Consider the following 72,089-nt stretch of genomic DNA (forward strand, 5'->3'; position numbering starts at 1 on the left):
GGGTGGGTTGGTGGGTGGGTTGGTGGGTGGGTTGGTGGGTGGGTTGGTGGGTGGGTTGGTGGGTGGGTTGATGGGTGGGTTGGTGGGGGGTGGATTGGGGGTAGGTGAGTTGGTGGGTAGGTGGATTGGTGGGTGAGTTGGTGGGTTGGTGGGTGGGTTGGTGGGTGGGTTGGTGGGTTGGTGGGTGGGTTGGTGGGTGGGTGGGTTGGTGGGTGGGTTGATGGGTGGGTTGGTGGGGGGTGAATTGGGGGTAGGTGAGTTGGTGGGTAGGTGGATTGGTGGGTGGGTTGGTGGGTGGGTTGGTGGGTGGGTTGGTGGGTGGTGGGTGTGTTGGTGGGTGGGTTGGTGGGTGGGTTGGTGGGTGGGTGGGTTGGTGGGTGGGTTGATGGGTGGGTTGGTGGGGGGTGGATTGGGGGTAGGTGAGTTGGTGGGTAGGTGGATTGGTGGGTGGGGTTGGTGGGTGGGTTGGTGGGTGGGTTGGTGGGTTGGTGGGTTGGTGGGTTGGTGGGTGGGTTGGTGGGTTGGTGGGTGGGTTGGTGGGTGGGTTGGTGGGTTTGTGTGTGGGTTGGTGGGTGGGTTGATGGGTGGGTTGATGGGTGGGTTGGTGGGGGGTGGATTGGGGGTAGGTGAGTTGGTGGGTAGGTGGATTGGTGGGTGGGTTGGTGGGTTGGTGGGTGGGTTGGTGGGTGGGTTGGTGGGTGGGTTGGTGGGTGGGTTGGTGGGTGGGTTGGTGGGTGGGTTGATGGGTGGGTTGATGGGTGGGTTGGTGGGGGTGGATGGGGGTAGGTGAGTTGGTGGGTAGGGTTTGGATTGGTGGGTGGGTTGGTGGGTGTGTTGGTGGGTTGGTGGGTTGGTGGGTGGGTTGGTGGGTGGGTTGGTGGGTTGGTGGGTGGGTTGGTGGGTGGGTGGGTTGGTGGGTGGGTTGATGGATGGGTTGGTGGGGGTGGATTGGGGGTAGGTGAGTTGGTGGGTAGGTGGATTGGTGGGTGGGGTTGGTGGTTGGGTGGGTTGGTGGGTGGGTTGGTGGGTTGGTGGGTTGGTGGGTGGGTTGGTGGGTTGGTGGGTGGGTTGGTGGGTGGGTTGGTGTGTTGGTGTGTGGGTTGGTGGGTGAGTTGATGGGTGCGTTGATGGGTGGGTTGGTCGGGGGGTGGATTGGGGGTAGGTGAGTTGGTGGGTAGGTGGATTGGTGGGTGGGTTGGTGGGTTGGTGGGTGGGTTGGTGGGTGGGTTGGTGGGTGGGTTGGTGGGTGGGTTGGTGGGTGGGTTGGTGGGTTGGTGGGTGGGTTGTTGGGTTGGTGGGTTGGTGGGTTGGTGGGTGGGTTGGTGGGTTGGTGGGTGGGTTGGTGGGTTGGTGTGTGGGTTGGTGGGTGGGTTGATGGGTGTGTTGATGGGTGGGTTGGTGGGGGGTGGATTGGGGGTAGGTGAGTTGGTGGGTGGGTGGATTGGTGGGTGGGTTGGTGGGTTGGTGGGTGGGTTGGTGGGTGGGTTGGTGGGTGGGTTGGTGGGTGGGTTGGTGGGTGGGTTGGTGGGTTGGTGGGTGGGTTGGTGGGTGGGTTGGTGGGTGGGTTGATGGGTGGGTTGATGGGTGGGTTGGTGGGGGGTGGATTGGGGGTAGGTGAGTTGGTGGGTAGGTGGATTGGTGGGTGGGTTGGTGGGTTGGTGGGTGGGTTGGTGGGTGGGTTGGTGGGTTGGTGGGTGGGTTGGTGGGTGGGTTGGTGGGTTGGTGGGTGGGTTGGTGGGTGGGTTGGTGGGTGGGTTGGTGGGTGGGTTGATGGATGGGATGGTGGGGGGTGGATTGGGGGTAGGTGAGTTGGTGGGTTGGTGGGTTGGTGGGTTGGTGGGTTGGTGTGTGGGTTGGTGGGTGGGTTGGTGGGTGGGTTGGTGGGTTGGTGGTGTGGGTTGGTGGGTGAGTTGATGGGTGGGTTGATGGGTGGGTTGGTGGGGGGTGGATTGGGGGTAGGTGAGTTGGTGGGTAGGTGGATTGGTGGGTGGGTTGGTGGGTTGGTGGGTGGGTTGGTGGGTGGGTTGGTGGGTGGGTTGGGTGGGTTGGTGGGTGGGTTGGTGGGTTGGTGGGTTGGTGGGTGGGTGGGTTGGTGGGTGGGTTGATGGGTGGGTTGATGGGTGGGTTGGTGGGGGGTGGATTGGGGGTAGGTGAGTTGGTGGGTAGGTGGATTGGTGGGTGGGTTGGTGGGTTGGTGGGTGGGTTGGTGGGTGGGTGGATTGGGGGTAGGTGAGTTGGTGGGTAGGTGGATTGGTGGGTGGGTTGGTGGGTTGGTGGGTGGGTTGGTGGGTGGTTGGTGGGTTGGTGGGTGGGTTGGTGGGTGGGTTGGTGGGTTGGTGGGTGGGTTGGTGGGTGGGGTGGGTTGGTGGGTGGGTTGATGGGTGGGTTGGTGGGGGTGGATTGGGGGTAGGTGAGTTGGTGGGTAGGTGGATTGGTGGGTGGGTTGGTGGGTGGGTGGGTGGGTTGGTTGTGGGTTGGTGGGTTGGTGGGTGGGTTGGTGGGTTGGTGGGTGGGTTGGTGGGTGGGTTGGTGGGTTGGTGGGTGGGTTGGTGGGTGGGTGGGTTGGTGGGTGGGTTGATGGGTGGGTTGGTGGGGGGTGGATTGGGGGTAGGTGAGTTGGTGGGTAGGTGGATTGGTGGGTGAGTTGGTGGGGGGTGGGTGGGTTGGTGGGTGTGTTGGTGGGTTGGTGGGTGGGTTGGTGGGTGGGTGGGTTGGTGGGTGGGTTGATGGGTGGGTTGGTGGGGGGTGGATTGGGGGTAGGTGAGTTGGTGGGTAGGTGGATTGGTGGGTGGGTTGGTGGGTGGGTTGGTGGGTGGGTTGGTGGGTTGGTGGTTGGGTTGGTGGGTGGGTTGGTGGGTGGGTTGGTGGGTGGGTTGGTGGGTGGGTTGATGGGTGGGTTGGTGGGGGTGGATTGGAGGTAGGTGAGTTGGTGGGTAGGTGGATTGGTGGGTGGGTTGGTGGGTTGGTGGGTGGGTTGGTGGGTTGGTGGGTTGGTGGGTTGGTGGGTGGGTTGGTGGGTTGGTGGGTGGGTTGGTGGGTGGGTTGTGGGTTGGTGTGTGGGTTGGTGGGTGGGTTGATGGGTGGGTTGATGGGTGGGTTGGTGGGGGGTGGATTGGGGTGGATGAGGTGGGTAGGTGGATTGGTGGGTGGGTTGGTGGGTTGGTGGGTGGGTTGGTGGGTGGGTTGGTGGGTGGGTTGGTGGGTGGGTTGTTTGTGGTGGGTTGGTGGGTGGGTTGATGGGTGGGTTGATGGGTGGTTTGGATTGGGGGTAGGTGAGTTGGTGGGTAGGTGGATTGGTGGGTGGGTTGTGTTGGTGGGTGGGTGGTGGGTGGGTTGGTGGGTTGGTGGGTGGGTTGGTGGGTGGGTTGGTGGGTTGGTGGGTGGGTTGGTGGGTGGGTGGGTGGGTTGATGGGTGGGTTGGTGGGGGGTAGATTGGGGGTAGGTGAGTTGTGTAGGTGGATGGTGGGTGGGTTGCTGGGTGGGTGGGTGGGTTGGTGGGTGGGTTGGTGGGTTGGTGGGTTGGTGGGTGGGTTGGTGGGTTGGTGGGTGGGTTGGTGGGTGGGTTGGTGCGTTGGTGGGTGGGTTGGTGGGTGGGTTGGTGGGTGGGTTGATGGGTGGGTTGGTGGGGGGTGGATTGGGGGTAGGTGAGTTGGTGGGTAGGTGGATTGGTGGGTGAGTTGGTGGTTGGTGGGTGGGTTGGTGGGTGGGTTGGTGGGTTGTGGGAGTTGTGGGTGGGTGGGTTGGTGGGTGGGTTGATGGGTGGGTTGGTGGGGGGTGGATTGGGGGTAGGTGAGTTGAGTGGGTAGGTGGATTGGTGGGTGGGTGGGTGGGTGTGGTGGGTGGTTGGTGGTTGGTGGGTTGGTGGGTGGGTTGGTGTGGTGGTGGGTTGGTGGGTTGTTGGGTGGGTTGGTGGGTGGGTTGGTGGGTGGGTTGATGGGTGGGTTGGTGTGGGGTGGATTGGGGGTAGGTGAGTTGGTGGGTAGGTGGATTGGTGGGTGGGTTGGGGTGGTTGGTGGGTTGGTGGTGGGTTGGTGGGTTGGTGGGTGGGTTGGTGGGTGGGTGGTGGGTTGGTGGGTGGGTTGGTGGGTGGGTGGGTTGGTGGTTGGGTTGATGGGTGGGTTGGTGGGGGGTGGATTAGGGGTGGTGAGTTGGGGGTAGGTGGATTGGTGGGTGGGTTGGTGGGTGAGTGGGTTGGTGGGTAGGTTAGTGGGTTGGTGGGTGGGTTGGTGGGTAGGTTAGTGGGTTAGTGGGTGGGTTGGTGGGTGAGTTGGTGGGTAGGTTAGTGGGTTGGTGGGGTGGGTTGGTGGGTGGATTGGTGGGGTGGGTTGGCGAGTGGGTGAGTTGGGTGGGTTGGTGGATGTGATTGGTGTGTGGATGGGCAGTTGGTGGGTGGGTGAGTGACGTCACGTTGCTCAGTGGTGAGGGGGGGTGGTGGAGGGAGGAGAGGTGGCTGCAGCGGTTAGCGCACCCCGAACACTCACATAGAGACCCATAGACTCACATAGAGACCCATAGACTCACACGTAGAGCCATAGACTCACAGAGAGACCCATAGACTCACACGTAGAGCCATAGACTCACAGAGAGATCCCATAGACTCACATAGAGATCCATAGACTCACACAGAGTCCCACAGACTCACATAGAGACCCATAGACTCACACAGAGACCCATAGACTCACAGAGAGCCATAGACTCGCAGACACCCATAGACTCACACAGAGACCCATAGACTCACACAGAGACCCATAGACTCACAGAGAGCCATAGACTCACAGAGACCCATAGACTCACACAGAGACCCATAGACTCACACAGAGACCCATAGACTCACACAGAGACCCATAGACTCACAAGTAGACCCATAGACCCGCACAGAGACCCATAGACTCACACAGAGACCCATAGACTCACAGAGACTCATAGACTCACACAGCGACCCGTAGACTCACACAGAGACACATAGACTCACACAGAGACCCATAGACTCACACAGAGACCCATAGACTCACACAGAGACCCATAGACTCACACAAGACCCATAGACTCACATAGAGACCCATAGACTCACACAGAGACCCATAGACTCACAGAGAGCCATAGACTCACAGAGACCCATAGACTCACACAGAGACCCATAGACTCACACAGAGACCCATAGACTCACACAGAGACCCATAGACTCACAAGTAGACCCATAGACCCGCACAGAGACCCATAGACTCACACAGAGACCCATAGACTCACAGAGACTCATAGACTCACACAGCGACCCGTAGACTCACACAGAGACACAGGCTCACACAGAGACCCATAGACTCAAACAGAGACCCATAGACTCACACAGAGACCCATAGACTCACACAAGACCCATAGACTCACATAGAGACCCATAGACTCACACAGAGACCCATAGACTAACACAGAGACCCATAGACAAACAAGTAGACCCATAGACTCACACAGAGACCCATAGACTCACACAGAGACCCATAGACTCACACAGAGACCCATAGACTCACACAAAGACCCATAGACTCGCACAGAGACCCATAGACTCACAGATAGACCCATAGACTCACACAGAGTCCCATAGACTCACATATAGACCCATAGACTCACACGTTGGGCCAAAGACTCACACAGAGACCCGTAGACTCACAGATAGGCCCATAGACTCACACAGAGTCCCATAGACTCACACAGAGACCGATAGACTCACATAGAGACCCATAGACTCACACCTAGAGGCATAGATTCACACAGAGACCCATAGACTCACACAGAGACCCATAGACTCACACAGAGACCCATAGACTCACACAAAGCCCCATAGACTCGCACAGAGACCCATAGACTCACACAGAGACCCATAGACTCACACAGAGACCCATAGACTCACACATAGACCCATAGACTCACACAGAGACCCATAGACTCACACGTAGGGCCAAAGACTCACACAGAGACCCGTAGACTCACAGATAGACCCATAGACTCACACGTAGTCCCATAGGCACACAGAGGGACCCATAGACACTTATTTAGTACCGTACGTAGCAAACGGCGTGGGTGTGGATGATATATGAACTAAAACCGTTTAGTTTTAATAGATATGTTTATTATTACGTAAACACATAAACAGTTGTGTTGGTTATCACAGCACTTGCAGTTAGCTGCTAAATATTTTGGTGGCTAGCGATGTTTCTATTGCATCACACACACACGTAGACTCACACAGAAGAGAGCCATAGACTCACACAGAGACCCGCAGACACACACAGAGACACACAGACTCACGCAGAGACACAGACTCACACAGCAGAGAGCCATAGACTCATACAGAGACACACAGGCTCACATAGAGACCCGTAGACTCACACAGAGACACATAGACTCACACAAAGACAGAGACTCACACAGAGCCATATACTCACACAGCAGAGACACAGACTCACACAGAGACCTGTAGACTCACACAGAGACACATAGACTCACACAGAGACACACAGACTCACACAGAGACACATAGACTCACATAGAGACCCAGACTCACACAGAGACCCGTAGACTCACACAGAGACACAGACTCACACAGCAGAGACACAGACTCACACAGAGACACATAGACTCACATAGAGACAGATAGACACACAGAGACACATAGACTCACACAGAGACACACAGACTCACATAGAGACACAAAGACTCACACAGAGACACAGAGACTCACACAGCAGAGAGCCATAGACTCACACAGAGACTCACAGACTCACACAGAGACACACAGACTCACACAGAGACCCGCAGACACACAGAGACACATAGACTCACACAGAGACCCAAAGACTCACGCAGAGCCACGTAGACTCACACAGCAGGGAGCCATAGACTCACACAGAGACACATAGACTCGCACAGAGAACAATAGACTCACATAGCGAACCATAGAGTCACACAGAGACACAGAGACTCACACAGACAGCTGTAGACTCACACAGAGACACAAACTCACACAGAGACTCACAGACTCACACAGAGACGCAGACCCATACAGAGACGCATAGACACATAGACTCACACAGAGACACATAGACTCACACAGAGAACCATAGACTCACACAGAAACACGTAGACTCACACAAAGACACATAGACTCACACAGAGACCCATAGACCACGCAGAGAGTGACCAAGTGACTGACTGAACGAGTGACTGAGCGAGTGACTGAGCGAGTGACTGAGTGAGTGACCGACTGGGTGACCGAGCGAGTGACTGAGCGAGTGACTGAGTGACTGAGCGAGTGACTGAGCGAGTGACAGAGTGAGTGACTGAATGACTGAGCAAGTGACCGAGTGAGTGACCGAGCGAGTGACCGAGCGAGTGACTGAGCGAGTGACCGAGCGAGTGACTGAGTGACTGAGCGAGTGACTGAGCGAGTGACAGTGTGAGTGACTGAGTGAGTGACTGAGTGAGTGACTGAGTGACTGAGCGAGTGACCGAGCGAGTGACCGAGTGAGTAACCGAGCGAGTGACAGAGTGAGTGACAGAGTGACTGAGCGACTCACTGAGCGAGTGACCGAGTGAGTGACTTAGTGACCGAGCGAGTGACTGAACGAGTGACTGAGTGATTGACTGAGCGAGTAACCGAGCGAGTGACTGAGTGAGTGACCGAGTGAGTGACTGAGTGAGTGACTGAGTGAGTGACAGAGTGACTGAGCGATTCACTGAGTGAGTAACTGAATGAGTGACTGAGCGAGTGACCGAGCGAGTGACTGAGTGAGTGACTGAGCGAGTGACTGAGTGAGTGACTGAGCGAGTGACCGAGCGAGTGACTGAGCGAGTAACTTAGTGACCGAGCGAGTGACTGAGTGAGTGACTGAGTGAGTGACTGAGCGAGTGACTGAGTGAGTGACTGAGCGAGTGACCGAGCGATTGACTGAGCGAGTGACTTAGTGACCGAGCGAGTGACCGAGTTTGTGACTGAGCGAGTGACCGAGCGAGTGACAGAGTGAGTAACAGAGTGACTAAGCGATTCACTGAGTGAGTGACAGAGTGAGTGACCGAGTGAGTGACTGAGCGAGTGACCGAGTGAGTGACTGAGTGAGTAACTTAGTAACTGAGTGAGTGACAGAGTGAGTGACCGAGTGAGTGACTGAGCGAGTGACCGAGCGAGTGACTGAGTGAGTGACTGAGCGAGTGACCGAGCGAGTGACTGAGTGAGTGACTGAGCGAGTGACCGAGCGAGTGACTCGCTCCTTCTCTCCCTCCCTCTCTCTCTCGCTCAGAAGTTGCGAGGCCGCAGCATCATGATGACGCTTCGCAGTGAGTAGTAGTCGGAGTGAGTCCACGTGTACCACACCACTCCATCCGGGCCCAGCAGGTGACGGGCGCGGGATTCGTAGTCACCCCCCTGGGGGCGGGAGGAGGGGGTCACGTGGGGGGATTCCACCACCATCGCCACGATTCCCACGTCACCAGGAGTGGTGCACGGAGAGACTCATCCACTCGCTCACCACCCACTCACTCACTCAGCCACTCGCTCACCACTCACTCACTCACTCACCACCCACTCACTCACTCAACCACTCACTCACTACTCACTCACCACCCACCCACTCACTCACCACCCACTCACTCACCACTCACTCAGCCATTCACTCACCACCCACTCACTCACTCAGCCACTCGCTCACCACTCACTCACTGACTCACCACCCACTCACTCACCACTCACTCAGCCACTCACTCACTCACTCGCTCACTCGCTCGCTCAGCCACTCACCACTCACCACTCACTCAACACTCACTCACCACTCACTCACTCAACCACCCACTCACTTACTCGCTCGCTCAGCCACTCACCACTCAATCACCCATTCACCACTCACTCACTCACCACCCACTCACCACCCACTCACCACCCACTCACTCACTCAACCACTCACTCACCACTCACTCACCCATCCACCACCCACTTACTCACCACCCACTCACTCACTCAACCACTCACTCACCACTCACTCACCATTCACTCGCTCGCTCGGTCAGCCACTCACCACTCACTCACCCATCCACCACCCACTTACTCACCACCCACTCACTCACTCAACCACTCACTCACCACTCACTCACTCACCACTGACTCAGTCACTCACCACCCACTCACTCACTCAGCCACTCACTCACCATTCACCCACTCGCTCACTCGCTCAGCCACTCACTCACTCGCTCGGTCAGCCACTCACTCACCACTCACTCAGCCACCCACCACTCACTCACCACTCACTCAATCACCACTCACTCACTCATCACCCACTCACTCATCACCCACTCACTCACCACTCACCACTCACTCACTCATCACCCACTCACTCACCACTCACTCACTCACTCACCACCCACTCACTCACCGCCCACTCACTCATCAACCACTCACTCACTCAGCCACTCACTCATCACCCACTCACTCACCACTCACTCATCACCATCTCACACTCTCACCCAGTCACCCACCAACCACTCACCATCCACTCACCTACCACCACAACAACAAAGATCCCCCGTATAGCCTCAACAGACTATTGGGGCAAGTGCTCTGAGCGAGTAGCAGCAGCAATGAAGGCCGGCACGGCACACAACGGGGTGGGTGGCCTCCAACCCCACCACCACCACTCCAACAACCACCACCACCAATCCCACAACCACCACCACAACAACCACTACGACCACTCGAACGACCACCACTTCCACAACCACCACTACCACCACAACCACCACTCCCACAAACACCACTTCCACAAACACCACTCCCACAAACACCACTACCACCACAACCACCACTCCCACAACCACCACCACAACCACCACTACGACCACTCCCACGACCACCACTTCCACAACCACCACTACCACCACAACCACCACTCCCACAAACACCACTTCCACAAACACCACTCCCACAACCACCACTACCACCACAACCACCACTCCCACAATCACCACTCCCACAAACACCACCACCCCCACCGCCACCACCACACCCACCACCACACCCACCACCACCACACCCACCACCAACCCCTCCCACCACCACCACACCCACCACCACCATTACGCCCACCACCACCACCACACCCACCACCACACCCACCGCCACCCCCACCACAACCCCACCCCCACCACCACCCCCCACCACCCTCACCACCAACAAGAACAACAACCGCCATTCGCCACTAAGTGGCGGTGATGTCACCACGACGCTTGTGCCAGGCCATGTGCACCTTGAGGCCACGTGAAGTGTCGAACGCCTGCTGGCAGGAGGTCACAGGGCAGACCCAGGTGCCATGGGTCGACTGACTGAGATGACTGGCTGATGCACCACCTGTGCCCCCTACTGTGCCAACCTGATGTGCTTTAGCCACCCGGCGCTCCGCTCATTGTTGTGAGCGTCGCTCCTCCGCCCTCCGTTGTTGTTGGAGGGCGACTGCTTCCAACTGCTAAGTAGTGTCCTTCACGAGCCTCCTCCACAGAGGCCGATCTTGACACCGCTGGTACCAGTCATCGGCAAGTCCACTCAGCTCCACGTCCTCCTGTACCACATTATTCCATCTCTTCTCTAGACCGTACCGCGACCGTTTAGCCCCCTCGATCCGGCCGAACAAAAGCTGTTTTGGCATGCGGTGGCTGGGCATGCGGGCTACATGACCCAGCCAACGCTGGGTCATGTAGCCTGCCGGAGGAGCTCACTGATGGGACCGTGCCCAGATCTTTCAAGGATTTGTGAGCTCCTCACACAATCCAGCCTGGTTAAACCCAAGATGGATCGTAGGCAGGCCAGCCTAAATGTTTCTAACCGGCGAAGATGTTCCATTAGGGGGGTTCACGTTTCGCAAACGTAGAGAAGGGAGGGAATGACCGTGGCCGAGAAGACCCGAAGCTTAGTGCGGAGCGACAGACCAGGTAGCTTCCACACAGCGTTACGCAACCGATGAAAAGATATTGCCGCTCGACTGATTCGGAGTGAGACCTCTGCTGTTAAACTGGAGCCAGTCATAAGCACACTACCCAGGTATGGAAAACTCTCCACTATCTCCACAACTGCCCCATCACCGATTGGGAGTTGTGGGGGTGGAGTGTCCGATGGTACAAAATACCCAGGCAGGTGCTTAGTTTTGGTGGGGCTGATGGTAAGGCCCCACCTCTTAGTGGCACGCTCCAGTCTCAGCAGCAGCGTCTCCAACTCCTCCTCTGACTGAGCAGCTATTACCAAATCATCAGCATACATAACGTGGTTGACTAATAGGGAGCCATCCCTTGACCGCACCCGGGTATCGATCAGCCTCCCATTATATCTGTACCATATGGAGATTCCCCCGGTACAGCTATTGAAGGCTTCAAGAACTACGTGGTCAAAATAGATGTTAAATAATGTGGGAGCCAGAGGACATCCCGGTCGCACCCCAAGGTGTACAGGGAATGGCTCTGACTCCCGGCCACGTAGTTTTACCCGGGCCCGCTCACCATCATGAAGGTCCTTAATGATCGTGAGCAGAGGGTCAGGTACTCCAAAAGCACGAAGAACGACCCAGAGCCCAGGCCTACTGATGGTATCATAGGCATTGACCAGGTCAATAAAGCAGAGATGTAGGTCTTGTTGGAATTCCCTACACCTCTGCTGTAGCAGGCGGACAGAAAATATGGCATCTGTGCAGGACCGCCCTTTCCTGAAACCGCATTGGGGCTCCGCAAGCCTCTCCTCAGCGTGCCTGGCAAGGCGATGCTGAATAATCCTTGCCAGGACCTTTCCCGGCACACTGAGGAGTGAGATGCCCCTGTAGTTGTTACAGTCTGTGCGGTCTCCCTTCTTAAAGAGGGGGACCACCAGGGCATCCTTCCAATCCTGCGGAACCCGTCCAGTGGTCCAGACTGTTGTTATGATGTCATATAGGGCAGTCTGTGCACAATCGCCACCCTCCCACATCATTTCGCTTGGGAGATCATCTCTGCCCGGTGCCTTTCCTGGTCTCAGACTCTGGATCGCCTTCAGTACTTCCTCAACAGATGGCACCTCAGCCAGCTACTCAGAGGGGGTGACTTCTTCCAATATTTGAGGCACCGCAGCCTCAGCAGGGTCATCCCCACTTTGTGCCACGATGTTATCCAGGCTGAGGGATGTCCCCTCCCCCAGGATCTCACAGAAATGCTCAGCAAATCTGCAAACCTGTTCCTGGGGGTCGGAGATTGGATCACTGTTTTTCCCATAATTATGGTAATAGGTGTGGCGCTGCAGGTTACTTTTTGATGGAGTTAAATAGTGATTTCTGATCGCGGCCCATTGAGGCAGACTCCATCTCCTCTGCAACCCGCGACCACCACCCATCCTTGTAGCGCCTCACGGCTCTCCGAACCTCCGAGCGAAGGCTGTGGTAAGCCTACTCATTCTCCGACATGGGATGCTGTAGCCGATGAAATTGGGCCTGTCGCTTTTTCTCAGCCAGCTTGAACACCTCCTCTGTCAGCCAGGGTCTCTGGGGAGGTCTGGACCGTGTACCCAAGCAGCCATTGAAGCTGCATGAGCCACAGTCCTAAACCTCGCCCATTTACCCTCGACATCAGGAGGAGTGGGGGACGATGCCAACCCCAGCCGCAAGCGATGATGAAATTCTCGCTTGCAACTTTCAACAGCAAGCTGAGACCATGCCACTATGGGTTTCAATGGGGTCCTGGGTGTACACCCACCACCGGAGTGGAAGAATGGCAGAAGCTTCTTACAGATGACAAGTCCATGGTCAGAGGGCAGATCAGCTCCACGGTAGGTCCTGGTGTCAAGGACATTGACCCTCATCCGCTGTTCCGTCACTATGTAGACCAGCAGATGTTCTTGCTTGGACCCGGCATGCATTCATGATGTTGTGTGGATGCGCCGATGTCAGAACAGCGTGTTGGTAATTACAAGCCCATGGGCTGCACAAAAATCTAGCAGCCTCCTGCCGTTCTTATTGAGCTGATCTGGCCCATGCCTTCCAATCACTCCAGACCAGGTGCCAGCATCACGACCAACTCAGTCATAGAAGGCATCTGACTCATCAGCCTTGCCTGCATCCCTCCACGGATGTTCGTCTGCGGTGGGGGCATAAGTAACCACAACCACCACTCCTCGCCTCTGGTTGATAGGAAGGCGAGCTCAAAGTAGCCTGAGGCTTACAGCTTCCCACACCTCACCGCGACGCTCCCACCACCACAACACAACCACCCCCACCACCACCACCACAACACCCACGTGGTAGTAGACCCCGTTGAGGTTGCTGTAGTAGCACTGGTAGAACCACCACCCACACCACCACCACCACCACACCACCACCACCACACCACCACCACCACCCACACCACCACCACACCACGACCACCACACCACCACCACACCACCACCACACCACCACCACACCACCACTACCACACCACCACACCACCACCACACCACCACCACCACCCACACCACCACCACACCACCACCACCACCCACACCACCACCACACCACCACCACCACCACACCACCACACCACCACCACCCACGTGGTAGTAGACTCCGTTGAGGTTGCTGTAGTAGCACTGGTAGAACCACCACCACAACCACACCACCACCCACACCACCATCACCCACACCACCACCACACCACCACACCACCACCACCACACCACACCCACGTGGTAGTAAACTCCGTTGAGGTTGCTGTAGTAGCACTGGTAGAACCACCACCACCACCACCACCACCCACACCACCACCACCACCACCACACCACCACCACCACACACCACCCACGTGGTAGTAGACCCCGTTGAGGTTGCTGTAGTAGCACTGGTAGAACCACCACCACCCACACCACCACCACCACCACAACACCACCACCACACACCACCACCACCACACCACACCACCACCACACCACACCCACGTGGTAGTAAACTCCGTTGAGGTTGCTGTAGTAGCACTGGTAGAACCACCACCCACACCACCACCACACCACCACCACACCACCCACACCACCCACACCACACCACCACTACACCACCACCACACCACCACCACCACACCACACCCACGTGGTAGTAGACCCCGTTGAGGTTGCTGTAGTAGCACTGGTAGAACCACCACCACACCACCACCCACACCACCCACACCACCACCACACCACCACCACCACACCACCACCACCACACCACCACCACACCCACGTGGTAGTAGACCCCATTGAGGTTGCTGTAGTAGCACTGGTAGAACCACCACCACCACCACCACCACCCACACCACCACCACCACACCACACCCACGTGGTAGTAGACCCCGTTGAGGTTGCTGTAGTAGCACTGGTAGAACCACCACCCACACCACCACCACCACCACACCACCACACACCACCCACGTGGTAGTAGACTCCGTTGAGGTTGCTGTAGTAGCACTGGTAGAACCACCACCCACACCACCACCCACACCACCACCACCCACACCACCACCACCACCACACCACTCCCACACCACCACACCCACGTGGTAGTAGACCCCATTGAGGTTGCTGTAGTAGCACTGGTAGAACCACCACCCACACCACCACCACACCACCACTCCCACACCACCACACCCCACCCACGTGGTAGTAGACCCCGTTGAGGTTGCTGTAGTAGCACTGGTAGAACCACCACCCACACCACCACACACACCACCACCACCACACCACACCATCACCACACCACACCCACGTGGTAGTAAACTCCGTTGAGGTTGCTGTAGTAGCACTGGTAGAACCACCACCACCACCACACCACCACACCACCCACGTGGTAGTAGACTCCGTTGAGGTTGCTGTAGTAGCACTGGTAGAACCACCACCCACACCACCATCACACCACCACCACCACCACCACCCACACACCACCCACGTGGTAGTAGACCCCGTTGAGGTTGCTGTAGTAGCACTGGTAGAACCACCACCACCACCACCCACACCACCACACCACCACCACCCACACCACCATCACACCACTCCCACACCACCACACACCACCCACGTGGTAGTAGACTCCGTTGAGGTTGCTGTAGTAGCACTGGTAGAACCACCACCACCACCACCCACACCACCACACCACCACCACCCACACCACCATCACACCACTCCCACACCACCACACACCACCCACGTGGTAGTAGACTCCGTTGAGGTTGCTGTAGTAGCACTGGTAGAACCACCACCCACACCACCACCACCACCGAACCACCACACACCACCCACGTGGTAGTAGACCCCGTTGAGGTTGCTGTAGTAGCACTGGTAGAACCACCACCCACACCACCACCACCACCACACCACCACACCACCCACGTGGTAGTAGACTCCGTTGAGGTTGCTGTAGTAGCACTGGTAGAACCACCACCCACACCACCATCACACCACCACCACCACCACCCACACACCACCCACGTGGTAGTAGACCCCGTTGAGGTTGCTGTAGTAGCACTGGTAGAACCACCACCACCACCACCCACACCACCACACCACCACCACCCACACCACCATCACACCACTCCCACACCACCACACACCACCCACGTGGTAGTAGACCCCGTTGAGGTTGCTGTAGTAGCACTGGTAGAACCACCACCCACACCACCACCACCACCACCACACCACCACCACCCACACCACCACCACCACCACCACCACACCACCACCACCCACACCACCATCACACCACCACTCCCACACCACCACACCACACCCACGTGGTAGTAGACCCCGTTGAGGTTGCTGTAGTAGCACTGGTAGAACCACCACCCACACCACCACCACACCACACCACCACCATCACACCACCACCCACGTGGTAGTAAACTCCGTTGAGGTTGCTGTAGTAGCACTGGTAGAACCACCACCCACACCACCACCACACCACCATCACACCACCACTCCCACACCACCACCACACCACCACACACCACCCACGTGGTAGTAGACCCCATTGAGGTTGCTGTAGTAGCACTGGTAGAACCACCACCCACACCACCATCACACCACCACTCCCACACCACCACACACCACCCACGTGGTAGTAGACCCCGTTGAGGTTGCTGTAGTAGCACTGGTAGAACCACCACCCACACCACCACCACACCACCACCACACCACCACACACCACCCACGTGGTAGTAAACTCCGTTGAGGTTGCTGTAGTAGCACTGGTAGAACCACCACCATCACACCACCACCACCACACCACCACCACCCACACCACACACCACCCACGTGGTAGTAGACCCCATTGAGGTTGCTGTAGTAGCACTGGTAGAACCACGACCACCACCACACCACCACACCACCCACGTGGTAGTAGACTCCGTTGAGGTTGCTGTAGTAGCACTGGTAGAACCACCACCCACACCACCATCACACCACCACCACCACCACCCACACACCACCCACGTGGTAGTAGACCCCGTTGAGGTTGCTGTAGTAGCACTGGTAGAACCACCACCACCACCACCCACACCACCACACCACCACCACCCACACCACCATCACACCACTCCCACACCACCACACACCACCCACGTGGTAGTAGACTCCGTTGAGGTTGCTGTAGTAGCACTGGTAGAACCACCACCCACACCACCATCACACCACCACCACCACCACCCACACACCACCCACGTGGTAGTAGACCCCGTTGAGGTTGCTGTAGTAGCACTGGTAGAACCACCACCACCCACACCACCACACCACCACCACCCACACCACCATCACACCACTCCCACACCACCACACACCACCCACGTGGTAGTAGACCCCATTGAGGTTGCTGTAGTAGCACTGGTAGAACCACCACCACCACCACCCACACCACCACACCACCACCACCCACACCACCATCACACCACTCCCACACCACCACACACCACCCACGTGGTAGTAGACCCCGTTGAGGTTGCTGTAGTAGCACTGGTAGAACCACCACCCACACCACCACCACACCACCACCACTCCCACACCACCACACCACACCCACGTGGTAGTAAACTCCGTTGAGGTTGCTGTAGTAGCACTGGTAGAACCACCACCACCACACCACCACTCCCACACCACCACACACCACCCACGTGGTAGTAGACCCCGTTGAGGTTGCTGTAGTAGCACTGGTAGAACCACCACCACCACACCACCACCACACCACCACCACACCACTCCCACACCACCACACACCACCCACGTGGTAGTAGACCCCGTTGAGGTTGCTGTAGTAGCACTGGTAGAACCACCACCACCACACCACCACCACACCACCACCACACCACTCCCACACCACCACACACCACCCACGTGGTAGTAGACCCCATTGAGGTTGCTGTAGTAGCACTGGTAGAACCACCACCCACACCACCATCACACCACCACCACCACACTACCCACGTGGTAGTAGACTCCATTGAGGTTGCTGTAGTAGCACTGGTAGAACCACCACCACACCACCACCACCACACCACCACCACCACACCACCACACACCACCCACGTGGTAGTAGACCCCGTTGAGGTTGCTGTAGTAGCACTGGTAGAACCACCACCCACACCACCACCACCACCACACCACACCACCACCACACACCACCCACGTGGTAGTAGACCCCGTTGAGGTTGCTGTAGTAGCACTGGTAGAACCACCACCCACACCACCACCACACCACCACCACACCACTCCCACACCACCACACACCACCCACGTGGTAGTAGACTCCGTTGAGGTTGCTGTAGTAGCACTGGTAGAACCACCACCCACACCACCACCACACCACCACCACCACACACCACCCACGTGGTAGTAGACCCCGTTGAGGTTGCTGTACTAGCACTGGTAGAACCACCACCATCACACCACCACCACACCACCACCACCACACACCACCCACGTGGTAGTAAACTCCGTTGAGGTTGCTGTAGTAGCACTGGTAGAACCACCACCCACACCACCATCACACCACCACCACACCACCACTCCCACACCACCACACACCACCCACGTGGTAGTAGACCCCGTTGAGGTTGCTGTAGTAGCACTGGTAGAACCACCACCCACACCACCACCACACCACCACCACCACACCACACCCACGTGGTAGTAGACTCCGTTGAGGTTGCTGTAGTAGCACTGGTAGAACCACCACCCACACCACCACCACCACCACACCACCACACACCACCCACGTGGTAGTAGACCCCGTTGAGGTTGCTGTAGTAGCACTGGTAGAACCACCACCCACACCACCACCACCACCACACCACCACACACCACCCACGTGGTAGTAAACTCCGTTGAGGTTGCTGTAGTAGCACTGGTAGAACCACCACCCACACCACCACCACCACCACACCACCACACACCACCCACGTGGTAGTAGACCCCGTTGAGGTTGCTGTAGTAGCACTGGTAGAACCACCACCCACACCACCATCACACCACCACCACACCACCACACACCACCCACGTGGTAGTAGACCCCGTTGAGGTTGCTGTAGTAGCACTGGTAGAACCACCACCACCCACACCACCACCACCACCACACCACCACACACCACCCACGTGGTAGTAGACCCCATTGAGGTTGCTGTAGTAGCACTGGTAGAACCACCACCATCACACCACCACCACCATCACACCACCACCACCATCACACCACCACCATCACACCACCACCACCACACCACCCACACCACCCACACCACCACCACACCACCACCACCACACCACACCCACGTGGTAGTAGACCCCGTTGAGGTTGCTGTAGTAGCACTGGTAGAACTACCACCCACACCACCACCACCACCACACCACACCCACGTGGTAGTAGACCCCGTTGAGGTTGCTGTAGTAGCACTGGTAGAACCACCACCACCCACACCACCACCACCATCACACCACCACCCACACCACCATCACACCACTCCCACACCACCACCACACCACCACCACACCACACCCACGTGGTAGTAGACTCCGTTGAGGTTGCTGTAGTAGCACTGGTAGAACCACCACCCACACCACCACCACCACCACACCACCACACACCACCCACGTGGTAGTAGACCCCGTTGAGGTTGCTGTAGTAGCACTGGTAGAACCACCACCACCCACACCACCACCACCACCACACCACCACCACCCACACCACCATCACACCACCACTCCCACACCACCACACACCACCCACGTGGTAGTAGACCCCGTTGAGGTTGCTGTAGTAGCACTGGTAGAACCACCACCCACACCACCACCACCACCACACCACCACACACCACCCACGTGGTAGTAGACCCCGTTGAGGTTGCTGTAGTAGCACTGGTAGAACCACCACCACCCACACCACCACCACCACCACACCACCACCACCCACACCACCATCACACCACCACTCCCACACCACCACACACCACCCACGTGGTAGTAGACCCCGTTGAGGTTGCTGTAGTAGCACTGGTAGAACCACCACCCACACCACCATCACCACAACACCACCACCCACACCACCACCACCACCACACCACCACCACACCACCACCACACCACCACCACCACACACCACCCACGTGGTAGTAGACCCCGTTGAGGTTGCTGTAGTAGCACTGGTAGAACCACCACCCACACCACCATCACCACAACACCACCACCCACACCACCACCACCACCACCACACCACCACACCACCACCACACCACCACCACCACCACACACCACCCACGTGGTAGTAGACCCCGTTGAGGTTGCTGTAGTAGCACTGGTAGAACCACCACCCACACCACCACCACACCACCACCACCACACTACCCACGTGGTAGTAGACTCCGTTGAGGTTGCTGTAGTAGCACTGGTAGAACCACCACCACCACACCACCACTCCCACACCACCACACACCACCCACGTGGTAGTAGACCCCGTTGAGGTTGCTGTAGTAGCACTGGTAGAACCACCACCACCCACACCACCACCACCACCACACCACCACCACCCACACCACCATCACACCACCACTCCCACACCACCACACACCACCCACGTGGTAGTAGACCCCGTTGAGGTTGCTGTTGTAGCACTGGTAGAACCACCACCACCCACACCACCACCACCACACTACCCACACACCACCCACGTGGTAGTAGACCCCGTTGAGGTTGCTGTAGTAGCACTGGTAGAACCACCACCACTCACACCACCACCACCACCACACCACCACCACCCACACCACCATCACACCACCACTCCCACACCACCACACACCACCCACGTGGTAGTAGACCCCGTTGAGGTTGCTGTAGTAGCACTGGTAGAACCACCACCCACACCACCATCACCACAACACCACCACCCACACCACCACCACCACCACACCACCACCACACCACCACCACACCACCACCACCACACACCACCCACGTGGTAGTAGACCCCGTTGAGGTTGCTGTAGTAGCACTGGTAGAACCACCACCACCCACACCACCACCACCACCACACCACCACCACCCACACCACCATCACACCACCACTCCCACACCACCACACACCACCCACGTGGTAGTAAACTCCGTTGAGGTTGCTGTAGTAGCACTGGTAGAACCACCACCCACACCACCACCACCACCCACACCACCACCACACACCACCCACGTGGTAGTAGACCCCGTTGAGGTTGCTGTAGTAGCACTGGTAGAACCACCACCACCCACACCACCACTCCCCCACCACCACACACCACCCACGTGGTAGTAGACCCCGTTGAGGTTGCTGTAGTAGCACTGGTAGAACCACCACCCACCACACCACCACCACCACACCACCACCACACCACCACACCACACCCACGTGGTAGTAGACCCCGTTGAGGTTGCTGTAGTAGCACTGGTAGAACCACCACCCACACCACCACCACACCACCACTCCCACACCACCACACACCACCCACGTGGTAGTAGACCCCGTTGAGGTTGCTGTAGTAGCACTGGTAGAACCACCACCCACACCACCATCACACCACCACCACACCACCACCACCACACCACCACACACCACCCACGTGGTAGTAAACTCCGTTGAGGTTGCTGTAGTAGCACTGGTAGAACCACCACCCACACCACCACCACCACACCACCACCACCACACCACACCCACGTGGTAGTAGACCCCGTTGAGGTTGCTGTAGTAGCACTGGTAGAACCACCACCCACACCACCACCACCACACCACCACCACCACACCACACCCACGTGGTAGTAGACCCCGTTGAGGTTGCTGTAGTAGCACTGGTAGAACCACCACCCACACCACCACCCACACCACCACCACACCACCACTACCACACCACCACCATCACACCACCACTCCCACACCACCACACACCACCCACGTGGTAGTAGACCCCGTTGAGGTTGCTGTAGTAGCACTGGTAGAACCACCACCCACACCACCACCACCACCACACCACCACCACACCACCACCACACCACACCACCACCACACCACCACTACCACACCACCACCATCACACCACCACCACCACCACCACACACCACCCACGTGGTAGTAAACTCCGTTGAGGTTGCTGTAGTAGCACTGGTAGAACCACCACCCACACCACCATCACACCACCACCACACCACCACCACCACACCACCACACACCACCCACGTGGTAGTAAACTCCGTTGAGGTTGCTGTAGTAGCACTGGTAGAACCACCACCCACACCACCACCACCACACCACCACCACCACACCACACCCACGTGGTAGTAGACCCCGTTGAGGTTGCTGTAGTAGCACTGGTAGAACCACCACCCACACCACCACCACCACACCACCACCACCACACCACACCCACGTGGTAGTAGACCCCGTTGAGGTTGCTGTAGTAGCACTGGTAGAACCACCACCCACATCACCACCCACACCACCCACACCACCACCACACCACCACCACCACACCACCACCACACCACCACTACCACACCACCACCATCACACCACCACTCCCACACCACCACACACCACCCACGTGGTAGTAGACCCCGTTGAGGTTGCTGTAGTAGCACTGGTAGAACCACCACCCACACCACCACCACCACCACACCACCACCACACCACCACCACACCACACCACCACCACACCACCACTACCACACCACCACCATCACACCACCACCACCACCACCACACACCACCCACGTGGTAGTAGACCCCGTTGAGGTTGCTGTAGTAGCACTGGTAGAACCACCACCACCACACCACCACTCCCACACCACCACACCACACCCACGTGGTAGTAGACCCCGTTGAGGTTGCTGTAGTAGCACTGGTAGAACCACCACCCACACCACCACCACACCACCACACCACCACTCCCACACCACCACACACCACCCACGTGGTAGTAGACCCCGTTGAGGTTGCTGTAGTAGCACTGGTAGAACCACCACCCACACCACCATCACACCACTCCCACACCACCACACACCACCCACGTGGTAGTAGACCCCGTTGAGGTTGCTGTAGTAGCACTGGTAGAACCACCACCACCACACCACCACTCCCACACCACCACACACCACACCCACGTGGTAGTAGACCCCGTTGAGGTTGCTGTAGTAGCACTGGTAGAACCACCACCATCACACCACCACCACCACACCACCACCACCACACCACCACCACCACACACCACCCACGTGGTAGTAAACTCCGTTGAGGTTGCTGTAGTAGCACTGGTAGAACCACCACCCACACCACCACCACCACCACACCACCACCACACCACCACTCCCACACCACCACACACCACCCACGTGGTAGTAGACCCCGTTGAGGTTGCTGTAGTAGCACTGGTAGAACCACCACCCACTACCACCACCACACCACCACCACACCACCACTCCCACACCACCACACACCACCCACGTGGTAGTAGACCCCGTTGAGGTTGCTGTAGTAGCACTGGTAGAACCACCACCCACTACCACCACCACACCACCACCACCACACCACCACCACCCACACCACCATCACACCACCACTCCCACACCACCACACACCACCCACGTGGTAGTAGACCCCGTTGAGGTTGCTGTAGTAGCACTGGTAGAACCACCACCCACACCACCACCACCACCACCACACCACCACCACCCACACCACCATCACACCACTCCCACACCACCACACCACACCCACGTGGTAGTAAACTCCGTTGAGGTTGCTGTAGTAGCACTGGTAGAACCACCACCACCACACCACCACCACCATCACACCACCACCCACACCACCATCACACCACTCCCACACCACCACACACCACCCACGTGGTAGTAGACTCCGTTGAGGTTGCTGTAGTAGCACTGGTAGAACCACCACCCACACCACCACCACCACCACACCACCACACACCACCCACGTGGTAGTAGACCCCGTTGAGGTTGCTGTAGTAGCACTGGTAGAACCACCACCACCACACCACCACTCCCACACCACCACACCACACCCACGTGGTAGTAGACCCCGTTGAGGTTGCTGTAGTAGCACTGGTAGAACCACCACCACCACACCACCACCACCCACACCACCACACACCACCCACGTGGTAGTAGACTCCGTTGAGGTTGCTGTAGTAGCACTGGTAGAACCACCACCCACACCACCATCACCACAACACCACCACCCACACCACCACCACCACCACCACACCACCACCACCACACCACCACCACACCACCACACCACACCCACGTGGTAGTAGACCCCGTTGAGGTTGCTGTAGTAGCACTGGTAGAACCACCACCCCGCGTGCGCGATGTTGGCGCAAACTCCGCCCGTGTCGGCGGTGCTGAAGGGACGCCCGTTGTGGTACCAGGCCAGGGAGTCGTCCGCCGTGCCGCTGTAGCCGCCCACGTGGAGCGCAAAGAGCTCCTCCTCACCAGACGTGCTGCCGGGCAAGTGGTGGGGGGGAGTGGTGGTGGGTGGGGAGTGGTGGGGGGGGGAGTGGTGGTGGGGAGTGGGGAGTGTGTGGTGGGGAATGGTGATGGGGAGTGGTGGGGAGTGGTGGTGGGGAGTGGTGGTGGGGGTGGTGGTGGGGAGTGGTGGTGGGGGTGGTGGTGGGGAGTGGTGGTGGGTGTGGTGGTGGGGAGTGGGGAGTGGTGGTGGGGAGTGGTGGGGGGGAGTGGTGGTGGGGGGTGGTGGTGGGGAATGGTGGTGGGGGGTGGTGGTGGGGAGTGGTGGTGGGGAGTGGTGGTGGTGGTGGGGAGTGGTGGTGGGGAGTGGTGGTGGTGGGGAGTGGTGGTGTTGGGGAGTGGTGGTGGGGAGTGGTGGGGGGGAGTGGTGGTGGGGGTGGTGGGGAGTGGTGGTGGGGCGTGGTGGTGGGGAGTGGTGGTGGGGAGTGGTGGTGGGGAGTGGTGGTGGGGAGTGGTGGTGGGGAGTGGTGGTGGAGAGTGGTGGGGAGTGGTGGTGGGGAGTGGTGGTGGGGAGTGGTGGTGGGGAGTGATGGTGGGGAGTGGGGAGTGGTGGTGGGGAATGGTGGTGGGGAGTGGTGGGGAGTGGTGGTGTGGAGTGGGGAGTGGTGGGACATAGTGTGGAACTAGTGAGTGTAGTGAGTGTAGTGTGTAGTGAGTAGTGAGTGTAGTGAGTAGTGAGTGTAGTGTGTAGTGAGTAGTGAGTGTAGTGTGTAGTGAGTGTAGTGAGTAGTGAGTGTAGCGAGTGTAGTGAGTAGTGAGTGTAGTGAGTGTAGTGAGTGTAGCGAGTAGCGAGTAGTGAGTAGCGAGTGTAGTGAGTGTAGCACGTAGTGAGTGTATTAGGTAGTGAGTGTAGCGAGTAGTGAGTAGCGAGTGTAGTGAGTGTAGTGAGTGTAGCAGGTAGTGAGTGTAGCAGGTAGTGAGTGTTGTGAGTGTAGCAGGTAGTGAGTGTAGTGAGTGTAGTGAGTAGTGAGCGTAGTGAGTGTAGTGAGTAGTGAGCGTAGTGAGCAGCGAGTGTAGCGAGTGCAGTGAGTGTATCAGGCAGTGAGCGTAGTGAGCAGCGAGTGTAGCGAGTGCAGTGAGTGTAGTGAGTGTAGTGTGTAGTGAGTAGTGAGTGTAGTGAGTAGTGAGCGTAGCAGGCAGTGAGTGTAGCAGGCAGTGAGCGTAGTGAGCAGCGAGTGTAGCGAGTGTAGTGAGTGTAGTGAGTAGTGAGTGTAGTGAGTGTAGTGAGTGTAGTGAATAGTGAGTGTAGTGAGTGTAGTGAGTAGTGAGTGTAGTGAGTGTAGTGAATAGTGAGTGTAGTGAGTGTAGTGAGTGTAGTGAATAGTGAGTGTAGTGAGTAGTGAGTGTAGTGAGTGTAGTGAGTGTAGTGAGTAGTGAGTGTAGTGTGTGTAGTGAGTAGTGAGTGTAGTGAGTGTAGTGAGTGTAGCGAGTGTAGTGAGTGTAGTGAGTAGTGAGTGTAGTGAGTGTAGCGAGTGTAGTGAATAGTGAGTGTAGTGAGTGTAGTGAGTAGTGAGTGTAGTGAGTGTAGTGAATAGTGAGTGTAGTGAGTGTAGTGAGTAGTGAGTGTAGTGAGTGTAGCAGGCAGTGAGTGTAGCAGGCAGTGAGTGTAGCAGGCAGTGAGTGTAGCAGGCAGTGAGTGTAGCAGGTAGTGAGCGCAGTGAGTAGCGAGCGCCCACCGGAACGAGCGGTAGTGCGCGTGACGTTGCACCCCGTCCCAGTCCCGCATGTCGATGCGCAGGGAGTAGTCCCCCTGGCTGCTGAGCGCGTGAATCGCCGCGTTGCCCAGCCAAAGCTCGCCGTGCGGTGAGCCGAACCCCGCCGTGTAGTCCGCCCAGCCCCGGCTGAAGTCCACCGATCCGTTCAGCCGGCGCTGGATCACCGTCCAGCCGCCGCCTCGGTGACGGGGTGGGTGGGTGGGTGGCGGGGAGGAGGAGAGGCCGGAGAAAGTGAGTCGATTAATTGGTCAACGGCGGTGGCCACGGACGGTGGCGGTGGCCACGGACGGTGGCGGTGGCCACGGATGGTGGCGGTGACCCTGGACAGTGACCCTGGACGGTGGCGGTGACCCTGGAAGGTGGTGGTGATCATGGACAGTGCCGGTGACCCTGGACGGTGACCCTGGACGGTGACCCTAGACGGTGGCAGTGACCCTGGACGGTGACCCTGGACGGTGGCGGTGACCCTGGACGGTGACCCTGGACGGTGACCCTGGACGGTGGCAGTGACCCTGGACGGTGACCCTGGACGGTGGCGGTGACCCTGGACGGTGACCCTGGACGGTGACCCTGGACGGTGGCGGTGACCCTGGACGGTGACCCTGGACGGTGACCCTGGACGGTGACCCCTGGAGGGTGGTGGTGATCATGGACAGTGCCGGTGACCCTGGACGGTGACCCTGGACGGTGACCCCTGGACAGTGGCGGTGACCCCTGGAGGGTGGTGGCCACGCTGGCGCCTACCCGCGGCTGTGCGCAGCTCCACACATCCACCCCGGCTCTGTGGTCCACTGCCGTACCGCTCCAACTCATTCGGCTTGGGGCACGTCGCATCCAAATAACCCATAGACTCAGCACTGCACCATAGACTCAGCACTGCACCATAGACTCAACACTGCCCACAGACTCAACACTGCACCATAGACTCAACACTGCACCATAGACTCAACACTGCACCATAGACTCAACACTACACCATAGACTCAACACTGCACCATAGACTCAACACTACACCATAGACTCAACACTGCACCATAGACTCAGCACTACCCATAGACTCAACACTGCACCATAGACTCAACACTACACCATAGACTCAACACTGCACCATAGACTCAGCACTGCACCATAGACTCAACACTGCACCATAGACTCAACACTGCACCATAGACTCAACACTGCACCATAGACTCAACACTGCCCATAGACTCAGCACTGCACCATACACTCAACACTGCACCATAGACTCAACACTGCACCATAGACTCAACACTGCACCATAGACTCAACACTGCACCATAGACTCAACACTGCCCATAGACTCAACACTGCCCATAGACTCAACACTACCCATAGACTCAACACTACCCATAGACTCAACACTGCACCATAGACTCAACACTGCACCATAGACTCAACACTACCCATAGACTCAACACTGCACCATAGACTCAACACTGCACCATAGACTCAGCACTGCACCATAGACTCAGCACTGCACCATAGACTCAACACTACCCATAGACTCAACACTGCACCATAGACTCAACACTGCACCATAGACTCAACACTGCACCATAGACTCAACACTGCACCATAGACTCAACACTGCACCATAGACTCAACACTGCACCATAGACGCAACACTGCACCATAGACTCAGCACTGCACCATAGACTCCACACTGCCCATAGACTCAACACTGCACCATAGACTCAACACTACCCATAGACTCAACACTGCACCATAGACTCAACACTGCCAATAGACTCAACACTGCCCATAGACTCAGCACTGCCCATAGACTCAACACTGCACCATAGACTCAACACTGCCCATAGACTCAACACTGCCCATAGACTCAGCACTGCACCATAGACTCAACACTGCACCATAGACTCAACACTACCCATAGACTCAACACTGCACCATAGACTCAACTCTGCACAATAGACTCAACAGTGCACCATAGACTCAACACTACACCATAGACCCAACACTGCACCATAGACTCAGCACTGCACCATAGACTCAACACTGCCCATAGACTCAACACTGCACCATAGACTCAACACTGCCCATAGACTCAACACTGCCCATAGACTCAGCACTGCCCATAGACTCAACACTGCACCATAGACTCAACACTGCCCATAGACTCAACACTACCCATAGACTCAACACTGCACCATAGACTCAACACTGCACCATAGACTCAACACTACCCATAGACTCAACACTGCACCATAGACTCAACTCTGCACAATAGACTCAACAGTGCACCATAGACTCAACACTACTCATAGACTCAACACTGCACCATAGACTCAGCACTGCACCATAGACTCAACACTGCCCATAGACTCAACACTGCACCATAGACTCAACACTGCCCATAGACTCAACACTGCCCATAGACTCAGCACTGCCCATAGACTCAACACTGCACCATAGACTCAACACTGCCCATAGACTCAACACTGCCCATAGACTCAGCACTGCACCATAGACTCAACACTGCACCATAGACTCAACACTACCCATAGACTCAACACTGCACCATAGACTCAACTCTGCACAATAGACTCAACAGTGCACCATAGACTCAACACTACACCATAGACTCAACACTGCACCATAGACTCAGCACTGCACCATAGACTCAACACTGCCCATAGACTCAACACTGCACCATAGACTCAACACTGCCAATAGACTCAACACTGCCCATAGACTCAGCACTGCCCATAGACTCAACACTGCACCATAGACTCAACACTGCCCATAGACTCAACACTGCCCATAGACTCAGCACTGCACCATAGACTCAACAGTGCACCATAGACTCAACACTCCCCATAGACTCAACACTGCCCACAGACTCAACACTGCCCATAGACTCAGCACTGCACCATAGACTCAACACTACCCATAGACTCAACACTGCACCATAGACTCAACACTGCACCATAGACACAACACTGCACCATAGACTCAACACTGCACCATAGACTCAACACTGCACCATAGACTCAACACTGCCCATAGACTCAACACTGCCCATAGACTCAGCACTGCACCATAGACTCAACACTGCACCATAAACTCAACACTGCCCATAGACTCAGCACTGCCCATAGACTCAACACTGCACCATAGACTCAACACTGCCCATAGACTCAACACTGCCCATAGACTCAGCACTGCACCATAGACTCAACAGTGCACCATAGACTCAACACTCCCCATAGACTCAACACTGCCCACAGACTCAACACTGCCCATATACTCAACACTGCACCATAGACTCAACACTGCCCATAGACTCAACACTGCCCATAGACTCAGCACTGCACCATAGACTCAACACTGCCCATAGACTCAACACTGCCCACAGACTCAACCCTGCCCATAGACTCAACACTGCACCATAGACTCAGCACTGCACCATAGACTCAACACTGCACCATAGACTCAACACTACCCATAGACTCAACACTGCACCATAGACTCAGCACTGCACCATAGACTCAACACTACCCATAGACTCAACACTGCACCATAGACTCAACACTGCACCATAGACTCAACACTGCCCATAGACTCAACACTCCCCATAGACTCAACACTGCCGATAGACTCAACACTGCCCATAGACTCAGCACTGCACCATAGACTCAACACTGCCCATAGACTCAACACTGCACCATAGACTCAACACTGCACCATAGACTCAACACTGCCAAAGACTCAAGACTGCACCATAGACTCAACACTGCCCATAGACTCAACACTGCCCATAGACTCAACACTGCACCATAGACTCAGCACTGCCCATAGACTCCGCACTGCCCATAGACTCAACACTGCACCATAGACTCAACACTGCCCATAGACTCAACACTGCACCATAGACTCAACACTGCACCATAGACTCAGCACTGCACCATAGACTCAACACTGCCCATAGACTCAACACTGCACCATAGACTCAGCACTGCACCATAGACTCAACACTGCACCATAGACTCAACACTGCACCATAGACTCAGCACTGCACCATAGACTCAGCACTGCACCATAGACTCAACACTGCACCATAGACTCAGCACTGCACCATAGACTCAACACTGCACCATAGACTCAACACTGCACCATAGACTCAGCACTGCACCATAGACTCAACACTACACCATAGACTCAGCACTGCACCATAGACTCAGCACTGCACCATAGACTCAGCATTGCACCATAGACTCAACACTGCCCATAGACTCAACACTGCACCATAGACTCAACACTGCACCATAGACTCAACACTGCCGATAGACTCAACACTGCACCATAGACTCAACACTACCCACAGACTCAACACTACCCACAGACTCAACACTGCACCATAGACTCAACACTGCACCATAGACTCAACACTGCACCATAGCCTCAACACTGCCCATAGACTCAACACTGCCCATAGACTCAGCACTACCCACAGACTCAACACTAGCCACAGACTCAACACTGCACCATAGACTCAACACTGCACCATAGACTCAACACTGCACCATAGACTCAGCACTGCACCATAGACTCAACACTGCACCATAGACTCAACACTGCACCATAGACTCAGCACTGCACCATAGACTCAGTACTGCACCATAGACTCAACACTGCACCATAGACTCAACACTGCACCATAGACTCAGCACTGCATCATAGACTCAGCACTGCCCATAGACTCAACACTGCCCATACACTCAACACTGCCCATAGACTCAATACTGTACCATAGACTCAACATTGCACCATAGACTCAACACTGCCCATAGATTCAACACTGCCCATAGACTCAGCACTGCCCATAGACTCAACACTGCCCATAGACTCAATACTGCGCCATAGACTCAACACTGCACCATAGACTCAACACTGCCCATAGACTCAACACTGCACCAGAGACTCCAAACTGCCCGTAGACCCAACACTGCCCATAGACTCAACACTGCACCATAGACTCAACACTGCACCATAGACTCAACTCTGCACCTTAGACTCAGCACTACCCACATACTCAGCACTACCCACAGACTCAACACTGCACCATAGACTCAGCACTGCACCATAGACTCAACACTGCACCATAGACTCAACACTGCACCATAGACTCAGCACTGCGCCATAGACTCAACACTGCACCATAGACTCAGCAGTGCACCATAGACTCAACACTGCACCATAGACTCAACACTGCACCATAGACTCAGCACTGCACCATAGACTCAGCACTGCCCATAGACTCAACACTGCCCATAGACTCAACACTGCCCATAGACTCAACACTGCACCATAGACTCAACACTACCCATAGACTCAACACTGCACCATAGACTCAACACTGCACCATAGACTCAACACTGCCCATAGACTCAACACTCCCCATAGACTCAACACTGCCGATAGACTCAACACTGCCCATAGACTCAGCACTGCACCATAGACTCAACACTGCCCATAGACTCAACACTGCACCATAGACTCAACACTGCACCATAGACTCAACACTGCCATAGACTCAAGACTGCACCATAGACTCAACACTGCCCATAGACTCAACACTGCCCATAGACTCAACACTGCACCATAGACTCAGCACTGCCCATAGACTCCGCACTGCCCATAGACTCAACACTGCACCATAGACTCAACACTGCCCATAGACTCAACACTGCACCATAGACTCAACACTGCACCATAGACTCAGCACTGCACCATAGACTCAACACTGCCCATAGACTCAACACTGCACCATAGACTCAGCACTGCACCATAGACTCAACACTGCACCATAGACTCAACACTGCACCATAGACTCAGCACTGCACCATAGACTCAGCACTGCACAATAGACTCAACACTGCACCATAGACTCAGCACTGCACCATAGACTCAACACTGCACCATAGACTCAACACTGCACCATAGACTCAGCACTGCACCATAGACTCAACACTACACCATAGACTCAGCACTACACCATAGACTCAGCACTGCACCATAGACTCAGCACTGCACCATAGACTCAGCATTGCACCATAGACTCAACACTGCCCATAGACTCAACACTGCACCATAGACTCAACACTGCACCATAGACTCAACACTGCTGATAGACTCAACACTGCACCATAGACTCAACACTACCCACAGACTCAACACTACCCACAGACTCAACACTGCACCATAGACTCAACACTGCACCATAGACTCAACACTGCACCATAGCCTCAACACTGCCCATAGACTCAACACTGCCCATAGACTCAGCACTACCCACAGACTCAACACTAGCCACAGACTCAACACTGCACCATAGACTCAACACTGCACCATAGACTCAACACTGCACCATAGACTCAGCACTGCACCATAGACTCAACACTGCACCATAGACTCAACACTGCACCATAGACTCAGCACTGCACCATAGACTCAGTACTGCACCATAGACTCAACACTGCACCATAGACTCAACACTGCACCATAGACTCAGCACTGCATCATAGACTCAGCACTGCCCATAGACTCAACACTGCCCATACACTCAACACTGCCCATAGACTCAATACTGTACCATAGACTCAACATTGCACCATAGACTCAACACTGCCCATAGATTCAACACTGCCCATAGACTCAGCACTGCCCATAGACTCAACACTGCCCATAGACTCAATACTGCGCCATAGACTCAACACTGCACCATAGACTCAACACTGCCCATAGACTCAACACTGCACCAGAGACTCAAAACTGCCCGTAGACCCAACACTGCCCATAGACTCAACACTGCACCATAGACTCAACACTGCACCATAGACTCAACTCTGCACCTTAGACTCAGCACTACCCACATTCTCAGCACTACCCACAGACTCAACACTGCACCATAGACTCAGCACTGCACGATAGACTCAACACTGCACCATAGACTCAACACTGCACCATAGACTCAGCACTGCTCCATAGACTCAACACTGCACCATAGACTCAGCAGTGCACCATAGACTCAACACTGCACCATAGACTCAACACTGCACCATAGACTCAGCACTGCACCATAGACTCAGCACTGCCCATAGACTCAACACTGCCCATAGACTCAACACTGCCCATAGACTCAACACTGCACCATAGACTCAGCACAGCCCATAGACTCAACACTGCCCATAGATTCAACACTGCCCATACACTCAACACTGCACCAGAGACTCAACACTGCCCATAGACCCAACACTGCCCATAGACTCAACACTGCACCATAGACTCAACACTGCCCAAAGACTCAACACTGCCCATAGACCCAACACTGCCCATAGACTCAACACTGCACCATAGACTCAACACTGCCCAAAGACTCAACACTGCCCATAGACTCAACACTGCTCATAGACTTAACACTGCCCATAGACTTAACACTGCCTCATAGACTGAACACTGCACCATAGCCTCATCACTGCCCAAAGACTCAACACTGCCCATAGACGCAACACAGCCCATAGACTCAACACTGCACCATAGACTCAACACTGCCCATAGAATGATAATAAAATAATAAATTGAGAAAATAAAATAACACACTGTCTGGAGGACAGTCTCATCCCTTCACCTGCTGAAGGCTGCTTGTGTTGTGGCCGAAACGTCGTGAGAATATTATTGTGTTATTTTATTTTATCAATTTATTATTTTATTCTCATTCTACGTGACTTTACCGAAAGAACCAAAGAAGATGAATCCTTGCAGTCACGAAAGCTTTAAATCGAAACTGCCCATAGACTCAACACTGCAACATAGACTGAACACTGCACCATAGACTCAGCACTGCCCATAGACTCAACACTGCACCATTGACTCAACACTGCACCATAGACTCAACACTGCACCACAGACTCAACACTGCCCATAGACTCAACACTGCACCAAAGACTCAACACTGCCCATAGACTCAGCACTGCACCATAGACTCAACACTGCACCATAGACTCAACACTACACCATAGACTCAACACTGCCCGTAGATTCAACACTGCACCATAGACTCAACACTGCCACCCACAGACTCAACACTGCCTATAGACTCAACACTGCCACCCACAGACTCAACACTGCCCAAAGACTCAACACTTCCACCCACAGACTCAACACTGCACCATAGACTCAATATTGCCCATAGACTCAACATTGCACCATAGACTCAACACTGCCCATAGACTCAACACTGCACCATAGACTCAACACTGCACCACAGACTCAACACTGCCCATAGACTCAACACTGCCCATAGACTCAACACTGTCCATAGACTCAACACTGCCATCCACAGACTCAACACTGCCCATAGACTCAACACTGCCCAAAGACTCAACACTACACCATAGACTCAACACTACACCATAGACTCAACACTGGCCATAGACTCAACACTGCACCATAGACTCAACACTGCACCATAGACTCAACACTGCCCATAAACTCAACACTGCCCATAGACTTAACACTGCACCATAGACTCAACACTGCCCATAGCCTCAACACTGCACCATAGACTCAACACTGCACCATAGATTCAACACTGCACCACAGACTCAACACTGCCCATAAACTCAACACTGCCCATAGACTCAACACTGCCCATAGACTCAACACTGCACCAATGTCTCAACACTGCCCATAATCTCAACACTGCCCATAGACTTAACACTGCACCATAGGCTCAACACTGCCCATAGACTCAACACTGCCACCCACATACTCAACACTGCCCATAGACTTCACACTGCCCATTGACTCAACACCGCCATAGACTTAACACTGCCCCATAGACTCAGCACTGCACCACAGACTCAACACTGCACCAGAGACTCAACACTGCACCATAGACTCAACACTGCACCACGGACTCAACACTGCACCATAGACTCAACACTGCCCATAGACTTAACACTGCTCATTGACTCAACACCGCCCATAGACTTAACACTGCCCCATAGACTTAACACTGCCCCATAGACTCAACACTGCACCACAGACTCACCACTGCCCATAGACTCAACACTGCACCATAGACTCAACACTACCCATAGACTCAACACTGCACCATAGACTCACCACTGCCCACAGACTCAACACTGCACCATAGACTCAACACTGCACCACAGACTCAACACTGCCCATAGACTCTACACTGCCCAAAGACTCAACACTACACCATAGACTCAACACTACACCATAGACTCAACACTGCCCATAGACTCAACACTACACCATAGACTCAACACTGCCCATAGACTCAACACTGCACCATAGACTCAACACTGGCACCCACAGACTCAACACTGCCTATAGACTCAACACTGCCACCCACAGACTCAACACTGCCCAAAGACTCAACACTGCCACCCACAGACTTAACACTGCACAATAGACTCAACACTGCCCATAGACTCAACACTGCACCATAGACTCAACACTGCCCATAGACTCAACACTGCACCATAGACTCAACACTGCACCATAGACTCAACACTGCACCATAGTCTCAACACTGCCCATAAACTCAACACTCCCCATAGACTTAACACTGCACCATAGGCTCAACACTGCCCATAGACTCAACACTGCCACCCACAGACTCAACACTGCACCATAGACTCAACACTGCCCATAGACTCAACACTGCACCACAGACTCAACACTGACCACAGACTCAACACTCCCCATAGACTCAACACTGCACCATAGACTCAACACTGCCCAAAGAAACAACAAAATAACAAAATATATATTGTTTCTCTTCAACGTGACTTTACCGAAAAAACTAAGAATATGAATTACTGCAGTCACGAAAGCTTTAAATCAAAATTTAAAACTGCCCAAAGACTCAACACTGCCCAGACTCAACACTGCCCATAGACTTAACACTGCCCATAGACTTAACACTGCCCCATAGACTGAACACTGCACCATAGCCTCAACACTGCCCAAAGACTCAACACTGCCCATAGACTCAACACAGCCCATAGACTCAACACTGCACCATAGACTCAACACTGCCCATAGAATGATAATAAAATAATAAATTGATAAAATAAAATAACACACTGTCTGGAGCACAGTCTCGTCCCTTCACCTGCTGAAGGCCGCTTGTGTTGTGGCCGAAACATCGTGAGAATATTATTGTGTTATTTTATTTTATCAATTTATTATTTTATTCTCATTCTACGTGACTTTACCGAAAGAACCAAAGAAGATGAATCCTTGCAGTCACGAAAGCTTTAAATCGAAACTGCCCATAGACTCAGCACTGCACCATAGACTCAGCACTGCACCATAGACTCAACACTGCACCACGGACTCAACACTGCACCATAGACTCAACACTGCCCATAGACTTAACACTGCTCATTGACTCAACACCGCCCATAGACTTAACACTGCCCCATAGACTTAACACTGCCCCATAGACTCAACACTGCACCACAGACTCACCACTGCCCATAGACTCAACACTGCACCATAGACTCAACACTACCCATAGACTCAACACTGCACCATAGACTCACCACTGCCCACAGACTCAACACTGCACCATAGACTCAACACTGCACCACAGACTCAACACTGCCCATAGACTCTACACTGCCCAAAGACTCAACACTACACCATAGACTCAACACTACACCATAGACTCAACACTGCCCATAGACTCAACACTACACCATAGACTCAACACTGCCCATAGACTCAACACTGCACCATAGACTCAACACTGGCACCCACAGACTCAACACTGCCTATAGACTCAACACTGCCACCCACAGACTCAACACTGCCCAAAGACTCAACACTGCCACCCACAGACTTAACACTGCACAATAGACTCAACACTGCCCATAGACTCAACACTGCACCATAGACTCAACACTGCCCATAGACTCAACACTGCACCATAGACTCAACACTGCACCATAGACTCAACACTGCACCATAGTCTCAACACTGCCCATAAACTCAACACTCCCCATAGACTTAACACTGCACCATAGGCTCAACACTGCCCATAGACTCAACACTGCCACCCACAGACTCAACACTGCACCATAGACTCAACACTGCCCATAGACTCAACACTGCACCACAGACTCAACACTGACCACAGACTCAACACTCCCCATAGACTCAACACTGCACCATAGACTCAACACTGCCCAAAGAAACAACAAAATAACAAAATATATATTGTTTCTCTTCAACGTGACTTTACCGAAAAAACTAAGAATATGAATTACTGCAGTCACGAAAGCTTTAAATCAAAATTTAAAACTGCCCAAAGACTCAACACTGCCCAGACTCAACACTGCCCATAGACTTAACACTGCCCATAGACTTAACACTGCCCCATAGACTGAACACTGCACCATAGCCTCAACACTGCCCAAAGACTCAACACTGCCCATAGACTCAACACAGCCCATAGACTCAACACTGCACCATAGACTCAACACTGCCCATAGAATGATAATAAAATAATAAATTGATAAAATAAAATAACACACTGTCTGGAGCACAGTCTCGTCCCTTCACCTGCTGAAGGCCGCTTGTGTTGTGGCCGAAACGTCGTGAGAATATTATTGTGTTATTTTATTTTATCAATTTATTATTTTATTCTCATTCTACGTGACTTTACCGAAAGAACCAAAGAAGATGAATCCTTGCAGTCACGAAAGCTTTAAATCGAAACTGCCCATAGACTCAGCACTGCACCATAGACTCAACACTGCCCATAGACTCAACACTGCCCAAAGACTCAACACTACACCATAGACTCAACACTACACCATAGACTCAACACTGCCCATAGACTCAACACTGCACCATAGACTCAACACTGCACCATAGACTCAACACTGCCCATAAACTCAACACTGCCCATAGACTTAACACTGCACCATAGACTCAACACTGCCCATAGCCTCAACACTGCACCATAGACTCAACACTGCACCATAGATTCAACACTGCACCACAGACTCAACACTGCCCATAAACTCAACACTGCCCATAGACTCAACACTGCCCATAGACTCAACACTGCACCATAGTCTCAACACTGCCCATAATCTCAACACTGCCCATAGACTTAATACTGCACCATAGACTGAACACTGCACCATAGCCTCAACACTGCCCAAAGACTCAACACTGCCCATAGACTCAACACAGCCCATAGACTCAACACTGCACCATAGACTCAACACTGCCCATAGAATGATAATAAAATAATAAATTGATAAAATAAAATAACACACTGTCTGGAGCACAGTCTCGTCCCTTCACCTGCTGAAGGCCGCTTGTGTTGTGGCCGAAACGTCGTGAGAATATTATTGTGTTATTTTATTTTATCAATTTATTATTTTATTCTCATTCTACGTGACTTTACCGAAAGAACCAAAGAAGATGAATCCTTGCAGTCACGAAAGCTTTAAATCGAAACTGCCCATAGACTCAGCACTGCACCATAGACTCAACACTGCCCATAGACTCAACACTGCCCAAAGACTCAACACTACACCATAGACTCAACACTACACCATAGACTCAACACTGCCCATAGACTCAACACTGCACCATAGACTCAACACTGCACCATAGACTCAACACTGCCCATAAACTCAACACTGCCCATAGACTTAACACTGCACCATAGACTCAACACTGCCCATAGCCTCAACACTGCACCATAGACTCAACACTGCACCATAGATTCAACACTGCACCACAGACTCAACACTGCCCATAAACTCAACACTGCCCATAGACTCAACACTGCCCATAGACTCAACACTGCACCATAGTCTCAACACTGCCCATAATCTCAACACTGCCCATAGACTTAATACTGCACCATAGGCTCAACACTGCCCATAGACTCAACACTGCACCATAGACTCAACACTACACCATAGACTCAACACTGCCCCATAGACTCAACACTGCCCCATAGACTCAACACTGCCCATAGACTCAACACTGCACCATAGACTCAACACTACACCATAGACTCAACACTGCCCACAGACTCAACACTGCTACCCATAGACTCAACACTGCCCATAGACTCAACACTGCACCATAGACTCAACACTGCCCATACACTCAACACTGCACCATAGACTGAACACTACCCATAGACTCAGCATTGCCCATAGACTCAACACTGCACCATAGACTCAACACTGCCCATAGACTCAACACTGCACCATAGACTCAACACTACCCATAGACTCAACACTGCACCATAGACTCACCACTGCCCATAGACTCAACACTGCACCATAGACTCAACACTGCACGACAGACTCAACACTGCCCATAGACTCAACACTGCACCATAGACTCAACACTGCCCATAGACTCAGCACTGCACCATAGACTCAACACTGCACCATAGACTCAACACTACACCATAGACTCAACACTGCCCATAGACTCAACACTGCCCATAGACTCAACACTGCACCATAGACTCAACACTGCACCATAGACTCAGCACTGACACCCATAGACTCAACACTCCCCATAGACTCAACACTGCCACCCACAGACTCACCACTGCCCTTAGACTCAACACTGCCACCCACAGACTCAACACTGCACCATAGACTCAACACTGCCCATAGGCTCAACACTGCCCATAGACTCAACACTGCACCATACACTCAACACTGCACCATAGACTCAACACTGCACCATAGTCTCAACACTGCCCATAAACTCAACACTCCCCATAGACTTAACACTGCACCATAGGCTCAACACTGCCCATAGACTCAACACTGCACCATAGACTCAACACTGCACCATAGACTCAACACTGCACCATAGTCTCAACACTGCCCATAAACTCAACACTCCCCATAGACTTAACACTGCACCATAGGCTCAACACTGCCCATAGACTCAACACTGCCACCCACAGACTCAACACTGCACCATAGACTCAACACTGCCCATAGACTCAACACTGCACCACAGACTCAACACTGCCCATAGACTCAACACTCCCCATAGACTCAACACTGCACCATAGACTCAACACTGCCCAAAGACTCAACACTGCCCAGACTCAACACTGCCCATAGACTTAACACTGCCCCATAGACTGAACACTGCACCATAGCCTCAACACTGCCCAAAGACTCAACCCTGCCCATAGACTCAACACAGCCCATAGACTCAACACTGCACCATAGACTCAATACTGCACCATAGACTCAACACTGCCCATAGACTCAACACTGCCACCCACAGACTCAACACTGCCCAAGGTGTTGAGTCTTTGCCCGTGACCCGTGTCCCTCACCCGCTGTCTCCATGTCACAGTAGGCGGCCACGGGAGCCGTGAGTCCTGGCCCACCGACGGGCATCAGGGAGTAGACCCCCGAGCGTCGCTCCCCCGAGCGGTGTAGCGAGGCGCAGTCCCTGGGGCACCTGGCGCTCCCGCACACCTCTGCACTCGTCCAGACGGACGCCCCACGGACGGAGGGACCGAGCGGAGGCGACGTGGTCAGGTGGACGGACGGACGGACGGATGGGTGGTCAGACGAACAGACGAAAGTACAGAAAGATGGTCAGGTGGACGGACGGATGGACGGATGGGAGGTCAGACGAACGGACGAAAGTACAGAAAAGATGGTCAGGTGGACGGACGGACGGACGGATGGGAGGTCAGACGAACGGACGAAAGTACAGAAAGATGGTCAGGTGGACGGACGGACGGATGGACGGATGGGAGGTCAGACGAACGGACAAAAGTACAGAAAGATGGTCACGTGGATGGACGAACGGACAGAAGGATGGGAGGTCAGACGAACGGAAGAACGGGCAGAGAGATGGTCACGTGGACGGACGGACAGATGGACGGATGGGAGGTCAGGCGAACGGAAGAACGGGCAGAGAGATGGTCACGTGGACGGACGGATGGACGGATGGGAGGTCGGTCGAACGGACGAAAGGGCAGAGAGATGGTCACGTGGACGGACGGACGGGTGGATGGTCAGGCGGATGGGCGGGCGGTCAGACAGATGACTGCATGGGCGGTCAGATGAACGGGTGGAAGGATGGACAGATGGACACGCAAATAGACAGATGGATGGGGGGTCAGAGGCAGTGAGGGAGCGAGGGAGAGTTACACGTAGCCTGGCCGTGAGGCCGCTATTCCCGTCCCTCGTGGCGTTGACTACCGCAGCTCCGCTAATCTTGGCTCGCCGCTAAATCTCTGAAGTGGGACATGCTGTGAATCATCGGGGGTGGGGGGCAGGGAGGGGGGGGAGGCTGGGGGGCGGGGCTGTGAATCATATACGAGACTTGCTAAGTCCATCAATCCCTGCCCCCCCCCCTCGAATGCAGTTTGAACGATCCCTCAGTGGGGGGGGGGGGGGCACGGGCACGTGCACCTTCCCATGATTTACTTCTATAACGGGATATTCATTCACAATTGTCTGCAATCACTGACGCGCCGTTCCGGCATCGGTGCGTCGTCCACGCAGTGTCGAAGCAAGAAGCGTCTCCCGGGGAACGCGTCGCAATAGGAGCACGCACACGCACGGACACACACACAGACCAAGTGTCCTAGGTGCGTGCGTGTGTGTGTGTGTGTGCGCTGTGTTGGACAAAGTCCCATCGGTGAGCTCCTCCGGTGGGCAAAGCTGCTGCGATGGCTGGGTCATGTAGCCCGCATGCCCAGCCACCGCATGCCCAAACAGCTTTTGTTCGGCCGGATCGAGGGGGCTAAGCGGGCGCGGCACGGGCTAGAGAAGAGATGGAGTGACGTGGTACAGGAGGCACGGGGCTAGAGAAGAGATGGAGCTGATGTGGTACAGGAGGCACGGGGCTAGAGAAGAGATGGAGTGATGTTGTACAGGAGGCACGGGGCTAGAGAAGAGATGGAGTGACGTGGTACAGGAGGCACGGGGCTAGAGAAGAGATGGAGCTGATGTGGTACAGGAGGCACGGGGCTAGAGAAGAGATGGAGTGATGTTGTACAGGAGGCACGGGGCTAGAGAAGAGATGGAGTGACGTGGTACAGGAGGCACGGGGCTAGAGAAGAGATGGAGTGATGTGGTACAGGAGGCACCGGGCTAGAGAAGAGATGGAGTGATGTGATACAGGAGGCACGGGGCTAGAGAAGAGATGGAGTGACGTGGTACAGGAGGCACGGGGCTAGAGAAGAGATGGAGTGATGTGATACAGGAGGCACGGGGCTAGAGAAGAGATGGAGCTGATGTGGTACAGGAGGAGCTCACACAGCTCACGAATCTCACGCAGCTCACGCAGTTGGCGATGGGCCACATTTGAGTAGGTGGCCCAGACGCATGCTTACCGGCAATGAGCGCCTGCACGCCGTTCGCCGGTGGTGCCGGCGGTGGCACTCCCGGCGGCGGCGGCGGCTGCGGCTGCTTCTGACGCTGGCGGTGTTGCGGTGCGCCGCCTTGCCCGTGGTGCCGCGGCGAGGGCTGTTGGTGCCACGGGTTGGCGTGCGGCGCCAAGCGCGGGGTCTGGCGGTGATGGTGCGGCGATTGGCGCGCCGCTCCGTGCTCCGGATCGTGCGGCGCTCCGTGCTCCGGATTATACGCTCCGTGCGGTGCTCCGTGCGCCGAGCGGTGCGGCGCTCCGTGTTCCGGATGGTGCGGCGCTCCGTGCTCCGGATGGTGCGGTGCTCCGTGCTCCGGATGGTGCGGTGCTCCATGTTCCGGATGGTGCGGTGCTCCGTGCGCCGAGCGGTGCGGCGCTCCGTGTTCCGGATGGTGCGGTGCTCCGTGTTCCGGATTGTGCCACGCCGCTCCGTGTTCCGGATTGTGCCACGCCGCTCCGTGTTCCGGATGGTGTGGTGCCGCTCCGTGTTCCAGATGGTGCGGTGCCGCTCCGTGTTCCGGATGGTGCGGTGCCGCTCCGTGCTCCGGATGGTGCGGTGCCGCTCCGTGCGCCGCGTGGTGCCGCTGGCGCCGGCAGCCCGAGGCGTGGGCGCCGTCCCCGTACCCCGCCAGGGCCGTGGCGTTGTGCAGCAGCGAGCCGTGGTCGTGCAGCAGCGAGCCGTGGTCGTGCAGCAGCGAGCCGTGGTCGTGCAGCAGCGAGCCGTGGTCGTGCAGCAGCGAGCCGTGGTCGTGCAGCAGCGAGCCGTGGTCGTGCAGCTGAGCCTGCGCCTCGCCCAGCCGGTGCTCGTGCTCGCGCAAGCGCTCCGCCTGCCACGAGGCGTTCCGCTTCGCCCACTCCAGCTGCTCGCAGCAGGCAAAGACAAACTTTTCCGCGCGTCTGTGCGTGCGTGCGCGTGTGTGCGTGCGTGCGTGAGTGTGTGAGTGTGTGAGTGTGTGAGTGTGTGAGTGTGTGAGTGTGTGAGTGAGTGTGTGCGTGCGTGTGTGCGTGTGTGCGCTGATCTTCCTTCGCACCACCGTGCGTGAGCCCAGCGTGCTCGTCGGCGGTGGGGGGGGGGGGGAAGGGCGATGAACTAAATGTTAATGAAAAAATTAAACATTCCGAAGAAATGAGTTTGTCAGTTTCGACGATTTGAAAGCGCAGAGCTCCCAGCGGATTTTCCGAACATCGTTAAGGAAGGGCGTTCCAGACGGAACGCATCATCGACATCATCATCATCATCATCGCCGACGCCACCACCATCAACGTCAATATCCCCCACTGCACCCAGGCTGCTCCTCAACATCACCACCACGACCGCCGCCAACATTGTCATCACCGTTATTACCACCGCCATCACCACCGCCATCATCATCATCATTATGATCAATGTCACGTGGATGTCCAGTCTCCTTTGTCGCCGTCCCCACCTGCACCTGGAGGAGGTTCCCCCGGTGCTGCTGGTGCCGCGCCATCTCCCGCAGCTCGGAGAGGCTGTCCCGCAGCTGAAGCAGCTGCTGGGTCAGCGCCTCGCTCTGGTGGCGCCAGTCGGCCGCTTCCTACGGAGGACCATGTTTGGGGGAGGGGGGCAGGGCGGGTGGGGGCACGCAGAAAAAGGAGGGACAAGAGGAGAGAGCTGTGGATGAAGGAGGGAGCTGTGGACGAAGGAGGGAGCTGTGGATGAAGGAGGGAGCTGTGGATGAAGGAGAGAGCTGTGGATGAAGGAGAGAGCTGTGGATGAAGGAGGGAGCTGTGGATGAAGGAGGGAGCTGTGGGTGAAGGAGACAACTGTGGATGAAGGAAAGGGAGCTGTGGATGAAGGAGGGAGCTGTGGATGAAAGAGGGAGCTGTGGATGAAGGAGAGAGCTGTAGATAAAGGAGGGAGCTGTTGATGAATGAGAGAGCTGTGGGAGAAGGAGGGAGCTGTGGATAAAGGAGGGAGCTGTGGATGAAGGAGGGAGCTGTGGATGAAGGAGGGAGCTGTGGATGAAGGAGGAAGCTGTTGATGAAGGAGGGAGCTGTGGATGAAGGAGGGAGCTGTGGATGAAGGAGAGAGCTGTGGATGATGGAGAGAGCTGTGGATGAAGGAGGGAGCTGTGGATGGAGAGAGCTGTGGATGAAGGAGGAAGCTGTTGATGAAGGGGAGAGCTGTGGATGAAGGAGAGAGCTGTGGATGAAGGAGGGAGCTGTGGATAACGGAGAGAGCTGTGGATGAAGGAAGGAGCTGTGGATGAAGGAGGGAGCTGTGGATGAAGGAGAGAGCTGTGGATGAAGGAGAGAGCTGTGGATGAAGAAAAGAGCTGTGGATGAACGAGAGAGCTGTGGATGAAGGAGAGAGCTGTGGATGAAGGAGAGAGCTGTGGATGAAGGAGGGAGCTGTGCATGAAGGAGAGAGCTGTGGATGAACGAGAGAGCTGTGGATGAAGGAGGGAGCTGTGGATAACGGAGTGAGCTGTGGATGAAGGAAGGAGCTGTGGATGAAGGAGGGAGCTGTGGATGAAGGAGGGAGCTGAGGATGAAGGAGGGAGCTGTGGATGAAGGAGGGAGCTGTGCATGAAGGAGAGAGCTGTGGATGAACGAGAGAGCTGTGGATGAAGGAGAGAGCTGTGGATGAAGGAGAGAGCTGTCGATGAAGGAGAGAGCTGTGGATGAAGGAGAGAGCTGTGGATGAAGGAGAGAGCTGTGGATGAAGGAGAGAGCTGTGGATGAAGGAGGGAGCTGTGGATAACGGAGAGAGCTGTGGATGAAGGAAGGAGCTGTGGATGAAGGAGGGAGCTGTGGATGAAAGAGGGAGCTGTGGATGAAGGAGGGAGCTGAGGATGAAGGAGGGAGCTGTGGATGAAGGAGGGAGCTGTGCATGAAGGAGAGAGCTGTGGATGAACGAGAGAGCTGTGGATGAAGGAGAGAGCTGTGGATGAAGGAGAGAGCTGTGGATGAAGGAGAGAGCTGTGGATGAAGGAGGGAGCTGTGGATAACGGAGAAAGCTGTGGATGAAGGAAGGAGCTGTGGATGAAGGATGGAGCTGTGGATAACGGAGAGAGCTGTGGATGAAGGAAGGAGCTGTGGATGAAGGAGGGAGCTGTGGATGAAGGAGAGAGCTGTGGATGAAGGAGAGAGCTGTGGATGAAGAAAAGAGCTGTGGATGAACGAGAGAGCTGTGGATGAAGGAGAGAGCTGTGGATGAAGGAGAGAGCTGTGGATGAAGGAGGGAGCTGTGCATGAAGGAGAGAGCTGTGGATGAACGAGAGAGCTGTGGATGAAGGAGGGAGCTGTGGATAACGGAGTGAGCTGTGGATGAAGGAAGGAGCTGTGGATGAAGGAGGGAGCTGTGGATGAAGGAGGGAGCTGAGGATGAAGGAGGGAGCTGTGGATGAAGGAGGGAGCTGTGCATGAAGGAGAGAGCTGTGGATGAACGAGAGAGCTGTGGATGAAGGAGAGAGCTGTGGATGAAGGAGAGAGCTGTCGATGAAGGAGAGAGCTGTGGATGAAGGAGAGAGCTGTGGATGAAGGAGAGAGCTGTGGATGAAGGAGAGAGCTGTGGATGAAGGAGGGAGCTGTGGATAACGGAGAGAGCTGTGGATGAAGGAAGGAGCTGTGGATGAAGGAGGGAGCTGTGGATGAAAGAGGGAGCTGTGGATGAAGGAGGGAGCTGAGGATGAAGGAGGGAGCTGTGGATGAAGGAGGGAGCTGTGCATGAAGGAGAGAGCTGTGGATGAACGAGAGAGCTGTGGATGAAGGAGAGAGCTGTGGATGAAGGAGAGAGCTGTGGATGAAGGAGAGAGCTGTGGATGAAGAAGGGAGCTGTGGATAACGGAGAAAGCTGTGGATGAAGGAAGGAGCTGTGGATGAAGGAGGGAGCTGTGGATGAAGGAGGGAGCTGAGGATGAAGGAGGGAGCTGTGGATGAAGGAGGGAGCTGTGGAAGAAGTGGGGAGCTGTGGATGAACGAGAGAGCTGTGGATGAAGGAGAGAGCTGTGGATGAAGGAGAGAGCTGTGGATGAAGGAGGGAGCTGTGGATGAAGGAGAGAGCTGTGGATGAAGGAGGGAGCTGTGGATGAAGGAGAGAGCTGTGGATGAAGGAGGGAGCTGTGGGTGAAGGAGGGAGCTGTGGATGAAGGAGAGAGCTGTGGATGAAGGAGGGAGCTGTGGATGAAGGAGGGAGCTGTGGATGAAGGAGAGAGCTGTGGGTGAAGGAGAGGGACCTGTGGATGAAGGAGGAAGCTGTTGATGAAGGAGGGAGCTGTGAATGAAGAAGAGAGCTGTGGATGAAGGAGAGAGCTGTGAATGAAGGAAAGAGCTGTGGATGAAGGAGAGGGACCTGTGGATGAAGGAGGGAGCTGTGGATGAAGGAGAGAGCTGTGGATGAAGGAGGGAGCTGTAGATGAAGGAGAGGGACCTGTGGATGAAGGAGGAAGCTGTTGATGAAGGAGGGAGCTGTGGATGAAGGAGCGAGCTGTTGATGAAGGAGAGGGACCTGTGGATGAAGGAGGGAGCTGTTGATGAAGGAGGGAGCTGTGGATGAAGGAGAGAGTTGTGGAGGAAGGAGAGAGCTGTGTGTGAAGGGGGGAGCTGAGGATGAAGGAGAGAGCTGTGGATGAAGGAGGGAGCTGAGGATGAAGGAGGGAGCTGTGGATGAAGGAGGGAGCTGTGGATGAAGGAGGAGCGAGAGAGCTGTGGATGAAGGAGGGAGCTATTGATGAAGGAGAGAGCTGTGGATGAAGGATGGAGCTGTGTATGAAGGAGGGAGCTGTGGATGAAGGATGCATGAATAAAGTATACAGGAAAGTCACTCTCCTGCATGCGACAGCATAGCCACCACCACCAACCTCACTGCCACCACCCCCACCACCACTAAAGCCCCTAACCACCACCACCGCTACCAGCACCACAGCCACCATCCCCACGTACACGTGTGCAGCGGAAGATGTCTGGGCAGCGCTGCTCGTGGTCGGCCAATGGAAGGGTGGCCACCAGGCGGCACCGGCGGCCCGGCAGCAGCTTGTGTTGGTAATCCTCGCACAACTCGCCCCCGGCGTGGCCGTCGGCCTCCTCCCGCAAGGCCCACAGGCTGGGCCACAGAGCCATACACAGAGCCACGGCCGCCAGCAGCCCCTGCCCCGACATGGCCACGCACTGCTGCTGGGGCCCCCGGCGGCCCTCCTCATGCGCGCGGCGGTACGGGCTGGTCAGGTGGGGGCGGAGGGGGGAGGGAAGGATCAGATGCGGGGGGGGGGGGAAGTAAGGGTCATTGATTGGTGTGACGGACACTCTCACTACTGCCAGCGCCCTGAGACGGGAAGACTTCCGGTGCGCTTACTCTGTCACGTACAGCTCCCTCCATCACCCACAGCTCTCTCCTTCATCCACAGCTCTCTCCTTCATCCACTGCTCTCTCCTTCACCCCCAGCTCTCTCCTTCATCCACAGCTCCCTCCTTCATCCACAGCTCCCTCCTTCATCCACAGCTCTCTCCTTCATCCACAGCTCCCTCCTTCATTCACAGCTCTCTCCTTCATCCACAGCTCCCTCCTTCATCCACAGCTCCCTACTTCATCCACAGCTCCCTCCTTCATTCACAGCTCCCTCCATCACCCACAGCTCTCTCGTTCATCCACAGCTCTCTCCTTCATCCACAGCTCCCACCTTCATCCACAGCTCTCTCCTTCATCCACAGCTCTCTCCTTCATCCACAGCTCTCTCCTTCATCCACTGCTCTCTCCTTCACACACGGCTTTCTCCTTCATCCACAGCTCCCTCCTTCATCCACAGCTCCCTCCTTCATCCACAGCTCTCTCCTTCACACACGGCTCTCTCCTTCACCACAGCTCCCTCCTTCATTCACAGCTCTCTCCTTCATCCACAGCTGCCTCCTTCATCCACAGCTCCCCCCTTCATTCACAGCTCCCTCCATCACCCACAGCTCTCTCCTTCATCCACAACTCTCTCCATCATCCACAGCTCCCAGCTCCCTCCTTCAATTACAACACCCTCTTTCATCCACAGCTTCCTCCTTCATCAACAACTCCCTCCATCATTCACAGCTCCCTCCTACATCCACAGTTCCCTCCTTCATCCACAGCTATTTCTCCTTCATCCACAGCTCCCTTAATCAACCACAGCTCTCTCCTTCATCCACAGCTCCCTCCTCTTGTCCATCGGACCATGTCTCACAAACCTGGACCAGGAACCCACAAACCTGGACTAGGAACCCACCAACCAGGACTAGGAACCCACAAACCTGCACCAGGAAACCACAAACCTGAACCCCAAACCAACAAACCCAGATTCAGAACCCAAAAACCTGCACCAGGAACCCACAAACCCAGATTCAAAACCCACAAATCCAGATTCAGAACTCACAAACCTGCACCAGGAACCCACAAACCCAGATTCAGAACCCACAAACCTGCACCAGGAACCCACAAACCCATATTCAGAACCCACAAACCCAGATTCAGAACCCACAAACCCAGATTCAGAACCCACAAACCCAGATTCAGAACCCACAAACCCAGATTCAGAACCCACAAACCCAGATTCAGAACCCACAAACCCAGATTCAGAACCCACAAACCTGCACCAGGATCCCACAAACCCAGATTCAGAACCCACAAATCTGCACCAGGAACCCACAAACCCAGATTCAGAACCCACAAATCTGCACCAGGAACCCACAAACCCAGATTCAGAACCCACAAACCCAGACTCAGAACCCACAAACCCAGATTCAGAACCCACAAACCCAGATTCAGAACCCACAAACCCAGACTCAGAACCCACAAACCCTGACTCAGAACCCACAAACCCAGATTCAGAACCCACAAACCCAGACTCAGAACCCACAAACCCAGACTCAGAACCCACAAACCCTTACTCAGAACCCACAAACCCAGATTCAGAACCCACAAACCCAGACTCAGAACCCACAAACCCAGATTCAGAACCCACAAACCCAGACTCAGAACCCACAAACCCAGATTCAGAACCCACAAACCCAGATTCAGAACCCACAAACCCAGACTCAGAACCCACAAACCCTGACTCAGAACCCACAAACCCAGATTCAGAACCCACAAACCCAGACTCAGAACCCACAAACCCAGACTCAGAACCCACAAACCCAGATTCAGAACCCACAAACCCAGATTCAGAACCCACAAACCCAGATTCAGAACCCACAAACCCAGACTCAGAACCCACAAACCCAGACTCAGAACCCACAAACCCAGATTCAGAACCCACAAACCCAGATTCAGAACCCACAAACCCAGATTCAGAACCCACAAACCCAGATTCAGAACCCATAAACCCAGATTCAGAATCCACAAACCCAGATTCAGAACCCACAAACCCAGATTCAGAACCCACAAACCCAGACTCAGAACCCACAAACCCAGACTCAGAACCCACAAACCCAGATTCAGAACCCACAAACCCAGATTCAGAACCCACAAAAACAGATTCAGAACCCACAAACCCAGATTCAGAACCCACAAACCCAGACTCAGATCCCACACACCCAGACTCAGAACCCACAAACCCAGATTCAGAACCCACAAACCCAGATTCAGAACCCACAAACCCAGATTCAGAACCCACAAACCCAGAATCAGAACCTACAAACCCTGACTCAGAACCCACAAACCCAGATTCAGAACCCACAAACCCAGACTCAGAACCCACAAACCCAGATTCAGAACCCACAAACCCAGACTCAGAACCCATAAACCCAGATTCAGAACCCACAAACCCAGACTTAGAACCCACAAACCCAGATTCAGAACCCACAAACCCAGACTCAGAACCCACAAACCCAGACTTAGAACCCACAAACCCAGATTCAGAACCCACAAACCCAGACTCAGAACCACAAACCCAGACTTAGAACCCACAAACCCAGATTCAGAACCCACAAACCCAGACTCAGAACCCACAAACCCAGACTCAGAACCCACAAACCCAGACTCAGAACCCACAAACTCAGACTCAGAACCCACAAACCCAGACTCAGAACCCACAAACCCAGACTCAGAACCCACAAACCCAGATTCAGAACCCACAAACTCAGACTCAGAACCCACAAACCCAGACTCAGAACCCACAAACCCAGACTCAGAACCCACAAACCCAGACTCAGAACCCACAAACCCAGATTCAGAACCCACAAACCCAGACTCAGAACCCACAAACTCAGACTCAGAACCCACAAACCCAGACTCAGAACCCACAAACCCAGACTCAGATCCCACAAACCCAGACTCAGAACCCACAAACCTGCACCAGGAACCCAACAGAGGTGACGCGGGGTGCAGTCGTGCGGGGTAACCCACCCGTCGTGGCGACAGAGGATCACAGCCCCCCTCCACCCCCCGCCCCTCCACCCCGCCCACCTACGTAAGCCACTACCGGCTTTAACGAGAAGGTGGAGAGGGTGGGTGGGTGGTGGATGGTGGTGAGTGGTGGGTGAGTGGTGAGTGGTGGGTGGTGGGTGGGTGGTGGGTGGTGGTGGGTGAGTGGTGAGTGGTGGGTGGTGGGTGAGTGGTGAGTGGTGGGTGGTGGGTGAGTGGTGGGTGGTGGGTGGTGCGTGAGTGGTGAGTGGTGGGTGGTGGGTGGGTGGTGGGTGGTGGGTGGTGGGTGAGTGGTGAGTGGTGGGTGGTGGGTGAGTGGTGAGTGGTGGGTGAGTGGTGAGTGGTGGGTGGTGGGTGGGTGGTGGGTGGTGGTGGGTGAGTGGTGAGTGGTGGGTGGTGGGTGGGTGGGTGGTGGGTGGTGGGTGAGTGGTGGGTGGTGAGTGGTGGCTGAGTGGTGGGTGAGTGGTGAGTGGTGGATGGTGGGTGTGTGGTGAGTGGTGGGTGGTGGGTGGTGGGTGGTGGGTGAGTGGTGAGTGGTGGGTGGTGGGTGAGTGGTGAGTGGTGGGTGGTGGGTGGTGGGTGAGTGGTGAGTGGTGGGTGGTGGGTGAGTGGTGAGTGGTGGGTGGTGGGTGAGTGGTGAGTGGTGGGTGAGTGGTGAGTGGTGGGTGGTGGGTGGGTGGTGGGTGGTGGTGGGTGAGTGGTGAGTGGTGGGTGGTGGGTGGGTGGGTGGTGGGTGAGCGGTGGGTGGTGAGTGGTGGCTGAGTGGTGGGTGAGTGGTGGGTGGTGGGTGAGTGGTGAGTGAGTGGTGAGTGGTGGGTGGTGGGTGAGTGGTGAGTGGTGGGTGGTGGGTGAGTTGTGAGTGGTGGGTGGGTGGTGGGTGAGTGATGAGTGGTGGGTGGTGGGTGAGTGGTGAGTGGTGGGTGAGTGGTGAGTGGTGGATGGTGCTGGGTGGGTGGTGGATGGTGGTGGGTGGGTGGGTGGTGGTTGAGTGGTGAGTGGTGGGTGAGTGGTGGGTGAGTTGTGGGTGGTGAGTGGTGGGTGGGTGGTGAGTGGTGGTTGGATGGTGAGTGGTGGGTGTTGGGTGAGTGGTGAGTGGTGGGTGAGTGGTGAGTGGTGGGTGGTGGGTGGGTGGTGGGTGAGTGGTGGGTGGGTGGTGAGTGGTGGTTGGGTGGTGAGTGGTGGGTGAGTGGTGGGTGGTGGGTGGTGGGTGAGTGGTGAGTGGTGGGTGAGTTGTGAGTGGTGGATGGGTGGTGGGTGAGTGGTGAGTGGTGGGTGGTGGGTGAGTGGTGAGTGATGGGTGGTGGGTGGGTAGTGGGTGAGTGGTGGGTGGTGGGTGATTGGTGAGTGGTGGGTGGTGGGTGAGTGGTGAGTGGTGGGTGAGTGGTGGGTGGGTGGTGGGTGAGTGGTGAGTGGTGGGTGGTGGGTGAGTGGTGAGTTGTGGGTGAGTGGTGGGTGGGTGGTGGGTGAGTGGTGAGTGGTGGGTGGTGGGTGAGTGATGAGTGGTGGGTGGTGAGTGAGTGGTGAGTGGTGGGTGGTGGGTGAGTGGTGAGTGGTGGGTGGTGGGTGAGTGGTGGGTGTGTGGTGGGTGGGTGGTGGGTGAGTGGTGAGTGAAGAGTGGTGGGTGGTGGGTGAGTGGTGAGTGGTGGGTGGGTGGTGGGTGAGTGGTGAGTGGTGGGTGGTGGGTGAGTGGTGAGTGATGGGTAGTGGGTGAGTGGTGCGTGGTGGGTGGTGGTATGTGAGTGGTGAGTGGTGGGTGAGTGGTGAGTGGTGGGTGGTGGGTGGGTGGTGGGTGAGTGGTGAGTGGTGGGTGGGTGGTGGGTGAGTGGTGAGTGGTGGGTGGTGGGTGAGTGGTGAGTGATGGGTAGTGGGTGAGTGGTGAGTGGTGGGTGGTGGGTGAGTGGTGAGTGGTGGGTGAGTGGTGAGTGGTGGGTGGGTGGTGGGTGAGTGGTGAGTGGTGGGTGGTGGATGAGTGGTGAGTGGTTGGTGGTGGGTGGGTTGTGGGTGAGTGGTGGGTGGTGGGTGAGTGGTGGGTGGTGGGTGAGTGGTGAGTGGTGGGTGGGTGGTGGGTGAGTGGTGAGTGGTGGATAGTGGGTAAGTGGTGAGTGGTGGCTGGTGGGTGGTGAGTGGTGGGTGGTGGGTGGGTGAGTTGTGGGTGGTGAGTGGTGGGTGGGTGGTGAGTGGTGGTTGGATGGTGAGTGGTGGGTGTTGGGTGAGTGGTGAGTGGTGGGTGAGTGGTGAGTGGTGGGTGGTGGGTGGGTGGTGGGTGAGTGGTGGGTGGGTGGTGAGTGGTGGTTGGGTGGTGAGTGGTGGGTGAGTGGTGGGTGGTGGGTGGTGGGTGAGTGGTGAGTGGTGGGTGAGTTGTGAGTGGTGGATGGGTGGTGGGTGAGTGGTGAGTGGTGGGTGGTGGGTGAGTGGTGAGTGATGGGTGGTGGGTGGGTAGTGGGTGAGTGGTGGGTGGTGGGTGATTGGTGAGTGGTGGGTGGTGGGTGAGTGGTGAGTGGTGGGTGAGTGGTGGGTGGGTGGTGGGTGAGTGGTGAGTGGTGGGTGAGTGGTGAGTTGTGGGTGAGTGGTGGGTGGGTGGTGGGTGAGTGGTGAGTGATGGGTAGTGGGTGAGTGGTGCGTGGTGGGTGGTGGTATGTGAGTGGTGAGTGGTGGGTGAGTGGTGAGTGGTGGGTGGTGGGTGGGTGGTGGGTGAGTGGTGAGTGGTGGGTGGGTGGTGGGTGAGTGGTGAGTGGTGGGTGGTGGGTGAGTGGTGAGTGATGGGTAGTGGGTGAGTGGTGAGTGGTGGGTGGTGGGTGAGTGGTGAGTGGTGGGTGAGTGGTGAGTGGTGGGTGGGTGGTGGGTGAGTGGTGAGTGGTGGGTGGTGGATGAGTGGTGAGTGGTTGGTGGTGGGTGGGTTGTGGGTGAGTGGTGGGTGGTGGGTGAGTGGTGGGTGGTGGGTGAGTGGTGAGTGGTGGGTGGGTGGTGGGTGAGTGGTGAGTGGTGGATAGTGGGTAAGTGGTGAGTGGTGGGTGGTGGGTGAGTAGTGAGTGGTGGGTGGTGGGTGAGTGGTGAGTGGTGGGTGAGTGGTGAGTGGTGGGTGAGTGGTGAGTGGTGGGTGGTGGGTGAGTGGTGAGTGGTGGGTGAGTGGTGGGTGGTGGGTGAGTGGTGAGTGGTGGGTGGTGGGTGGGTGGTGGGTGGTGGGTGAGTGGTGAGTGGTGGGTGGTGGGGTGAGTGGTGAGTGGTGAGTGGTGGGTGAGTGGTGAGTGGTGGGTGGGTGGTGGGTGAGTGGTGAGTGGTGGGTGGTGGGTGAGTGGTGAGTGCTGGGTGGTGGGTGAGTGGTGGGTGAGTGGTGGGTGGGTGGTGGGTGAGTGGTGAGTGATGAGTGGTGGGTGGTGGGTGAGTGGTGAGTGGTGGGTGGTGGGTGGGTGGTAGGTGGTGGGTGAGTGGTGGGTGGTGGTATGTGAGTGGTGAGTGGTGGGTGGGTGGTGGGTGAGTGGTGAGTGGTGGGTGGTGGGTGAGTGGTGAGTGGTGGGTGGGTTGTGGGTGAGTGGTGAGTGGTGGGTGGTGGGTGAGTGGTGGGTGGTGGTATGTGAGTGGTGAGTGGTGGGTGGGTGGTGGGTGAGTGGTGAGTGGTGGGTGGTGGGTGAGTGGTGAGTGGTGGGTGGGTTGTGGGTGAGTGGTGAGTGGTGGGTGGTGGGTGAGTGGTGAGTGGTGGGTGGAGGATGAGTGGTGAGTGGTGGGTGGTGGGTGGGTGGTGGGTGAGTGGTGAGTGGTGGGTGGTGGGTGGGTGGTGGGTGAGTGGTGAGTGGTGGGTGGTGGGTGAGTGGTGAGAGGTGGGTGGTGGGTGGTGGGTGAGTGGTGAGTGGTGGGTGGTTGGTGAGTGGTGAGTGGTGGGTGGTGGGTGAGTGGTGAGTGGTGGGTGGGTGGTGGGTGAGTGGTGGGTGGTAGGTGAGTGGTGGGTGGTGGGTGAGTTGTGAGTGGTGGGTGAGTGGTGAGTGGTGGGTGGTGGGTGAGTGGTGAGTGGTGGGTGAGTGGTGAGTGGTGGGTGGTGGGTGAGTGGTGAGTGGTGGGTGGGTGGTGGGTGAGTGGTGAGTGGGTGGTGGGTGAGTGGTGAGTGGTGGGTGGGTGGTGGGTAGTGGGTGAGTGCTGAGTGGTGGGTGAGTGGTGAGTGGTGGGTGGTGGGTGAGTGGTGAGTGGTGGGTGGTGGGTGAGTGGTGAGTGGTGGGTGGCAGGTGGGTGGTGGATGAGTGCTGAGTGGTGGGTGAGTGGTGAGTGGTGGGTGAGTGGTGAGTGGTGGGTGGGTGGTGAGTGGTGAGTGGTGGGTGAGTGGTGAGTGGTGGGTGGGTGGTGAGTGGTGAGTGGTGGGTGAGTGGTGAGTGGTGGGTGGTTGGTGGGTGGTGGGTGAATGGTGGGTGGTGGGTGAGTGGTGGGTTGTGGGTGAGTGTTGGGTGAGTGGTGAGTGGTGGGTGGGTGGTGAGTGGTGAGTGGTGGGTGAGTGGTGAGTGGTGGGTGGTTGGTGGGTGGTGGGTGAATGGTGGGTGAGTGGTGGGTTGTGGGTGAGTGTTGGGTGAGTGGTGAGTGGTGGGTGGGTGGTGAGTGGTGAGTGGTAGGTGAGTGGTGAGTGGTGGGTGGGTGGTGGGTGAATGGTGGGTGGTGGGTGAGTGGTGGGTTGTGGGTGAGTGTTAGGTGAGTGGTGGGTGAGTGGTGAGTGGTGGGTGAGTGGTGAGTGGTGGGTGGTTGGTGGGTGGTGGGTGAATGGTGGGTGGTGGGTGAGTGGTGGGTTGTGGGTGAGTGTTGGGTGAGTGGTGAGTGGTGGGTGGGTGGTGAGTGGTGAGTGGTGGGTGGGTGGTGGGTGAGTGGTGAGTGGTGGGTGGTTGGTGGGTGGTGGGTGAATGGTGGGTGGTGGGTGAGTGGTGGGTTGTGGGTGAGTGTTGGGTGAGTGGTGAGTGGTGGGTGGGTGGTGAGTGGTGAGTGGTGGGTGGGTGGTGAGTGGTGGGTGGTGGGGTTATTCGCCTGAAGGCCGTTGGAAGTACGCACACAGAGTACACACACAGTACACACACACACTACACACACACACAGTACACACACAGTACACACAGTACACACACAGTACACACACACAGTATACACACACACAGTACACACACACAGTATACACACACAGTACACACAGTACACACACAGTACACACACACACAGTACACACACACAGTACACACACACACACAGTACACACACACAGTACACACAGTACACACACACAGTATACACACAGTACACACAGTACACACACAGTACACACACACACACAGTACACACACACAGTACACACAGTACACACACACACAGTACACACAGTACACACACACAGTATACACACACAGTACACACAGTACACACACAGCACACACACACAGTACACACACACAGTACACACACACACAGTACACACACACACAGTACACACAGTACACACACAGAGTACACACACAGAGTACACAAACAGTACACATACAGTACACACACACAGTACACACTCAGTACACACACAGTACACACACAGTACACACACACAGTACACACACAGAGTACACACACAGTACACACAGTACACACACACAGTACACACAGTACACACACAGTACACACACAGTACACACAGTACCCACACACAGTACACACACAGTACACACACACACTACACAGACACAGTACAAACACAGTACACACACAGTACACACACCGTACACACACACACAGTACACACACAGTACACACACACATTACACTCACAGTACACACACAGTACACACAGTACACACACAGCACACAGACAGTACACGCACAGTACACACACACAGTACACACACAGCACACACAGTACACACACAGTACACACACAGTACACACAGTACACACACATACACAGTACACACAGTACACACACAGTACACACACACACAGTACACACACAGTTATACACACAGTACACACACACAGTACACACAGTACACACACACAGTACACACACACAGTACACATACAGTACACACACAAAGTACACACTCAGCACACACACAGTACACACACAGTACACACACACAGTACACACACAGAGTACACACACAGTACACACAGTACACACACACAGTACACACAGTACACACAGTACACACACACAGTACACACACACAGTACACACACAGTACACACACAGTACACACACACACACTACACAGACACAGTACACACACAGTACACACACAGTACATACACACAGTACACACACAGTACACACACCGTACACACACACACAGTACACACACAGTACACACAGTACACACACACAGTACACTCACAGTACACACACAGTACACACACACAGTACACACACACAGTACACACACAGCACACAGACAGTACACGCACAGTACACACACACAGTACACACACAACACACACAGTACACACACACAGTATACACACAGTACACACAGTACACACACATACACAGTACACACACAGTACACACACAGTACACACACACACAGTACACACACAGTACACACACACAGTACACACACAGTACACACAGTACACACACACAGTACACACACAATACACACACAGTACACACACAGCACACACAGTACACACACAGTACACACAGTACACACACATACACAGTACACACACAGTACACACACAGTACACACACACAGTACACACACACAGTACACACAGTACACACACACAGTACCCACACAGTACACATACAGTACACACACAGTACACACACAGTACACACAGTTCACACACACAGCACACACACAGTACACACACATCACACAGAGTACACACACAGTACACACACGCACATAGTACACACACGCGCACACACACACAGTACACAAACAGTACACACACACACACAGTGCACACACACACACAGTACACACACGCACACACGCACACAGTACACACACGCACAGACACACACGCACGCACATGCACGCACACACGCACACACACACATGCTGCTGCCGATGTTGATTGGGTGGAAATATCTCACACTTCTGGTGATGGTGATGATGGTGAAACGAGATAGTGATGATGATGGTGGTGGTGATGCTGCTGATGATAATGGTGATGTCGATCCGGTGGACAGCTTGGTGGTTGTGATGATGGTGGTGAGACCGGATGGTGATGACGATGATAATGTGATAATGATGACGATGATGACGATGGTGGCGATGATGATGATGATGATGGTGATCATGATGACGACAATAATGATGGTGGTGATCATGATGATGACAATGATGATGACATTGATGACGACGATGGTGACATTGACGATGGTGACAATAATGATGATGATGAAGGTGACAGTGATGACAATGATGACGATGGTGGCAATGAGGATGGTGGTGATCATGATGATGACAATGATGATGACATTGATGACGACGATGATGATGACGATGGTGACAATGATGATGATGGTGACAGTGATGACAATGATGACGATCGTGATGATGGTGATGATGATGGTGTTCATGATGATGACAATGATGATGACATTGATGACGACAATGATGACGACGATGATGATGATGAAGATGGTGACAATGATGACGACGATGGTGACATTGACGATGGTGACAATGATGATGATGATGATGGCGACAGTGATGACAATGATGACGATAATGATGATGATGGTGACAATGATGATGATGATGAAGGTGACAGTGATGACAATGATGACGATGGTGGCAATGATGATGATGATGATAATGATCATGATGATGACAATGATGACGACGACGATGATGACAGTGACGATGGTGACAATGATGATGATGAAGGTGACAGTGATGGCAATGATGACGATCGTGATGATGGTGACGATGATGACGATGACGAGAACTGGGTGGAACTTTCTCACCTTGACCGGCAGGGGTCCGCTGGAGGAGCCGTGGTAGTGCGGCGGGATCCCTGTGGGGTCCCTGTGGGATCCCTGTGGGGTCTCTGTGGGGTCTCTGGGGTCTCTGTGGGGTCTCTGTGGGGTCTCTGTGGGTCTCTGTGGGGTCTCTGTGGGTCTCTGTGGGTCTCTGTGGGGTCTCTGTGGGGTCTCTCTGGGTCTCTGTGGGGTCTCTGTGGGTCTCTGTGAGTCTCTGTGGGGTCTCTGTGGGGTCTCTGTGGGGTCTCTCTGGGTCCCTGTGGGTCTCTGTGAGTCTCTGTGGGTCTCTGTGGGGTCTCTGTGGGTCTCTGTGGGGTCTCTATGGGTCTTTGTGGGGTCTCTGTGGGGTCTCTGTGGGTCTCTGTGGAGTCTCTGTGGGTCTCTGTGGGGTCTTTGTGGGGTCTCTGTGGGTCTCTGTGGGGTCTCTGTGGGGTCTCTGTGGGGTCTCTGTGGGGTCTCTGTGGGTCTCTGTGGGTCCCTGTGGGGTCTCTGTGGATCTCTGCGGGGTCCCTGTGGGGTCTCTGTGGGGTCTCTGTGGGGTCTCTGTGGGGTCTCTGTGGGGTCTCTGTGGGTCTCTGTGGGTCTCTGTGGGTCTCTGTGGGGTCTCTGTGGGTCTCTGTGAGGTCTCTGTGGGTCTCTCTGGGTCTCTGTGGGTCTCTGTGGGGTCTCTGTGGGTCTCTGTGGGCCCCTTGGGTCTCTGTGGGTCTCTGTGGCGTCTCTGTGGGTCTCTGTGGCGTCTCTGTGGGTCTCTGTGGGGTCTCTGTGGGGTCTCTGCGGGGTCCCTGTGGAGTCCCTCCTGGGCAGCGCCTGGGTTCCTACTCTGGACTTGCGGAGTGAGGGAGCATCTAGCAGTGTCCAGCAGTTGTGAGTGTGTGAGTGAGTGTGAGTGAGAATGTGTGAGTGTATGATTGTGTGAGAGTGTGTGAGTGAGTGTGTGAGTGAGTGTGTGAGAGTGTGAGTGAGAATGTGTGAATGTGTGAGTGTGTGAGAGTGTGTGTGTGAGTGTGTGAGTGTAGCTGTAAATCTTGAGACGGATTACGTGCGGAGCGGGATTATAACGCTGGGTTAACCCCACCTCTCCACCCCCCCCCCCCCCCCCCCCCACTTACCCACCCACCAAACGCCTCACCCGCCCACTAATCGCCCAGCCACCCTACACACCAAACAGCTCACCCATCCACGACTCAACCACCCACCTGACCCACAAAACCTCTCACCCACCCAATCACCCCCTTACAAAATTGAACATCGAGAGTGAACACTGCCTACTTTAAATGGCAACAACAACAACAACCGCCATTCGCCACTAAGTGGCGGTGACGTCACCACGACGCTTGTGCCAGGACATGTGCACCTTGAGGCCACGTGAAGTGTCGAACGCCCGCTGGCAGGAGGTCACGGGGCAGACCCAGCAGGTGTCACGTGTCGACTGACTGAGATGACTGAGATGGCTGGCTCATGCACCACCTATGCCCCCTACTGTGCCAACTTGCTGTGATTTAGCCGTCCGGCGCTCCGCACGTTGTTGTGAGCGTCGCTCCTCCGCCCTCCGTTGTTGTTGGAGGGCGACTGCCTCCAACTGCCCAGTAGCGTCCTTCACGAGCCTCCTCCACAGAGGCCGATCTTGACACCGCTGGTAATAGTCATCGGCAAGTCCACTCAGCTCCACGTCCTCCTGTACCAGATCACTCCATCTCTTCTCTAGCCCATGCCGCGCCCGTTTGGCCCCCTCGATCCGGCCGAACAAAAGCTGTTTCGGCATGCGGTGGCTGGGCATATGGGTTATATGACCCAGACAACGCAGCCTTGCCTGCCGGAGGAGCTCACCGATGGGACTTTGCCCAGATCTTTCGAGGATTTGTGAGCTCCTCACACAATCCAGCCTGGTTAAACCCAGGATGGATCGTAGGTACGCCAGCCTAAATGTTTCCAACTGGCGAAGATGCTCCATTAAGGGGGTCCACGTTTCGCAAGCGTAGAGAAGGGAGGGAATGACCATGGCCGAGAAGACCTGAAGCTTAGTGCGGAGCGACAGACCAGGTAGCTTCCACACAATGTTACGCAACCGATGAAAAGATATTGCCGCTCGACTGATTCGGAGTGAGACATTTGCTGTTAAACTGGAGCCGGTCATAAGCACACTGCCCAGGTATGGGAAACTCTCCACTCTCTCCACAACTGCCCCATCACCGATTGGGAGTTGTGGGAGTGGACTGTCCGATGGTACAAAATACCCAGGCAGGTGCTTAGTTTTGGTGGGGTTGATGGTAAGGCCCCATCTCTTAGTGGTACGCTCCAGTCTCAGCAGCAGCGTCTCCAACTCCTCCTCTGAATGAGCAGCTATTACCAAATCATCGGCATACATAACGTGGTTGAGCAATAGGGAGCCATCCCTTGACCGTACCGGGGCATCGATCAGCCTCCCATTGTATCTGTACCGGATGGAAATTCCTCCGGTACAGCATTAAAGGCTTGACGAACTACGTGGTCGAGAAATATGTTAAATAATGTGGGAGCCAGAGGACATCCCTGTCGCACCCCAAGGTGAACAGGGAATGGCTCCGACTCCCAGCCATTTAGTTTTACCTGGGACCGCTCACCATCATGAAGGTCCTTAATGATCGTGAGCAGAGGGTCAGGGACTCCGAAGCACGAAGAATAACCCAGAGCCCAGGCCTACTGATGGAATCATTATTCAACATCGCAAAGCGATGTTGAATCATCCTTGCCAGGACCTTTACTGGCACACTGAGAAGTGAGATACCCCTGTAGTTGTTACAGTCTGTGCGGTCCCCCTTCTTAAAGAAGGGGACCACCAGGGCATCCTTTCAATCCTGTGGAACCCGTCCAGTGGTCCAGAATGTTGTTATGATGTCATGTAGGGCAGTCTGGGCATAAACGCCACCCTCCCTCAGCATTTCACTTGGGAGATCATCTCTGCCTGGTGCCTTTGCTGGTCTCAGACTCTGGATCGACTTTAGTACTTCCTCAACAGATGGCACCTCAGCCAGCCACTCACAGGGGGTGACTTCTTCTTCCAATAATTGAGACACCACAGCCTCAGCAGGGTCATCCCCACTTTGTCCCACAACGTTTTCCATGCTGAGAGATGTCCCCTCCCCCAGGAAATCACAAAAATGCTCAGCAAATCTGCAAACCTGTTCCTCGGGGTCGGAGATTGGATTACTGTTTTTCCCCTAATGATGGTAATAGGTGTGGCGCTGCAGGTTACTTGTTTGATGGAGTTAAATAGAGATTTCTGATCGCGGCCCATTGAGGCAGACTTCATCTCCTTAGCAACCCGCGACCACCACCCATCCTTGCAGCGCCTCACGGCTCTCCGAACCTCCAAGCGAAGGCTGTGGTAAGCCTCCTCATTCTCCGACATGGGATGCTGTAGCCAATGAGAGTGGGCCTGTTGCTTTTTCTCAGCCAGCTTGAACACCTCCTCTGTCAGCCAGGGTCTCTGGGGAGGTCTGGACCGTGTACCCAAAGCAGCCATTGCAGCTGCATGAGCCACAGTCCTAAACCTCGCCCATTCCCCCTCGACATCAGGAGAGGGGAACGATGCCAACCCCAGCCGCAAGCGATGATTCAATTCTCGCTTGCAACTTTCATCAGCTAGCTGAGACCAGGCCACCTTGAGTTTGAATGGGGTCCTGGGTGTACACCCACTACCGGAGTGGAAGAATTGCAGGCGCATCTTACAGATGACAAGTCGATGGTTAGTGGGAAGATCGGCTCCACGGTAGGTCCTGGTGTCAAGGACATGGACCCTCATCCGCTGTTCCGTCACTATGTAGTCCAGCAGATGTTCTTGCTTGGAGCCGGCATGCATCCATGATGTTGTGTGGATGCGCCGATGCCGGAACAGCATGTTGGTAATTACAAGCCCATGGGCTGCACACAAATCTAGCAGCCTCCTACTGTTGTTATTAAGCTGATCCGGCCCATGCCCTCCAATCACTCCAGACCAGGTGCCAGCATCATGACCAACTCGGGCATTGAAGTCACCCAACATGATGACTCTATCCCGAGGGGCCACTTTAGCCAGCACCTGTGACAGGAGGTCATAGAAGGCATCTGACTCATCGGCTTTGCTTGCATCCCTCCACGGATGTTCGTCTTCGGTGGGGGCATAAGTAACCACGACCACCATTCCTCGCCTCTGGTTGATGGGAAGGCGAGCCCAAAGTAGCCTGGGGCTTACAGATTCCCACACCTCACCGCCACGCTCCCACGCCCCCTTCATTATTTTATTCAGAAGGGCCACACCCTGTTGTTTGGCAGTCTCCTGCCCCAAGTAGAAGACTGTCCACCCCTCATGGTGGCAAGAGCTAGAGCGGGTCCACCGGACCTACTGAATACTGCAGAGATTCAGGCTGCAGACTCTTCTCTGCAGTGAGCATTCGAACATTCCACGTGTCCATCCGAAGTGGCTTTTTGTTGTTTCTGGAGGACGCCCGAGGGTAAGGATTCAGTCTCCTGGCTCCGCCAAATGGGGTTTGGCCAGGAGACGTCATAGACGCCTGTCCCCCCAGGGCCTCCGGCAGAAGCTTACTTATTACATTTTGTGGTCGTGGTTTAGTGTTAATTAATTGAAGGTGGAGGGGTGACCAGCCCCTCTCACCCATCCAGAGCCCCCGTTTAGCCACTGTGTTGGTCATAGACGCCATGAGGGACAGTGCTGTGGGGAGAGGGCCAATTCCAATTGGCCCTCTCTCCACAGCACTGTTCACGACAGAGTTGCCCGTCCGGCACTACGAGGAGGTAGGGGGTTGTTTTGCCGCACACACAGACATACACACATACACATACACACCGACATACATACACACACATACACACACACACATACACACAGACACATCCACACACACATACACACACAGACATACAACAACAACCGCCATTCGCCATTAAGTGGCGGTGACGTCACCACGACGCTTGTGCCAGGCCATGTGCACCTTGAGGCCACGTGAAGTGTCGAACGCCCGCTGGCAGGAGGTCACGGGGAAGACCCAGGTGCCACGCGTCGACTGATTGAGGTGACTGGCTGGTGCACCACCTGTGCCCCCTACTGTGCCAACCTGCTGTGTTTTAGCCACCCGGCGCTCCGCTCATTGTTGTGAGCGTCACTCCTCCGCCCTCCGTTGTTGTTGGAGAGCGACTGCCTCCAACTGCCCAGTAGCGTCCTTCACGAACCTCCTCCACAGAGGCCGATCTTGACACCGGTGGGACCAGTGATCGGCAAGTCCACTCAGCTCCACGTCCTCCTGTACCATATCACTCCATCTCTTCTCTAGCCCGTGCCGCGCCCGTTTAGCCCCCTCGATCCGGCCGAACAAAAGCTGTTTCGGCATGCGGTGGCTGGGCTTGCGGGCTACATGACCCAGCCAACGCAGTCTTGCCCGCCGGAGGAGCTCACCGATGGGACTTTACCCAGATCTTTCAAGGATTTGTGAGCTCCTCACACAATCCAGCCTGGTTAACCCCAGGAAAGATCGTAGGCAGGCAAGCCTAAATGTTTCCAACTGGCGAAGATTCTCCATTAAGGGAGTCCACGTTTCGCAAGCGTAGAGAAGGGAGGGAATGACCGTGGCCGAGAAGACCTGAAGCTTAGTGCGGAGCGACAGACCAGGTAGCTTCCACACAGTGTTACGCAACCGATGAAAAGATATTGCCGCTCGACTGATTCGGAGTGAGACGTTTGCTGTTAAACTGGAGCCGGTCATAAGCACACTGCCCAGGTATGGGAAACTCTTCACTCTCTCCACAACTGCCCCATCACCGATTGGGAGTTGTGGGGGTGGAGTGTCCGATGGTACAAAATATCCAGGCAGGTGCTTAGTTTTGGTGGGGTTGATGGTAAGGCCCCATCTCTTAGTGGATGCTCCAGTCTCAGCAGCAGCGTCTCCAACTCCTCCTCTGAATGAGCAGCTATTACCAAATCATCGGCATACATAACGTGGTTGAGCAATATGGAGCCATCCCTTGACCGCCCCCGGGCATCGATCAGCCTCCCATTATATCTGTGCCAAATGGAGATTCCCCCGGTACAGCTATTGAAGGCTTCACGAACTACGTGGTCAAAATAGATGTTAAATAATGTGGGAGCCAGAGGACATCCCTGTCGCACCCCAAGGTCTACAGGGAATGGCTCTAATAACCACAACACAAGCAGTCAAAATGCAAACAAAAAGACAACTCTGATAATAATATGCACTGTCCTTGAATTTGATTGGTCCACACCCGAGACGTCTCCACTGGTGTTGGACCAGAAGACGCCAAAAGGCGTACAACTCAAAAAAACAGTGCACTATCAGAGTATTGAGGGCTCGGGGTGAGCATTTACATTATGAGACCTCCTTTGCCAGTAACAAGATATAGGAATGGGTTTTACGCTTTTAACTGGAACAAAAACTGATACCTTTATACAAGGGGGATCATGTTTGCAATAACCACAACACAAGCAGTCCAAAAATGCAAACAAAAAGAGACAATTTTTCGATTTAAAGCTTTCGTGACTGCAAGGATTCATCTTCTTTGGTTCTTTCGGTAAAGTCACCACCACGTAGAATGAGAATAAAATAGTAAAATAACACGATGAAATTCTCACGACGTTTCTGCCACAACTCAAGCGGCCGTCTTCAGATGAAAGGAACAGACCTGTCGGGACGACAGAGCTTCAATTTTTTGTATTATTTTATTCTCATTCTACGTGACTTTACCGAAAGAACCAAACAAAAAGAGACAACTCTGATGATAATGATATTTGCACTGTCCTTGAATTTGATTGGTCCACACCCGAGACGGCTTTTATAGAGCCTAGTCTCACACACTGGTGTTGGACCAGACGACGCCGAAAGGCGTACAACTCAAAAACAGCGCACTATCAGAGTTGTTGAGAGCTCGGGGTGAGCTTTTACATTATGAGACCTCCTTTTGCCAAGTAGCAAGATATAGTAATGGGTTTTTACCCTTTTATCTGGCACCAAAACTGAAACCTTTATACAAGGGGATCATGTTTGCAATAACCACAACACAAGCAGTCCAAAAATGCAAACAAAAAGAGACAACTCTGATGATGATGATATTGGCACTGTCCTTGAATTTGATTGGTCCACACCCGAGACGGCTTTTCTTAGAGCCCTTAGTCTCACACTGGTGTTGGACCAGACGACGCCAAAAGGCATACAACTCAAAAAAGAAACAGCGCACCATCAGAGTATTGAGGGCTCGGGGTAAGCATTTACATTATGAGACATCCTTTTGCCAAGTAGCAAGAGATAGTAATGGGTTTTTACCCTTTTATCTGGCACCAAAACTGACACCTTTATACAACTAGATTTTGTGCTTTCGTGACTGCAGGAATTACTCTTTGATTCATAATAAAGGTTTTTGGGTTAGATCGCGTTTATTTATAAATGTGTCGTAACCCTCCACCACCCGACACGGCCAATCAGCAAAAAAAAGTGTCACGTTGACAAAAGACAAATTAGTTCACTACTTTAGCCCACCGGTGTGTTGAAGAGTGAATCCACAACATTTACAGTTTGAGTAGCACGACGTTTCGCTGGTAATTACATCCAGCATCATCGGGCAATTCGCCAGAATGGTAAAGCCCTCGCTTGCTCCCGGTTTTATATAGAGCGGCAGGGTGACGTCATCACTTAACTCATTTCGGTAAAGTCACGTAGAAATAAGAAATGATAATAAAATTACATAATAGCGTACGACGTTTCGATTGCAACGCAAGCAACCGTCATCAGGTATAGAAGAGCTAAATTTGAGAGAGAGAGAGAGGAGACACAGGGAGATGGAGAAGCGCATCAAATGGAACAAGATTTAGTGAAATTTGGAAACAATATAATTCAGCACAGAGGGTCGGTCAAAACACAATTAACGCGTGGTCTGGCTGATGACGTTCTTTCAAAGATTGCTAAATCATAGGTTAAGAGTGATAGAGTACAGAGACACACACAGAGAGAGAGACATTGCATTTATGGCTTTTATTTTGGTGATTTCGAAAAGTTTTTTGTTTGTTTTGGCCATGTTTTTGTTTATTGTAGTACGGAGTTAGACTGATGGGCTTAATCTTAGTTGTCTTGTGGTTGTTGTTGTTATTTTGACTTGCATCCCACTGGGATTTTTGCACACAGCGTTGGTGTTATATGTTATTTCAGGAATATTTTGATATTTCTTTCCTGTATTTTCTGTTTTGCACAGTCACACAAAGTCACTTTAAGATGTTTTTCTTGTTCGTGTTTTTTGTTTGTTTGTTGCGGTTGCACTCGATTCAAGAGCCGAATGGCTCTGTGATGCCGCCGCCACGGAGCCGATCGGCGGGCGGCCCACCTGCGATCTCGCCGCTCCGAGCGACGAGGCCGACATTGCTCCACCCCACCACCTCCCCACCCCCCCCCCCACCGGAACACACACGCACGCACTCCCCCACCATTAGAGCGCGTGGGGAGACACCCTGGCCGACAGGTTTTCACCCAGAAGCCCTCGTAAAGGGATAATCTTCACGGTTTCCTGCAGCCAGGGAATTGGACGGTCTCCCCCGACGCTAACACCCACCGCGGCGCCGTGACTTTGGTTGTAATTACATGGTCACGACGGGGCTGCCGAGCCACCGCGGGTAGACAGCACACACAACACACACGGGTCAGCAGGCAGGTAGGAGGGCAGAGCCACGAGCGGCGGGAAAGCAGGGTCGCCCTCTGGCTGGAGGGTCGCTGAGCAGGTAAATTTAGATGCGGACGTCGCTGAAAGCAACGGCCCGGGGGATGCTGGGATACAGATGGGCCTACCGATTGGCGGGTGATCCCAGCGAGCTGATTGGCCCGCGAGTCGGCACCAGGTAGCCCCTTTGATGTAGAAAGAATAAAGCGGGTCAGGGGAAGGAAAAAGGGTCGCTGGCTACTCGAGTCAACCCCAGGCCCGTCAACTCCCGAGTCCAGCCGCGCGAACGTCCGTGGGACGTATCGACGCGCCGCGAGGACCAGACAGCAGTGACGACGAACCGTGAGTAAGAGAGAGAGGGAGTTGGGACTTAGCTTAAGAGCAAAACCGGAGAGGGTAAAGGGGAGAAGGACAGGTAGAGTGTAGTGCCGACTATCGAGAGATAGATCGGTCCTGCCCCGCTGATCCCGACTGACTCGATTAAATAAGGGCTCGCCGACGCGGTGGAATAAATCGTCGGCGGTTACATAACGGACTGGTGTGGTTTTTGTGGAAGCGTGGGTTCGCTTGCTGTTCTCGGTGGTCGCCGCGTGTGTGGAGCGGCGCCGCGTGGATTGTGTGCGCTACAAACCGTCGGCTGCGGACTCCTGCGTTGCGAGCGGATACCCGTCTCGCACGCATGCCCATCGCATAGCCCTTTAAACCCGTTCAAACCAATCCCCCCAAGCGTCGGAGTGAGCACGAACGACGTCGCTTACCCTCCGACCTTTGACCCCCTGTTACCCGCGTGTGATTGGTGCGTGGGACTGCGCGGGCGGGGAGCGTCGCGTTTGGGTGCCGGCGAAGCGCTAGCGGGTCCCAGGGGGGTCGAGTGGGATGCCCCACCGGCAGGAGACCCGGACTCGGGGGGGGACGGCACAGGGGGGGGAACAGGAGCGCGACGACCTTTCCCCGCCAGGGGAGGAGTGCGGCGGCGGCAGCTCCCACACTAGTGGAGAGTCTGGGAGCGTCGGTACTTCGCGGACAGGGTCGCAGGCAGGGGAGATCCCGGGGGCCGGCGACCCTAACAATATGGTGTCAGAAGCGGTACGAACCCCCGCGTTACCCCACGCGAAAATAAGGCATATATTCACTGGCCGGGGTACACCTTCGTGGAGAGCATTTGCCCGCAACGTCCTAGGGGCTAAGGAAATTAATGGGTGGACGGACGCGCAGACGCTACGTCAACTTAATATGAATCTGGATGGGCGGGCAGCCGATTTTGTGGAAGCCCTACCCGCAAGCGCGCAGACACAGCTAGAGGAGCTGATGCGCCGACTTGATCTGCGCTTCGGTACGCGCGATGAGGAGGAGGCAAAAGCGGCCTTAGAGGCACGCCGTCGCCAACCCGGCGAGGACCTGCGCGATTATGCCGAGGATGTGCGTGAGCTAACAAAGATCGCACGCCCGAGGCACACCATGGAAGCGATTGAGGAGCTGGCCACAGAGAAAATCCAGCGATACTTAATGCGCACGGCGTGGTGGCAGCCAGACGTGAACTGTACGCGCCTCTCCTTTGATGCCCTTGTCGAGCGCGCGCGCAAATGTGAAAGAATTTCTAGCGAACGCGCACAGCTCCGAGGACTGGGACGGGAGCGCACCATCGCAAGTCTGTCCACCGAGGAGGAAGAGGAGGAACAGGAGCTCACCAGGATGGTAGGGGGTCGGAAAAGGGGGCCTCCGGTATCCCGCGAGACCACCCCGGGATGGGTAGCGGGGATACAGGCGGGCATCGGGGGGATCGACAACAAAGTAACCCAAGTGGACAACAACGTAACCCAAGTACGGGCACATGTGACTACGCTGCAGACTACGGTAGAGACGATTCAGACCGAGTTGGGAGGGCTAGCTGGGAGGGTAGCCCGACTAGAAGCAGAGTCTGGGCAGCGGCGCACGGGGGGGAGAGGGAGCGGGCAGGGTGCCCACTATGGAGCCGCCACCCCCCCCCGGGCGTGTTATATGTGCGGCCGTCAGGGGCATCTCATGAGAGACTGCCCACAGATCGCCCGCGCTAGATATACCGAAGGGTTAAACGCCAACGCCCCCTAGAGAGTGGACCACCTAGGGGTGCAATCACCGAGGTCCCGAAACAAAACGACGATAATAATAATGGTAAGCAAGTGACACCCACACAGGTCACGGCCACAACACCCAAGGACGCGGTGAGGACGGGCGACTGGCTACGGGAGCTGGTGGCAGGAATCACGGGGGCCACGTCACTGGTGGAAGGACAGGTGAACGGGCAGCGCACCCGGATCCTACTGGACACGGGGGCCGTGGCCTCACTCGTGAGCGCCGCGCACTGCAGCGTGCTCGGGGTTGACGTGAGCCGCCTGCCGGCCCCGGATTGCGCGCTGCACACAGCGAGCGGAGCCGGGATGGGGTTGCTGGGAAGGATCTCCCTCGAGGTCCGTCTCGGAAACCAGGTGTGCACTCAGGAGTTCTACGTCTCGAGTGTGCTGTGCCACGAGTGTATCGCAGGTACCGACCTCCTGGAAAAGCTGGGGCTCAACGTGCAGCCCCGACAGCGGTGCGCCACCGTGGAAGGCAGCGGGGAACGGATTCCATTCCTGGGACGGGAGCCGAATCGCCCCCGCTTCACACCTGTGGCCGCTACCCTGACGACGGCCGTCACCATCGGGCCGCTCGCCGAGATGCTGGTACCTGTGGCGACACCCTCCACCGACCCCGCGCACCGACCATCGGGGGAGGTAATGCTAACTCCTCACCCGGAGTTGGCAAAACGATACGGGGTTGTGGGGTCAGCCACGTTGGTAAACGCCGATGGGGGCCGATTGTTCATGCGTGTGTTTAACCCCCACGGCACCCCAGCAATACTACGACGGCGCACCACAGTAGCCACCGTGCACCCCCTACACGCGCGCCACTCCAGCGACTCGGTATTCGCACTCTGGGCGGAGGACCCCGGTCGCCCCGAGGACCAACAAGACCTGGCCTGGCGAGTCGGCCCGACTCCCCACGCCGAGGTCGTCCCCCTTCTTGACGCGGTACACGTACCTTGGGCAGATTTACCCAAGGGAGAGGCCGATCAGCTACGCGGGTTACTGCGGGAGTACGCCGACGTGTTCAGCGAACACGATTCAGACGTGGGTCGCACAGATCTCGTTAAGCACCAAATCGACACCGGGGCCGCCCGACCCATAAAACTCCCCGCGTACCGCGTGGGCGCACCCGAACGCGCCCAGATCAAAGAGGCGGTCAGGGACATGCTCCGCGATAACATAATTCAGCCCTCGGCGAGCCCCTGGTCTGCCCCGGTGGTGCTAGTAACAAAAAAGGACGGGTCAACCCGGTTTTGCGTCGATTACCGCAAACTAAACGCAGTCACCCTCGGCGACGCCTTCCCCATACCGCGCATCGACGACACCTTTGACAGCCTCGCCAGAGCGCGGTATTTTTCCACCCTCGATCTCGCGTCCGGGTACTGGCAGGTGGAGATGACGGAGGAGGATCGGCCAAAAACCGCATTCACCACCCCGATGGGGCTATTCGAGTTTCGAGTACTCCCGTTCGGGCTCACCAACGCGCCCGCGACGTTCCAGCGGCTGATGGAGTTGGTGATGCGGGGCTTGCAGTGGGAGCAATGCCTGATTTACCTGGATGATGTGATCGTGTTCAGTAGATCTCTGTCTGAGCACTGGTCCAGGTTACGGGAGGTGTTCCAGCGACTGCGAGCGGCTCATCTCAAGCTCAAGCCGCGTAAGTGTTACATCGCACAGCGCGAGGTGGGGTACCTCGGACATCGCGTCAGCGAGGCGGGGGTGCGCACCGATCCGGACAAGGTACGCGCCGTAGTGGATTGGCCACAGCCAAGAAACCTGTCGGAGATAAGGTCATTCTTGGGGCTCGCCACCTATTACCGTCGATTTGTAAAGGGATTCAGCGAGATTGCACGCCCCCTCACCCAACTCACTTCCCCCAAGAACCCCTATCAGTGGACGGAGGCCTGCCAGACGGCCTTCACCACCCTCAAAGACCACCTCACACACACCCCCACACTGGCTTTCCCCGATTTTACCACCGACTTTATTTTGGACACCGACGCCTGCAGCAGCGGGCTGGGTGCGGTGTTGTCGCAGGTGCAGGAAGGGGTGGAACGGGTGATTGCGTACGCCAGCCGGACCCTGAGCGGGGCCGAGCTGAACTACTGTGTGACCCGTCAGGAATTGTACGCTGTGATCTTCGCGTGTAAACAGTTTCGGCCGTATTTATACGGCAGGAAATGTCGAGTGCGCACGGACCATTATGCTCTGCAGTTCCTCCTCACCTTCAAGGAACCGCGGGGACAGATGGCCCGATGGCTGGCGCAGCTGCAGGAGTACAACCTGCAGATCGAATACCGGGCGGGGCGGACGCATGCAAATGCGGACGCATTATCACGGCGACCCGCGGTGTGTGCCGAGACGAGGGCGGAGGAGGCCTGCCCGTGCTTCACGGGGGGACGTTGCCGACAGGCAACGGACCCCCGGGAACCCGCTGAACCTAACCCCCCCCCGGCGAGAGAGAGTGCGGTATGCGCCACAGAGACCCCCACAGGTGGAGGCGCGGACCCAGTCGGCCGCCCGGCGAGCGCAGGGCCCACGACTCGGGACCCCGTGGACCACCCCGCCCCGATCGGACGGATCCAGGAGGACGTCGGCTGCGCCTTCCCGGGCCTGAGCGACGAGCAGCTGAGGCAGACCCAGCAGCGGGATCCGGATCTGGCGGCGGTGGAAGCGGCCCTGCGGGAGGGGAAAAGCACCCTACCAGGGCCCTGGAGCGGTTTGTATGCCCGGTTGTGTGTGCAGAACGGGGTGGTACGGGAGTTAACCGAGGCCGGCCAGC

The 72,089-nt window shown here is 55.4% G+C and overlaps 1 protein-coding gene across 1 annotated transcript; it reads right to left on the minus strand.

The window, feature by feature from the left end:
• Positions 1–6,099: 6,099 nt before the first annotated feature.
• LOC116937511 (uncharacterized) lies at positions 6,100–59,024 on the minus strand. The gene is made up of 8 exons (XM_076056528.1): positions 58,503–59,024; positions 47,128–47,401; positions 43,650–43,778; positions 42,191–43,082; positions 40,172–40,318; positions 25,711–25,927; positions 23,814–24,009; positions 6,100–8,413 (listed from the first exon to the last, which is right to left on the minus strand). Exons 2-8 carry the CDS (start codon positions 47,341–47,343, stop codon positions 8,285–8,287), a joined length of 1,926 nt encoding a protein of 641 aa, XP_075912643.1. The 5' UTR covers positions 47,344–47,401; positions 58,503–59,024; the 3' UTR covers positions 6,100–8,284.
• Between the last annotated feature and the right edge of the window lie 13,065 nt (positions 59,025–72,089).

The sequence above is a fragment of the Petromyzon marinus genome, chromosome 76 (genome assembly GCF_048934315.1).
Source record: "Petromyzon marinus isolate PM22_M1 ecotype Great Lakes invasive population chromosome 76, UKy_Petmar_22M1.pri1.0, whole genome shotgun sequence".
In the NCBI taxonomy this organism is placed as follows: Eukaryota; Metazoa; Chordata; class Hyperoartia; order Petromyzontiformes; family Petromyzontidae; genus Petromyzon; species Petromyzon marinus.

Coding starts and splice junctions, on each gene's coding strand:
- LOC116937511 (XM_076056528.1), bottom strand. CDS start 47,343: ATGTCGGGGCAGGGGCTGCTGGCGGCCGTGGCTCTGTGTATGGCTCTG. Junction 40,319..42,190: donor CGTGCAGGCGCTCATTGCCG/GTAAGCATGCGT, acceptor GGACGAGTGCAG/AGGTGTGCGGGAGCGCCAGG. Junction 8,414..23,813: donor TCAACGGGGTCTACTACCAC/GTGGGTGTGGTG, acceptor TCCCGCCCCCAG/GGGGGTGACTACGAATCCCG.